This window comes from Schistocerca cancellata, chromosome 6 (genome assembly GCF_023864275.1).
Source record: "Schistocerca cancellata isolate TAMUIC-IGC-003103 chromosome 6, iqSchCanc2.1, whole genome shotgun sequence".
Lineage (NCBI taxonomy): Eukaryota > Metazoa > Arthropoda > Insecta > Orthoptera > Acrididae > Schistocerca > Schistocerca cancellata.
In genome coordinates, this window is record NC_064631.1 from 202,559,798 (window position 1) to 202,631,886 (window position 72,089).

Genomic DNA, 72,089 nt, shown 5'->3' on the forward strand with positions numbered 1-72,089 from the left:
ATCAGTTTTACTTCAGAGTTCATTGTCAGATTAAGCTTGAGGAATGGCTTGATTTTGCTAGAATTCTCGCAGCTAGATTTCTCTATGCATTCTGGCAACTGAATTTCGTCATCTCCAATTAGCGTTGTGCAAGTTATGAGCTCTGAAGTGTGCTATATGACCACATTATAGATCAACTTTCACTAAAATACATTTAAACAGGTAACTTCCACTTGTTAACACTTCTTATAGGTTCGGTCGTCGGAGAACTTTCTAAGATTTTTTTCCCGGTGGTCAGGTCAGATAAAGTGCCCTACTCTGAATCGCTATTTTCTTTTAGTTTAGTTTTGGTGCTGCGCTATTTACTAATTCTTATTTATTGCAGTTCATTGGGATAATTTCTGAAATTTCTTTATTTACTGTGACTGGTTTTGTTTGCTATTTCAGTTACCACGCAGTGTAACACAGTAAATACTAAGATGCGTAGCAATCATTCTAAAGCAACCAATATGCGAAATTCAAGTGACAACAATATTTTAACTTCTCATGAGTCACTTATTAATGCTACAGAGACAAATACAGACTGAACAGTGCTTGAGGTGGATGTTTCCCTCCCAGGAATGAGGACTACACAGGTGTTAGAAGACAACATTTTTGCGAACTCAAATATTTCTTTTGATGGCGCGACACCAGACCCGAGATTCAAAGTTTTAAAGTCCACGCAGTTTGACTGTCACTACATAGACGGCGCAAAATATTCCGGAAAATGCAGCAGTGAATGAAAATAGAGACGAACAAATCAGTTCATCGCACAAAAGTTACGATGGATTGTTCACAGAAAAACGAATTTTCACTTATGCTTCAGCACTTGTTAGAAGTAGATACCAAAACACTAGCAACCCAGTTACCAATTCACCATGAAGCAAAGTTACAAGAAAACAACAAAATAATTGGAACAAAATAACAAGAATACAACAAAATACACGAAATAAAACAAAAAGGTAGCAAAGATTAAAGCGAAAAGAACGTTAACGACAGGAATGAGAACGGTATTAAGCCAAATCTCTACAAGAACAGAAGAAACTGCAAAAACACCGTACACAGTTACAACGTCTATTTTCTCAGAAAGCAGTTCAGGTTGACAGAAAATTCAGAGAAATTACAGATATATACTAAAAAGAGAGAGCTTTAGTTGTTAAAAAAACTAATAAAGTGGTTTCTAGTGTCGGTGCCAGAAAATCGCAGCACAAATCACAAAAGCATTCGGAACAAATACGGAATTTGGAAACAGACACAAATACAATTATTACCAGAGAAAACGGACAATTTGAAACACTGGAATCATAGATCAATGAAATTTCAAACAAAGCTGAGAAAATCAAAGTAAATACAATCGATCACTCAGCACACACACTCAACCAATATGGTTTAAAAATAGCGAAGAATTTCAGTCTTTACAGCGGTTCAGTGCAATACAGATGACGGTAAGCAAACAGCACAAACCACAAGTCAATAGATTACTCAGACATCAAGCTGAAATTTAAAAGCTTTTGACTCAAGAACAACACAAACGTGATCGCAGTAAGATCTATCACGGACGAAAAAATGAATTCCGTGCAAGAACAACGTTTTGGCCGATTTAGACATGAAAGAGACTTTGAAAATGAACGGGAAGTCACACACGTATTTCAACCGGAAGAAAGTTAATGACGTAACAACACATGGCAGACTTGAAAACATTTTTAGCAGTAACTAATATAAAGTTTTTCCGCAATGGCGTGAACGATTTACTTCCCTTTCATCGGATACAAGAGTTTAGGTTTCCTTTACCACCAGCTTGGCCAGTGATATACAGATAAGAATTTATTTGCAGTTTTTTGGAATGTGTACCAGCTATGCGAGTGAGGGCCATAACAGGACAACACTTTTCTTTAGAAGAATTAGAAAATGCATTTCTCGCAGCATACACGTCGAAGACAACACATTGTGCAGTTAAGAGCAAACCTACGGTTTGCCATATTTTGAAAAGTCACAATTTGGAACTTTAACGTAGTTCTTAGAGCACAGAAGCACCATTTGACAGAACCGTACAGCAAATCTGCTTTAATCCAGATTTGTATTTCTAAAGTTCGAAGATGATGAGGTGCTTCTTATCTGACAGGACATCAGAAAGAAAACATGAATGCATTCCGTGACGTTCTGGAGTATCTTCAGATTCAAGAATCCTACTTTAAGTACAAAAACAGAAACTTTAATCAGAATAACCGCAATTATAATGACAATAGGAATAGGGACATTTCATACCACTAGTGACAACAGAGACAGAAGTTACAAGATTAACCAACAGCACCAATATGAGAGAGGACAAGTTACTCTCTCACCTATTTTTCACATATAAAAAATTTTTAAAGATTTTATTACAACCTGACGCACCGTGAGGAAGTTAACGCCCTGAGCAGGCGTTGGAGACTGGTAGGGCATTAAAAGCATGAGGTATTTTTATGATTCTTAGCTCTCAGAAACTGCTTGTTGGGAGGTGAAAGGAATTGGCGGCGATTTAGATAAAGATCTTTGAGATTGTATCTGTTCGCTTGTTGCCGCGGGAAGAGACACGACTTTGGAGAAAATCACCTTTCCCCCTCTCTGCAAACTTGTTAAAGCCAGTAATTGGCCGTTTCTTTTTATTCAGAGGCGCAGATTTCTTAAATCTTGCCGTGGTTCGACAGGAGTTTGTGCTGTCGTGTGGAAGGAGAGATTTAGCACCTCTAGAGCCTTGTGATTGGCTCAAGACGGTGTGAAGGCGGTGTCGTTCGTGCACTTCGTGGGTATACGGACTTTTTTTCAAGATAGGTGGGAAGCACTCGGGTGCGGAACTTTGGTCTGGTAAGCACTTCTGGTCAAGGCTGTAGCAAGTGTGGTTGGTACTTGGGACCTGTCCTGAGACTGACTTCACTTGCGAGTAGTTTAGGCTGGGGAGCCTATGGTGGCGTTCTTACTCTACCGACAGTGTGACTTCAAACGTCTCGGACTACTCGTTTGCCGAGGGGGTACTTATTCATTTTTGGTTTACCAGTTTTTAACTTTTAGTATCCTTGTGCGCTCTGTCGTAAAAGTGAGCTAAGCTGGTTCTTGGTACGGCCAGCGAAGGGATGTCACACACTGAAATCTACCGTGATTTCAGGGCTCTGATAGAGAGTAAATTGCGGTCCGTCTGCCTGATCGCTACACTGTGAGATTTTTGCATTTCTTTCGTGGCCACGATCCAATCACAGGTGCCGCCTCCACGTCTCACCTCCTCCGCCGCACACATCTCGCCAGCTGCAAGTGACGTCGCCGCACGAATTAAACCAGTATAACGTACTGCCGCTCCAGCGTTGTCACGGCGTACAGCTCTCAAACGCCACTTGCTGTCAGCTGCACCTATGTAGAGAAACTTCAGTAGATTTTATCAGTCAAAGTCTGCTCAGGGTCAGATCAATTCAGCTTGCGTTATCCACAATTTTAGGGCCATATTACTTGACTCACTGATCACCTTGTTAAACTGTCTTTTCTAACCAGGCGCCAACCAGCGGAGTGTTTACTCACCTGTTAGTTGTTTAGAGAATTCAGTCTATAACTTGTTTAGTATAATTAATGTCTTGTTTGGTAAAATGAATGTTGTTGGTACATTCAATTTTTCCAACATTCTCAATCAATTAAATAGTCTAAACAAGTTACCTTTCAAAAATCCTATCAGGGGCACAACAATGTTAATAGACCACCGCAGTACGACAAACAACAAAACCCGAATCTTTATCATAACAACCAGCGCTTTCATAATTCAACGAGCAACATGAAAAACCCTCCACAGACCTATAACTATTTTACAAACAATTACGTATCAAGGAATAATAATCCGCATATGCGTAGGCAGCAACCATAGAATCACAACCAAAACGACGACAGACAACAAAACCATGATTTCCGCAAAATGACAGATATGGGAATAGAAGACATGAAAATTATAAACAACTGTAAAGTTTTGTTTTGAATGAATCTGACAGTCGATTTCACCCTCTAAAAGTTAATTCTAATAATTAAAAACAAGACGAATAGTTGAGTTTTGGCAACCTACTATACAAGGATGCGGCAATGGCGGACAAGAACTACTAGCATTCACATACTGAGACAACACGATGTATTACCAATCCCACCGACATTACTGAAAATATCATATGTTTCGAAGACACATCGTTACAAGAAAAAAAGGAACCTCGGAAACAAATATATCATCCAGTCATCAGCATACGAACAGAGAAACGTTTTCAGTAATTAGAGACGCAGAATTCGATAAATGTAATTCATTTGAAACTTGCCCTGTTTTACAATTACGTAGAACAAAAGTTAGAGAAGCGGTTTTTGGGAAAGGTTTCGGTGTAAAATGGCGAACACATTTACAGTTTACTGTACAAGGTCACCCTTTCGTTGCTTACTCCTCGATCGTTCCACTACTAACAACAGAGATTATGCTTGGCATGACTTCTTAAACAGAAAAAAAAGCAGTACTGGTTGTGAGAATTCATGTATTTCGTACAGAACAACGATACGCAGGTTACACTGAGTTTTCAGAAAAGCTTTTCAGTGGAGGAACAGATTATAAGGTTACAATTTTCCACTTCAACCGAAAACATGAACTGTTGCACGTCATTCTTCTCTGATGCCGAATTTCCTATTATTGATGGAAATCATGAATCAAATTTAGACATTTCTGAAACAATACAAGCAAAAACTTACAGCCGTGAAGTTTCAGTGGAGACAGAAAGGGAACAATAGCTGGCAGTTCTACGGTCTCATTCTCGTTTTTCGTTTTTCACCAGGTTCGCAGAGCTATGCCAAGATTTGTGTATGAATTTCAAATGAAACCACACAATACTTTTGTTTGTAGAAATTGCTACATTCCATTCATTTATGGAAACTAAGTAAAACAGGAAACTGAATTAATGCTCCAACACGGCGTAATTTAAAGGGCAGCTTGCCGTTATAACACTCCGTTATACGTTGTTTCAAAAGAAGAATGGTTGTCTGAGACTCCTTTTACATTTGAGAATAATTAATGGCATCATAGTAACAGAAACACACTGACTGCAAACATTAGACGAATAGCTCCAAAAGTTTCATGGAGTCACCGTATATTCCACACCCGATTTAAAAATCAGGATTCTGGAGAAGTTAGTTAGTTAATGAGGGAATGCAATGGCTCCTTCAGAGCCAGTGTACTTTGATCTCCATTCTGTTTCGTTCCTTCAAACCGAGTTTAAGAAAGAACTATTTACTGTGTTATCTGTTCTAATGCAAGTTGATTAATGCACCATCATAGAGACCCTGTACTAAGCAATGAAGTTATTGATTATGATGATTAGCAGACTCCCTGATTTAAATTCAGAATCATTTCAAGCTTTCCCCTGCTCAGTATTTCTACTAGTTTCATGTGTGTCGGTAATTCGTTTTATAAACCGTTATACCTAGTTCATTTAAGGTACGTGTTGTTGAGAGACATATGTTGGTGTTTACTATGTCATTGGCCATTTATTTGTTAGTAGTACATTTATCTGCAAGGTTAGGTTACTGTGTTAAAGTAAGAACAAATCGCAAAATTACATGGCGAAACTGCAGTCATTATATACGATTCATTAATGGGCTTTCTTGAAAAGTACGACCTTAAAGAGTAAGTGATTGTAATTTGTGATAATGTTTTGGTGCAGTTCAACGAGAAAAATAATGTGAAGTTTCTTCAGTCTTCAAGAGGGCTTAGGAAGAAAAATCTGTGTTGTGCGCAGCACACATTGCATATAACGCTATACAAACCTCAGCAGATTTATTATCTGTTGACGTCGAGTACATTACTACGAAGATATATTCGTCCTTTTATATACACACAGTGCGTCTAGACAGGGTCACTAAAAGCTCAGTCTGGGCCCAGGGCAGGATTTGTGATTGGGCTCCATCTCAAAATACGATAATTCAATTTTACTGTTATTTTAAAGAAGGTTTGACGTGATTTTAAGGTAACTCCGTTCGGAAACTATTGGAAACAAACAAAAATTTCTCATCTATGTAAAATATGCAATGAGTGTAGTAAGTCATAGACAGCATCCTAGATTTCAATTCAGTATCAGAAAGAATTTCTACAATAACTTTCAAATCAGGAAACAAAAGATACACAATCATCAACGGACATGCAACGACAAACGATCATAACAGAAAGAAAGCACAAAAAGTCAAAGTCTTTTTGGAGGACATGGCAAAAATAACAAGTAAAATACCAGAAAAACTTCTTAAAATTGTATTAAGAGAGCCAATGCACAACTAGACAGAGAGAAGAAGTACAAGAAAATCACAGGCTCATAGGTAGCACACAAAAGCACCAACAAGAACGGCCGGCATCTCATACTTTACTGTCAAAATTTTAACTTAAAAACTCACTACAAAGAAAACGTCCAAAATCATATGGGGAGAATTTCAAGTAGATCATGTAGCCATCACAAACAAAATACAAGCGAAATTTTGAATGTGGTAACACGCAACGAATTCTTCGTGTCTGAGCATCACTTGCTACAAGTAAAAATTCGGCCAATCCCGAGAAACAGAAAGACAGCGCTACAAGGAAGCATAAGAAAAGACCCAGAATACTTGAAGATAAACAAAGAAAAATACTGAAGAAATTAATCAAAGCTGAACAGAAAATTGGACAAACTTTGCAAAGAACGCAGCGCGTTGGGGTCGACCTCCTACTAAACGACAACATAGACGGTGAACTGCAACCTGTGATCCGTCCACAGAACGTACAATCCAGGCCTGGATAAAGTTCAGCAATAACACAACAAAAGACACATGGCACGGTTTCCACACAGTCCGGAAACAACCATCTAAAGGTATTAGAAGAGATAAAATGACATACGTCATCTACATTAAATCGAGGAAGACTTCGAGGGAAATAATTCGATAAATTTCTGCAGAATATTCAGGCATGATATAAAGAATTATCAGCCTCCAAATATTTTCTTCGAAAGAACAGATGGATGTCTGGAAACAAACACTAAAGAAAGCTGCAAAGTTTTTAAAAACTATTTTGACAAACTTCTCAATTGTGAGACGCCAGAAACTTACATTTCACTAAAATAGTGCCAAACCCAGATTCAAAACAATCTTCAGTAACAGAGGCGGAGGAGCTATAAAATAAGCAAAAAGCAACAAAGCCCGAGGAGAATACGATATTATTTTTGAGATGTGGAAGGTCAAGGACCAAACCATCACAAAGAAAATCCATAAAATTCTCACAGAAATATGGAAAGCAGAGAAAATTCCACAGGTTTGGAAATTTGCATTGATTCACACGTTCCAGAAAAAGGGCGACAAGAGAGGCCCTAATAACTACAAAGGTATCTCATTATTATTGCTCACCTACAAAATTCTGTCAAAGACTGTACTAAACAGACTAGAACCACAAGCTGATATAAAATATAGGTCAGTCAGATTCTCTTTGACACGCTAGAAGAATATAGAATAGACAGAAAAAGTAGGACACTCATGCAAAAGACACACCACATAATAAATATAACTTATGGGAAAAATTTCAAGTTCATTCGAGATACATACAGGGATCAGACAAGTAGACGGTCTCTCCGCGCCTTTATTCAACATGTTCCTGGTCAAAATGATCAAACAGTGGGAAGAAAATGTAAAAAGAATTCAGTTATAAAGGACTTGTCGAAAGAAGACGGTCATAAAATACCTCAAGAACAACAGTACAACAAGTAGCACAAGAAGCACTGAGATATTTGCATGAAGTCTCTGCCAAAACATGTCTACAGATATCATACGAGAATATGCAATACATGGAAAGAAAGAATAACAACAACTAAGAAGTATGCACAAAATACTGAAAGGTTAACAGCGTATAAAACCTCTAATATCTTGAGGAATATATACAAATATAAGAATTAAATAAGGCCTCCGACATAGAATGAACTGAAAACTTCAGAAAGCATACCAAAACAACGTGGACGCACTGCATTAAAACAAATATTTCAAGACAGGCCAAACTCAGGTACTACAGTCCAGATGTACTAACATAAGTAATCTACGCACCAGAAACAACCACAATCGGATCATCAGGCATCACGGAGACCGAAAAAGTACAATGTAAGATCATCAGAAAAATTTTTGGAGCATTATACAAGGATCATATATGGATGAAGAGACCAATCAAACAATCATGTGCACGCACATGGACACATACATAGAATGAACAACCAAAGACCTACAAAGAGGATTTCTGACTTAGTAAACAGTTCAATAATTGGTTTCAAGAAGGAGAAGAAGACATAAAGGAAATAATAACTGAAAGAGACAAATTCAGAAACAAAATAATGAACACGAATTCTGAACAAGCAAACAAGCAAAATATGGACAGATCAAAGGAAACAGGAACACAGCCAAAGAATGAAGAGAATCTGGGAAGAGAAAAAGAAGAAAAAAGAAGACCAAATTGGATAGGCATGTAACATTAAAGTCAACCACTATCCATGAGGTAAAAATGTTAATAGTAGTAATTATTTCTTATTAAAGACTAAAGATATGTACACACACTCAACGTACACAGTGGCACTATACATTGCACAAGACATTGCTGGTGTAATTCGAGCGGGCTAACGGCTGTTCGTGGCACAATAGGTTGAGTCAAAGCGCGCGATAGTGTACACACGTGTATTATAGAGTAACTGTCAACAGCACTAAGTTCGGGTGTGTGCTGGATGTAGTATTAATCTCTATTACAGAGCCTTTACACATTCGAGGAAATTACGCAGACTGCGATGTGTCATTGTATTTATATAGAAAGTATATGCCTCCGAAGAAATAGTGCCAATAGTTCTGATGCAGAGCAGAAAATTTATATACAGGTACATCAGACTAAATGTTCCTAATTTCCCTATGTTGTTAGGACATGAAAGTAAATATTAGTTATCAATCATACAGTGTGTGAAAACGCTTCATTTTCTGTACAAAAGGCAGTGCTGAACAGATTTTAGACACTTTCATTTCAGCTGATATTCTTAGTGCAGAAACAATGGACTAGTGAAGTTAGATTTGTTATAATAAGAATGTGTTCTGCGAAATCCTTTTACTTAGTTTCGGGTACTATGTAAATTTCATAAATTTGTTTTTCCATGAAATTATGGAAAGAAAGGCTTCCTAAATACGGAGAAGACAATGAAAGTTCAATTTCCTCTCCAGTACGTAACATTTTTCCGAGGATATTTTACATTTACAAGACGTGCCATTGCTAAAATCTTGCTCTAAATTTCACATTGATTTTACAACGAAGTTCTTCCACGAATTCCATTACTATGTACACTCGTCAGCACAAAAAGTAGGGAACCCCTGAGTTCCACTGTGTTGGGCGCACCTCACTGCTATTATGGCAGTCGGTCCAGATGCAAACCAGTACCACCATTCAACAAAAATTAGAAAATACATAATTAGAGATGAGACAGTTCTTAACACTTGTAAATTGAGCTTCATTACAGTGAGTAACAGTTCAGAATTCTTATCACACGTATTACATGACACGTCGATTTGCTGTTCGTGATGCGAATTTGAGCCCACTGTTAACCAAACAAAGCTTGCTTGTCTGGTCGGTACAGCATTAGCCTCAAAGAGACGCAAAATATCGAAATGTTCACCAGTATCAACTGGCAACGCCGAATGTTCATACCCGGAAATAAATGGCAATACGTCTATCACTGCACTGGGGACCCCATGAAGCTTACATTGTAATGTGAAGTAACCACGAAAGGCACGTAACGAAGTGCAATGCGTAAGTGCAAAACGTCATGAAGTACAGTCGAGGTGGTGGATATATGAATTGTTAACTAAGCTCAACCAGATGTCAGTTATTAAACATGTTCCCCAGTGGCGTGATACTGAAACTTGAAATGACGATACAAACAATTTTTGCCTGGCAGGGATGCGAATCCGGCATGTTTCGCTATTGTCTTGTAGCTACGAATAGACACGAAACATTTATTGTTTCTTCATGAGTAGCAATAAGTGCACATGTTCTGCTAGAGGTTACGCAAAGACTATATCTGTGCTGCCTAAGACTTCAACCCTGCCCAAATCGTCGTTGTTGATTCCACACGAAGAGGTGTCAACTCATGGTGCAGGGAATGGCAATTGAATCTCAATGTAGACAAGTGAAATATGCTGCGAATACATAGAAAGAAAGATCCTTTATCTTTTAGCTACAATATAGCAGGTCAGCAACTGGAAGCAGTAAATTCCACAAATTATCTGGGAGTAGGCATTAGGAGTGTTTCAGAATGGAATGATCATATAAAGTTGATCGTCGGTAAAGCAGATGCCAGACTGAGATTCATTGGAAGAATCCTAAGGAGATGCAATCCGAAAAAAAAGTAGGTTACAATATACTTGTTCGCCCACTGCTTGAATATTGCTCATCATTGTGGGATCCGTACCAGATAGGGTTGATCGAAGAGATAGAGAAGATCTAACGGAGAGCAGCGCGCTTCGTTACAGGATCATTTAGTAATCGCGAAAGCGTTACGGAGATGATAGATAAAATCCAGTGGAAGAATCTGCAGGAGAGACGCTCAGTAGCTCGGTACGGGCATTTGTTGAAGTTTCGAGAACATACCTTCACCGAGAAGTCAAGCAGTATATTACTCCCTCCTACGTATATCTCGCGAAGAGACCATGAGGATAAAATCAGAGAGATTAGAGCCCACACAGAGACATGCCGACAATTTTTATTTCCACGAACAATACGTGACTGGAATAGAAGGGAGAACCGATAGAGGTACTCAGGGTACCCTCAGCCACACACCGTCAGGTGGCTTGCGGAGTATGGATGTAGATGTAGAGAACTATCAAATTATCTTTCACTAGTAGATAGAATCGCGCCTCTGGTAGAGACCTGGAGGAATTGGCATCGTGAGGAAACAGCGAAATGATGGGAGAGTATCACCTCGAACGGTTTAAAATCCATAGAAAAAAATGGAATCGGAGCTCGAATCCCAGTCCAGTGTTAATATTTTCAAACTCTCAAAGTCACTTAAAATAAGAAATTAAAGTCCTATGACCATACCATAACGATTGGTTCGTGAACTAAAATAACATTTCTAGAGTAAGAAAGCTTGCTGGAGACAGAGTTCCTGCAAGCATCGAATTCCGCCTCTGGCAGCCAAAACAAATCCAACTCTGTTTCAGTAAGTAGCAAATGAACATATATAATGTAGATTTGGAACCACGGCAGAGTCCTGTTTTCATTACTTGGAGTTACTGAAGGTGAAGAGGGCTTGTCTGTTGCTGCTAAAAATTGGTACCCCCAGCGAGAATTGAATCCACACCATAGCCATTACATGCTAGCCTCTGTCTAATCAAGCACCGAATTTCGCAAGTCTTAGCATCATGTGTTTGTCATAATCAGCCGCGCGGGAGTAGCCAATCGGTCTTAGGCGCTGCAGTCATGGACTGTGTGGCTGGTCCCGGCGGAAGTTCGAGTCCTCTCTCGGGCGTGGGTGTGTGTGTTTGTCCTTAGGATAATTTAGGTTAAGTAGTGTGTAAGCTTAGGGACTGATGACCTTAGCAGTTAAGTCCCATAAGATTTCACACTCATTTGAACATTTTTTGACATAATGAGATACGCAACACACAGAACGAGAAATGTTGATTTCCACGTGAGTTGGTGTTGTGGATAAACCTATTCATGGTCTAGTAGTCAACTTCATGCAGTGCGAACGCAAAGCCGTGATGTCAAACCCATTCTTTTCCTTCCTTTTTTAAGCCGTAATCCATGTGCCTGCTAAGAGCATCAGGCTGACCCGAAGGTCAGAGTTTCATTTATTTCCTAACCAGTTGGTAATAGATAAATCTTGAGAAAACATGTTTCTGAAAGGGCTCATGGGTACCTGTTACGGAAAGACCAATTTCAGCGCCATCATCCAGCGACTACTTGATGTAGACAGGCGTCTGCCCAAATGATCGCGATACACCGGGCATAGAGTCCGCAGTCTCCAGCTGCTTTTTCTGCTCAAATTAGCAAGTATAGCATTATACATCGTTGTGTGTGATATACTGCTATGTTTCAGCATGCTCCATGGAGATTTTGTCTGACATTTTGTTATAACAGGATAGAGTAGCATGGAGAGCTACATCAAACCAGTCTCTGGGCTGAAGACCACAACAACAACAACATTGTTACAAGCGAATTTAAGTATGGTCTTACATTGATCAAGTTTGCAGTATAGCATGTGTCATGAAAACTTGAATGTCTCTCATTTTAGACGTCAGGAGCAGCGCCGTTTATGCATTAGACAACAGAGTCTAAAATCGAGTAAAGGGTAACATTTGTGACATTGCGTTCTGTTAGCGGTTAAGAAAATGGTGAAAGCAGTGGAGGCAATTCGACACACCTGTGCCCTGTATAGAGTGCTATCGAGAAAGTAAAGTTGTATCGTTTCAAGTACGATCGTGTTGAGATAATTTAATCACCAAACTCAGGAAGACAAATAGGTGTTGATGAAATACGTTTCAGTGATTTATTACTATGATGAAAGATAGTGTATCCGATAATTGGCAAATGTGATGACCAATTAACCTTCAAGTGACACTAGCCTCCAGTAGTCACATTGAGGTTAAAAGAAAGGAAGGAGGATTACGGTACAACGTACCAAAGAAAACAAGATTAGACGTGAAGCAGAATCCCCAACTGGATAGGGCAGGAAGCAGTGCCCTTTCGAAGTACCGATCCTGGCATTTGCCGTAGTGAATTTAATGAGGTCACTGTAAACTTAAATCTTTGTGGTTTGATGGTGATCTGAAGTGCCGCAAGGTCAATAAGCCATGAGGAATATTGTCTCAGACGATGGCCAGGATTCATCCACAAAACATATTGTTATTGAAATATATCTGGTGGGACAAGGAAGATGTTTTGTATTACGAACTGCTTCACAAGGATGTGTCCTTTGTAATTTCATCTGTTATCAACAAATGAGTTGCCTCGCTGTTGCAGAGAAACACTTGCGACCTGGAAGACAGTACCAAGTGTCTTGGTTGGTAAATACATTTACCGCCTATCTTCTGACCTGCACCCACATGTATTTAACCTTCTTGCCCCTCATCGATCAGCTACCAATAAAAATAGATTTAGTCTCTCTTTCTTTGTTCTTGTTTGTTTTGTTTTGGCGATTGCGCTTTAAACATGGCTTCACTCAGTGTCAGCAAGCTGCTACACGTATAGGATCGAAAAACTACCTGTGTATCATCAGACGGTTCTCGATAACAAGGTGGAATAAATTGGTGACAATTTCTCTGGTTTTTTATCTATTTTATTCAGTAACCTAACGCAAAATGCTGTTAGTGTGTATTACACTAGTACAACTGGTGTCTCATCATAATACCAGACAACGAATGGCTATCTAAATTAATCGTGAAATCTTCTTGCCATAATCAAGTAGCTCTTCAGGACTACAACATAAATACGACAATGTGGCTGTGAGAGTAGGTACTGAATGAATCACACTTACAACATTATTCAGTGATACGATTTCATTAACAGATGTGCGTATTTTCTGGAGCAGTACCTCAGTGTGTTATGTTTCTTACTTCGTCTTTCTGAGTTTGATATAACTGTGTGAAGCTCTGTCACAGATGAGGTAAAATAAAATAAAGAGAAACTATCAGTTTGGAACTGAGAGCTACTGCTTCTTACTCTTTACAGTGCATTGACATTTTCATGGAGCAAGCGACGAACTGCAGCATTCATCACCTCCTCAGTGTCCTTGTGATGGCTGGTACAGGTAATTCGCTATGTAGACAACGATGTTGAGTGTAGTTGTTGTGTGGAAATAATTTCCTCTGTCTGCAAACATATATTTGATACGTCGATGACATCACTTGAGTGGAATTTCTTCAGAATCTTGGCGTGCTATACCATAAATATATCATGTGAATATTGCAAGATAATTCTGTGTCACTGCAGGAAGTAACAAAACGTCATAACATCACCAGACATGTTCCATTATCTTGTCATGCCATATCGAAGTCCAAGCACTACGATTAAGTTTCTACAAGGAATGCCTTTCTTGAGTGGGCTAAGCATTAACGATGCAGCGGCTTAATTACTTTTCCTATGACGTCACAACGAGCATTCTAGTACTTAAGGTGGGGGAGAAGAATGAAAAGCGGCACAGAGCATGGCAAAACATACGAAAGAAAATAAACGTAATCCACTGAGTAACGGATCCATACAATTGACGTCGACATGCAGCAGGACGTGTGAACCAATACTTTGTTCCAGCGGCATGAAATACCCGTGTTGACATCAAACCAGCTTGGGTTTGGAAAGCAGCGGTCTTGTGAGACACAGCTGGCACTTTTATTGGCATGACGTACAGGGGCTCTCAAATTGATTCCGTATTTATAGAGTTCCAAAAAGACTTTTGATATCATTCCTCATAAGTGGTTTCCAGCCACATTTCTTTCCTATGGACTATCGTCTCAGCTGTGCGACTAGATTCGTGATTTTCTGTCTGAAAGGTCATAGTTCGCAGCAACTGGCGGGACGTCGCCTATTGAAGTGGAAGTGATGAGTATGATTCCTCAAGTAAAGTGAAGTAGACCTCCTGCTATTTCTAATATATATAAACTATTTAGGAGACAGTCAGAGCATTTGTCTTAGATATGTTGCACGTAATGATGCCGCCTAGTAAATTCCACAGAAGAGCAATGCGAATTACAAAATTATATCTAAAATTAATTTTCACGGCATAAAACTTGACAGCTGACCCTAGGCAATTAAACGTGTGAGGTTCTCCACATGAATACTAAAAGAAACAAAAAAAATAGATTAAAGTTCGATTACACCATAAATCAATCACATGTAAAGTTGTCGATCTAGGAGCTATATTACGAACGATCTAAATTGGAACCATGATATGGACAATATTGTGGGAAAGGAAATCCAAAGGCCGCGTTTTATTGGGAGAATACGTAGATGATGCAACAAATAATTTAACGTGACTTCCTGCAACACACCTGTCCCTCCTCTTGCATGGTATGCGATCCCTACGAGTTAGGACTGGCGGAAGACGTCCAAAAACTTGAAAGAAGGGCAGCTCGTTTTTTATTATCACGAAATAGGGGAGATTATGTCACTGACATGGTAAACAAGTTAGGATGCAAATCATAGAAACTGAGGCGTTTTACATTGCGGCGATGAGTTTTCACTAAATTCCAATGGGCAGCCTCCTCTACTGAATGCCATAATAGTTTGTTCACTTCGACATACACAGGAGACATGGCCATTGTGGTAAGAGACATCAGTGCTTACACGGCAAGGTTTAGTTGTTCATTATTTCCACATGCTTTGCAGAATGTTCATGTAAAAGTGGAAGCAGATGTCAATGGAGGGGTAGTGGGACAGAGGGAGGAATCTAGGAATGGATAGGAGTGATGAAATGCAAAACAACAGAGTGAAAAGCTTGCGAAGTATTCCTTTCTTAACGTATGCCACAGTTAGTTTTATCTTAGGACACAGAGAAATTTTGAGAACGAAAAATGGAGTATAGGCAAGGGGATATAAAAGTATACGTTTCCGTAGGTTTTTTGATGGATGATAGAGGACAAAAAAGAAAGAAATTAAACGAAAACGTATAATTTCAGGGGGAAATACTACATTTGTTTACAAAGTCTTAGGAGAATCGAGTAGAAGGGCAATTGAGGTGGTAATGTAAGTGACGCGAGAGAGAGTAAGAGAGAAAATGGAGGAGAAATTAACAATGAGTAAATGTAACACGAAATCATGGAGGAATGAGTGCGTATTAGCGGATGGAGGGGAAGAGAGAGATGTACTTCAAATAACATAAAATACTTTTAAAGCGCCCATCTAAACTGATTACTTTATAAATATCTAGGCAGGGTGTAAATGAAAAAGAAAATAGGATATTTAACAAATGTACACACATCAAAAAAAGTTTTGCATCACCTCGGTTAAGTGAGTTCCAGAACCTGTACAGAAAATTGGAATAGAGATCAACATAAACATCATTTCCGCCCTTTTTATTGCTGATGAAAACCACACATTGCATGTTGTCCCACCACACAGCGAGACCTTCAGAGGTGGTGATCCAGACACACACCGGTACCTCTAATACCCAGTAGCACGTCCTCTTGCATTGATGTATGGCTGTATTCGTCTTGGCACTGTTGGTCCAGATTGTCCCACTCATCAAAGGCGATTAGGCGTAGATCCCTTAGTGGTTGGTGGGTCATGTCGTCCATATACAGCCCTTTTCAATCTATCTAGGCGTGTTCGATTAGGTTCATGTCTGGAGAACATGCTGGCCACTCTAGTCGAGCGATGTCGTTGTCCTGGAGGAAGTCATTCACTAGATGTGCACAATGGGGACGCGAAATGTCGTCCATGAAGACGAATGCTTCGCCAGTATGCTGCCAATACGGTTGCAGTATGGTCGGAGAATGGCATTCACGTAACATACAGCCGTTACGGCGCCTTCCATGACCACTAGCGGCGTACGTCGGCCCACATAATGCCATTCCAAAAGAGCAGGGAACCTCCACCTTTCTGCACTCGGTGGACAGTGTGTCTAAGGCGTTCAGCCTGACCGGTTTGCCTCCAAACACGTATCCGACAATTGTCTAGTTGAAGGCATATGCGATACTCGTCGGTGAAGAGAACATGATGCCAGTCCTGAGCAGTCAATTCGGCATGTTGCTGGGCGCATCTGTACCGTTCTGCATGGTGTCGTGGTTGCAAAGATGGACCTCAACATGGACGTCGAGAATGAAGTTTCGCATCATGCAGTCTACTGCGCACAGTTCGAGTCGTAACACGACGTCTTGTGGCTGCACGAAAAGCGTTATTCAATATGGTGGCGTTGTTGTCAGGGTTCCTCCGAGCCATTATCCGTAGGCAGCGGTCATCCACTGTAGTAGTAGCCGTTGGGTGACCTGACCTGGTGGAATGACTGGAACTGATCGGCAGTCCGACCCCCTTCGTTTATAAGCGCTGCTCATGCATGGTTGTTTACATCTTTAGGCGGGTTAAGTGACATCTCTGAACAGTCAAACGGACTGTGTCTGTGATACAATATCCACAGTCAACGTCTATCTTCAGAACTTCTGGGAACCGGGTCGATGCTGATTTGTTTTTGATGAGTGTATATTGAAAAGAAACTCAATTCATTTAAAAATGTGACTCAAAGATGTATTGCTCAATATTATTTTATCTGTTGTCAAGTGATCTTCCACTGGCTATCAACGAGGATAAATGAAGAAAAAGGTGACATAACAAAGCGTTTTAAGGACTCAAATATTTTATCCAGGATCCAAATAATTTTTTTCTTCTGTGATGCATCTTGGCATAGAATCTATAAGCCGTCGGACTTAACAACATGAAGAAGCAAATTCCTACCAGGCTTCAAGAACACAGTCCTAAAGTGCGTCAGTTGTAGTTGGTTGGTTTCGTGGTCAGCTCTCTATTAACTTTCTGGTGACCTCAGTCCACATGTTTTCCATAAGGTTCGTGTTAGCAACCCGTGGCGGCCAGTCCACGACATTGACGCCAATCGTGGAGAGCTGCTGCTGAAAGAATGCCGATTTGTGAACGGGGGAATGGTCCTCTCGCAATGTGACGTCCCCTTCTCCGCACAACATTCGCACTGACGGTGTGCTGCTAACTGTCGAGACTCCCTTCTATGCTGCGGAGAATTCCTGCTGCTCTTGCAGAAATCCTCCCCAGCAGGAATCATAACCGCCTACTTCTCCTCGTCGTGGTCACATATTCGTTTCGATGGCAAGTCCCTTGCGGCCTGTAAACGACTCCTGGACCGTCGATAGCGGCGGAAAACTCCTTCTCGTCAGTGGAACTGACGTTTTCCCTCGACACGTTTAGATGGAGATCTGCAAATGGCAGCTTTTACAAAACATTGTCTTGGCTGCGGTCTTGTTTCACGGCGGCTCGTCATGCATGCAGTCGAACGTCCCTCTGCCTTCAGCGAATCATGTCACTGGTACCGGGGAAGTTGACTTCCCGCCGCTACTGTTTCAAGTTCACAAAGCGATTTTATCTAATCTCAGACACTAGCTCCCTGTCTTCCTGCTATGAGCTCACTGTCTACCTGTCTGAGCCAGGAGCTCTGTTGGTAGTGCCTCTTTCAAGGCAGTTCCTCCATCATATTGTTGCAGTGGTGCGTGTCACGCCATGCCTTCTGAGAGCTTCTCTAATGGATCAACTACCTTCTTCAAGAAGAGCGACGACTCTATCTCGAGGTGATCCCTCTCAGTTGGTCATTGCAACAGATGGCCTGATGTGTATTTCTACTTGACGTTCTTATACTGGTGCCAGAAGAGACAGTAAGCAAATTTACGCCAAAAGGAGAGGCACAGACAGAGCCCAGCTGCTCCATCCCGGGCAGGGCTGGGGGATGGGAGGGAGAGGGGGGGGGGCAGTTGGTCCGCAACTTCTGCCTCACTCGCGTCGATCTCGTCGCAGCACCATGCTGTAGCTTGGCTGACCATCCCGTCTTCCGTCGAGCCTTACTGGCCGGTAGCTGACGGGCTGCGGAGAGGACAGGCCCAGACCGCAAAGCCACGCTCACCCCTGCCCGCTTCTTTATTACAAACCAACGCAGGTAAGTTATTTTGCTATATCTTTAGCAGGCACATCAACGTTTGGCACTTCATTCAAATATATAACGAAAAATAAGTTAAAGAATACACTCATTATAAGCATAGCTACCACAAAATATTTCAGCTAGCTAGCAATTACACGACGCAGGAAACTATTCTTTCTTGTAAGCATTGTGTATTAGATCTCGCATTAAGAAAAAATGTATTGTACCGAGATAACTATGAGGATTGCAAATATAAACAGTTCTGGTGGCAACTTTGCGAAGTAATTACGTATACGCAGTATATAATTCACATTTTGAGCACATATAAACTGTACTCAAAGTCTCTGGAACAATTAGTGCTACACGACGAAAATTACGTTCTGCTGATGTACTTCATTTACGTAGGTATGATACATATTATTCCGTAATTCAGAGTTAAGTTTTTCGGAAAGGCTTCACAGAATTGTTTAAATTCCTCGACCGTTCCACTCACGTATGAAGCTCGAGTAAAACGAACAAGAAAATCCTTATGTGCGAGTTATAATTTATCTTATGTTACTACATTTGTAATATCATCCTTTGTACGGCTGTGGCAAAAAACATAAACAAAAAAACCTGTTTGCATTCAGAGGAGGAACAGCGTGGTTGAAATGTCGTGGAAATAACGCGGCCAGCAGCATTCCATAAGAGACTGAACAACCGTAGTGCCGGCAGTCTCCCTAGCAGACTTCTTGGGCCTTCTAAGGCTTGTGTCAATAATCCAGCATTTGTTTCACTTTCACCACAAAATGTGATGTTTCTCAGTTAGGTTGTTTATATTTTTAATCCCTGGAATATTCGTTATATCTATAAGCCTCAAATTTACTTTGCTTATCGATTTATCGAAGCCTGACGAAAGGTTTTTACAAGAAAAACTTCCCATCACACCAGCCTCAGATTTAGCGGGAAGGTGGCTCAGTGGACAGCCCATCAAAGACTGAGCACAGATCGGGTACGAAAACAGGAAGAAGATGTGTTGAACTGTGAAAGAAGAAGCAAAGCAGAAACAGTGAACCGTCCAAGTTAAAGATGTAAAATATCGAGTGAACCTGAATAGCAAAATCCACCGTGGTTGTGTGTTCACGTTGTTTGACTGTATTCAAATCTCTCTCGTGCCCCATTATGTTTCACAGAATTATGAACTGTCCATTCAGTCACTGACGTATCTGTTTGCTGTATTCAAATTTATGTCTGTGTCGTGGTGTAACGTCCATTTGCAACAGCTAGCGGTATATGGAAAGTAGCTCCAAACGTACCACCTATTTGTTCTACACACGTACCAGATGTTATGACTTTTGCGCTCCCTTTTAGGAGTTTCGACTCTTGAATTACTTTGTTGTAACGTAGTTCACACCAGTTTATTTGTTTTTTTTTCTTTTAAAAAATTTCTGTAAGAGGTATGTGCGGCATCTCACCCGATCTCACTAATCATCTCACTTACTTGCGACGGTAATACATTCTTACTACATGGCCCATATTCTGTAACCAGTGTAAAGCATGGCAATGCCAAGACTACAGAACAGACACGTCAATGATAGGACTGACAGTTCATAATTTTGAGAAGAAAAATTGGGGATGAGAGAGATTTTAACGTCCGCAGCTCGTGGTCGTGCGGTAGCGTTCTCGCTTCCCACGCCCGGGTTCGATTCCCGGCGGGGTCAGGGATTTTCTCTGCCTCGTGATGAATGGGTGTTGTGTGATGTCCTTAGGTTAGTTAGGTTTAATTAGTTCTAAGTTCTAGGGGACTGATGACCATAGCTGTTAAGTCCCATTGTGCTCAGAGCCATTTGAACCATTTGAGATTTTAACAAGGACCTCCTGGTTTTCATTCCAACACCGTGACCACGGAACCTCAAAGTTGCACATCTTAAAATTGCACCGTTCAGTTTCTATTTTGCTTTTTTCACAGTTCAATACAACTTTTTCCTGTTTTCCTGCTTGATCTGTGTTCAATTGCTGATGAGCAATGCACTGGGCTATTTTACCACTAAATCTGAGGGGGCTACGATGGAGAGATTCCCTTGTTGGTAACCATGTGGAGAACCTCACACATTTTATTGTTTAGGGTCAATTGTCACGTTTTGCACCGTGAAGATACATTTTCAACATCAATTTGCAATTCGCTTTGCTATTCTGAGGAGTTTACTAGATGACAACATAACCTACCACAAATCTAAGAGATAATTTCTGATTGTCCGCTAAATAGCTTACATATATTAGAAATGGCAGAAGATCTACATCACTTTACTTCCAGAATCACACTCATCACTTCCGTTTCACGGGGCCCAGCAACTATCATGTGACGTCACACTAGTCGGCTTGTTCACCCAAACATAGTGACCGCTCGGCTCTACGCAAGTCCCACGGGAAATCAATACGTAATTGAAAAGGTAACCACTATAGGTCTTAACTTTATCGTCTACACTCGAGGCCTTCGATACATTTAAACACGCAGTCAAGAATGATTAAACTCGTCTGAAATAGTTACTCGCACCGCCTGAAACAGCTGCTAGCACACTTAAGACCGGCAGTGGTCTCGCGTTTCACCAGACGACGTCTCGTCAGTTACTGCAGATTTTTACCTTCCAGACAGGAAATCACGATTTAAGTGGCACAAATGAGTCGACAGCCCTTAGGAAAGAAATGTAGTTGGAAGCTGCTTTTTTTTTTTTTTTGAGGAATTATATCAAAAAGCTTTCTTGGAACTCTATAAATACCGAATCAATTTGAGGGCTCCTGTCCATAGCACGCCATGCAAACAAAGTGCCAGCTGGGTCTCACAAGACCACTGCTTTCCAAATCCATGCTAGTTTGATGTCAATACGTAATATACTTCGGAATATTTCATAACGTTGGAACAAACTACTTGTTCACACGTCCAGCTACGTGTCAATGTCAATGAAATGGATTTTTTACACAGTGAATTACGTTTACCTTCTTTCGTAAGCCTTGCGGTGCTCTGTGCAACTTCCTATTCTTCTCCCCCACCTTAAGTACTAGAATGTTCCTTGTGACGTCATAGGAAAAGTAATTAAGCCGCTGCATCGTTGATGCACAAATGGACTCCTAAATTGTTAACACATCCAAGAACGAATTTGCTAGTAGAATCATAATCGTAGTGATACGTCTTTAATAGATATGGTAGCATAGTGGAACATATCTGGTGACGTTATGAGAGTTTTGTTACTTCCTAGAATGACACAGAATTATCTTGATATATTTATGGTATAGCAAGCAAAGATTCTGAATGAATTCCACTCAAGTGTGTCATCGACGTATCAAATAAATGTTTACAGACAGGGGAAATAATTTCCACACAGAAACTACAATCAACATCGTTGTCTACATAGCGAATTACCTGTATCAGATATCACAAAGACATGAGGAAGTGATGAATGCTGCAGTTGGTCGCTTGCTCCATGAAAATGTCAATGCACTGTAAAGAGTAAAAAGCAGTAGCTCTCCGTTCCAAACTGATAGTTTCTTTTTATTTTATTTTACCTCATCTGTGACAGAGCTTCACACAGTTATATCAAACTCAGAAAGACTAAGTAAGAAACACCAAGCCACTTGGTGCTGTCTCTTGCAGGTCTCATTTGTTACTGTGCAACAGCGAGGCAACTCATGTTTTGGAAACAGATGCATTCGCTGCTGACTGGAACAGAGTTGGTTAGGTTTGGCTGTCAGAGGCGGAAGTCACTGCTTGCAGAAACTCTGTCTCTAGTAAGTTTTCGTACACTAGTAATTTTAGTTCGTGAACCAGTCGTGATGTTAGTTCATAGTGCCTTCATTTCTTATTTTAAATGACTGAGATTTTGAAAATATTTGCACTGGACTTGGATTCGAGCCCCGATTCCACTTTTTCTCTGGATTTTAACCTTTCCGTCACTATATTGTTTCCTCACGATGCCAAACTCCTCCAGGTCTCTACCAACTGCACGATCCCGACTAAGGTACATGTGCCAAATAAGGCCCGGTTCCTAATAAAACCCACTCTCATTTTCTAGCATAGAAAGTTTGAAAACAGCGCGAAATGTCTTCGGTAGTGACAGCTTGTGACACTGGTGACATCTAGTGGCCAACGCAACAACTATTTCCGCATCCGTTCTCGTGCCGGCCATTTTCTTTCAGTTGTGCTACGGCGTTCAGCAAAGGAGGACTGCTTCTTATTTGCACGGTACGTTTCATCTAATGCAATCGTTTCGGTTATGAAGCATTTGTACTAGTAAATATGTAGTTATGAACAGAAAATTGTGCTGTATTAAGATAAGCATTATCTTCCTAACAATAAGTTTCTTTTTAAACAATTAACGCTCAGGCGTCTTAAACTGGTTGTTCCCAATAAGGCCCATCCGTGGCGCTCCAAACAAGGACCAGACGGGCCTTATTAGGCACCCTGTTGTATGGAGCTGTGCATTACTGCAATGCACCTTTAAGTTCAGTGTATCCTGGGAAACCTCATGTAACACGTATTTACTATCTGCAAATTAAATCTAAATTATTTTATACATTTTTACCGAGCTATTAGTTGGTCGTTGCAAGAACTGTCAAAAGAAAACATTTTAAATTCGTTCTTGGTAATCTTTGTGACAGGGCGATCTGCATTTAGATCAATAACGTTTAGTAGCTATAATTGAAGTACGGTATTTTAAAAATATGTATAATCACAGTTTTACAAACCTAATTCAGGAGTATCACGCTTATGGTAATGTTTGTTTTTAGATGGAACCATAGAAAAAAACGAGGAACATGGGATGCAGATAATTTAAAACGAGCTGTAGAAGCTGTTGCTGAAGGGATGCCTGTCAGAGCCGCTTTGAAAACATACGGGATTCCTCGACGTACGTTACGCAACCACATACTTTCTGGACTAACAACCAAACGTTTGGGACGAAAAACTTGTTTGGACAAAGCTCAGGAAAGAGAACTTTGCCAAAGAATTTTTCGACTCGCTGAAGTTGGGTACCCAATTACAGCAAAAGTGCTCCGAATATGTGTATATGTACATTGCGAAAAGAATAGTGTGCAGAATTCTTTTAATGAGACGAAGAGATTGGCTGGACGCAAGGGGCTCAAGCTCTTCCTACAAAGACACCCAGACATTGCAAGAAAGAAGGCACAACACTTCAATCCAGGAAGAGCTGCAAAGCTAAACATTTGATCATTTTCAGAAACGGAAAACGATCTTGTCCGAATTGGAGTTATTTGACAAACCCCTCCTTATCTACAATATGGACGAAAAGGGATGTCGCCTCGCATCCCACAAGTCTCCTGATGTTTTAGCCAAGAAAGGTGTGAAACGCTTGCACTTTGTTGCCCCAGAACATGGGGAAAAGGTTACCCTTGTCTCATGTGGGAATGCAATTGGACAGGTTATTCCTCCTATGATACTTTCAAAAGGAAAGCGACGCAAGCCAGAATGGGGAGACTATTTGCCACCTGGGACTGCAGTAGAAATGACAGATAAGGTCTCAATGAATACTGCGACAGTCATCAAATGGATACATAGTTTTGCCAAATACAAGCCTGCAAAAGATGTTATTTTGATATTTGATGGAGCATCGTCACATTTGGACCCGAAAATTTGCGACGCTGCTGAAGAGCACAATATCAGACTTTACTGCTTGCCCAGCAACACAACACATGAGCTGCAACCCATGGATAGACCAGTGTTCAAGCCATTTCAGTCTTACTGGGATGACAAAGTTCAGCTGTACTGGTCTACACATGAAAGGGAAGAAAAAAAGAGCAACTAATAGACGTGTGTTTGGAAAAATCTACAGCAAGGTGTGGCCAAAAGCAGCATCCCCAGTAAATGTCATGTCTGGGTTTCGTGCAACAGGGATTTATCCTTTTCGCCCAGAAGCTATTCCAGACACTGCATTTGCTCCCTCTCGTCCATCACAACGTCCTGACCCAGAAGAGGACATGACAATTGCCCCTCAAACAGGGAAACTGCCAGAGACTCAATCAGTCCCAAAGGCTTCCCACAAAAAGGGGCGCCAGTCCATTGATTCCAGTCCATCAGAAAGCGAGGCATATTCAGTAAACGATAGTTCAAGTGACTTCAATCTTGAAGATAGTGACGCACCTGAAGATCTCGAGTGTTCTTTCAAGGATATTTAGCAAACCCCAAAGGCGAAGAACAAAAACCAAACATCACGGAAGAAGGCATTAAATTACAAGGCGCAAGTCGTATCTAAGGCACTATTCACGCAGACTCAAAGAAAAATGGTACCAACGAAAGCACTGGGTCTAAGGCAGATTCACGTCGCCAAAAAATTTCACCCTCAGTAATGAATATTCAGAAGAAAAAGTGCAAAAATAAAGACTCCACTAAAGCAAGCAGCAGTTCTGCCTCCAAGAATGTGTTGCAAGAGGTTGGCTGGTTTTTTTCACGTATGCTGTGAAGACAGGATATTCGACATGCGGCTTTGCAGAAAATGTATGAAATATGTGCATGAAGATTGTGTAGGGTTGACACGAAAAGACAAAGTGCTAAATTTCCTGTGCTCCACATGTAAAACTCGCCCGCTATTAACATAATATTAATTTTTCTCCACAGCCGCACGAAGTTGCAGAAATACGTAGCTTTAAGATTCTTATTTTCAGTACCATAGCCGACAGCCAGAGCCAGGACTCCGACTACGTGGCAATGGTTAACGGAGGTAAGAAAAAATACTCTCGCGCGTGCGTGGGCCGCAATTGTAATTAATAACTAAAGATCTTTTGCTGTAAAGTTAGCTGACTAGCCCAGGTAATTAATATGAAAAGTTTATTACATTGTTCAGCTCATATGCTCATGTTTTAAGATTCAGCGAGTCTAACATTCATTAACGTAACAAATAATTTGAGATTAATATTGTTAAAAAGGAGAACTTCAGGAAAGCATTTAATCGTAAATCAAAATTAAATTAAATATCATTTTTATTAAGGCCCACCAAGTAAGTTGGCAACAATCAAAAAATAATAACAACAATAACAATATATTAAATTACGACGGCTGACGGACGCGAGAAGGTCGACTGTGGAGTTTGCACCTATCAGTTGGAAGACACGTTTGCTGGTTTTCTAGATTTGAGAAAGACGTTATTTGACTTTGTAAATTACAGGGCGTGATTTGGAATCTGATAAATCACGGAAATCTATATTCGTGAGTGGAAATATCGGTTTAGACGTAAATGTGTTCGGGGAGGTGATATGTCTCTCAGTTGAAAGTGGAAAACTGTATAGATTTTTGCTCATAAAACTGGACTTTGTTTATTTTGGTTAAAAATAGGACATTTATTGTGATCGGACATGTTTTGCTTTACTATAGGAGCGAAGTTGATGTTAAATAATACTAATAGAACGCTGAACGGTGACTCTCGTCCGGCCCTGCTCGGATGTACTACGTGACGTGTAAACAAAGTCTGTGAACTCGAAGCCTTGTGGGGCTGTGACAGCTATGATTCGTCGGCATTAGGGACGAACAGAATGCACTTCTTGAAAGGGAAAGTTGGGCTTTCGCGGATAGGCATACTGTTAGTGTAGTAGCTCGATTACATAGTTTGTGATTGTTTGTCGATGAGAAGGCATTCATTTTGGACGATGGTCTCCCACTGGCTTCAGTTAGGGCGAATTTTTAGTAGGCGTGTGTAGCGAACTCTGACGTCAGACAGAGATAGATGGTATATGCTTGGAGCTAATAGACTTTTTTGAACTCATCTCAGTTCAACAGCAGGATCTAGTGAGTTGAACGTTTTTCCCCCCTACCTTGATGGTGTAGTGTAGAGTTTGAGAGTTTCTGTCGCTGGTTTCGAGTGGTATAATTTTTTGTCCCCAAACAGGATAACAGGATTTGTCAGTTTTTTGCGTCGTATTGTGGTTTTGTGCAGTGCTATACATATAGTTGTGTAATTAAAGCATGATAACATGAGTTGCATAGTTAGTTTTTGCGATTTTAAGCCGTTCTTATGCAGTGCTATGCATATAGTTGTGTAGTAGGACTGACCTTTGTGATTAATTATGTAATTAGGGTGAATATTTGGTTCAGTTTCCCGCATCTGGAGAGTTTCCAAGCGTTAGGCTTTCCACCCAGTAGAATTAGGGCTCGAGTGGTTGGTAAGTTTTACTTGCACTGAGTGTTTGTGCACTGAATTATTTTCAGATGTTTAAACGTTGTGAGCGTCTCCAGAACGCTAGTCTAGTGTGCTAGCCACTGCGCGACCTCGTAATTTACGAGTTGTTTGCGTCTCTGCATATCAGCGAAATGCATTATTTAGGAGTACTTTAGAGATCTGTAAACTGTATATTGTGACTCCAAGCACGTTAGGGTGAGTGTTTTGTATCAATGTAATAAATAAATTAGGTGAAATCCGTAACTAAATAAATTGTCCAAAAAAATAAATAAAGTACACTCCTTCCTCTTTCCAGCAGCCCAGAACAAGCTGATTCGTTTTTCACGCCTATTTTCCCTCCCTCCAGACTGGCAGTGGGTTGAGTGTTTTGTATCAGCGTAATAAACTAGGTGACATACGTCCCTCGATGTGTGTAGGTAATGTGGTTGGATGACCTTAAAAAGTAGTTGAAACTAGGTAGTTGAAAGCGTAGCGAACCCCTTTTCTTACCTATACAAAGCTTTATGGGACTTCGGCAGCACTTAAGGCTGGTCCAGGCTGACCTGAGAGAAAGTGAGAACGTTTGTGTTCGGCTGACGTCAAAGGGTGTGAAAGTAGCCTAGTCGACTGTCGATCGTATTATCAGCGCGCGACACAGACACACAGCCTGACGACAACGTGACGTACTGCAAGGCACAGAGTCTTGTGGCGGTAACATGACGCTAATGCTGTAGATAATAAATTTAAATAAATTATATTCGAATTGAATGTAAGCTAATAGAGCAAAAAAAATTCGAAATTCGAGGAGGATGGCGAACACACTTGATGGCGGTACTGTGTGTAGTTGTTTAAATAAAGACTTATGCCCAGTCCCTAGGAAAAAAATTTCTGTGAAAAAAATTGATTCTTCTGCATCTTTGCTCGAGAAAGGTCTGAATTTATTTTCGTTATTCGTCGTAATTACTGGGCTGCTCGAAACTGAGTACATGGCCGCACGAAATTTTTAAGAGTATGCAGAGATAAAATCACTTTGCGTAGACTTTCCGTGTAGTTCATCTTAGGCCATACATTATTGCGTATGAAATGTAATCAACATATCTAAATTGTATTGGAAGTTGAGAGCGGAATGACATCGCTTTTCATTCTTGAGATATTGGTTGCTATATCCGCAGACGGGTTGCTCGGGGCCCGTACGAATCCTTTCCTGCGCTTCGAGAATGAAGAGCTAGTAAAAATCGTCGTATCTCATAAACAGTTCAAGATATACAAACGACATGATTTTGGAATGACAGCACACAGAAAGGACTATTTTACCGTATGATTAACACTCTATATGTTTTTGTCAAACGTGTGAACAAAGCGAAATGAAAACTCCCTATAAATTATTCCATGATGTTTTGTCCGAATATTTATAGCCAAACAAAGAGAGAGGAACAGGAAAACGGGGTATGAACGTGACCAGCGTGAGGTCTAGTTTTGCATGAAAGTGTTGAATTGCTTGAGAGTAATCAGGGTATTTAAGGAAACCTTAATTACTGAGTTGAGGAAAAATTGAAGTATTTCACGAAATGCTGTTGTCAAACTATGTAAATGAAGTGTCAAAAAGCTATTTTGCACAAAAATAGATGCATTGGTTCCATAATTAAATGTCAAAAAGCTTCCTTCGAATCTAGTACCAAAGTTAGGATGTTCGAGAACAGAAGACGTTAGGAAGGCAAATGAGGTGTCAGTGAGATCATGCTCTCCGAAAAAAAACTTGAAAATACAGAACGAAATAAATCGGTCAAATATTTTGTGAAGTGATTTGTGTAAAAGAAATAGATTTAAAAAATTCTACGTGCCGCTGAATGACGCTCGAAATCATGATCAGAAAATGAGGTGCATCAAACGTTTCTCTAATATTTCTTATTTCACACGTTTAGAAAAATCGTTTAACAAAACGTTTGAATTTCTTTTCGAAAATTTTGTATTCTTTACTTTTACAGACTGTTTAGAGTAACTAAAACGCTTCACTTTAACATTGACTGCTGCTGAATTACTTTCGCAATATCATATATCAGTATAGTTTCATGGTTGTTCATTGTATTTTATTAGGAATTTAATATGTGTGACATACTGGGACAGATGTGTATACATTTAAAGATCAAGTATTTGCCAAGACCTTAAAAATATGCTTAGCGATACAGTGTACACACTATGCACAAAAATTTATATACAGAAGTATAGCTGAGTCAGTTCAAATATAAGGTGTAGCCAGGACCGGCTCACGTCCTTTTATGAAACACAATTCCAAACCAAGAACGCAGCGATACAGCACAGCTACGTATCGTAATTCACCCTCATTCTTTTGTATTTACTGCGGTCAGAAATTCTTCCACATTTATCGGCTGTTAAAAGTTCTTGACTGTTGTTGTTGTGTTCTTCAGTCCTGAGACTGGTTTGATGCAGCTCTCCATGCTACTCTATCCTGTGCAAGCCTCTTCATCTCCCACTACGTACTGCAGCCTACATCCCTCTGAATCTGCTTAGTGTATTCATCTCTTGGTCTCCCTCTACGATTTTTACCCTCCACGCTGCCCTCCAATACTTAAAATGGTGATCCCTTGATGCCTCAGAACATGTCCTACCAACCGATCCCTTCTTCTAGTCAAGTTGTGCCACAGACTCCTCTTCTCCCCAATCCTATTCTTTACCTCCTGGCAGTCATGACCAACAGGGTAATAAGTCATACGTAGCTCCCGAAAAAATTTTTTCATTTTTTGGTAATACCAATATTCACTCATAAAATTGTCTGTAGTAGGAACACCCGGCTGTGGGATTAAATGTACTCACTTTGGGCTGTTTCTGGGGATGTGTCAACTGCAGTGGTGCGTCCGTCCTTGTCATCTGCCGGTCGTACCGCCCTTTATTAATTCCGTCAGTGCATGTTTAAGTGAGGCCGCCAACACTCTGGCGCCGAGTCTAACTCCGTAAAAGGCGCATAAGCATCAAGCCGGCAGTAGCCCGTGGTGTGTGATGGTTGGTGGTTGGGGGTGGGGGGTGGGGGTGGAAGTGGCACACACGAGCGCATATGAAGCGCTCGTCAGAAGCACAAAATTACGAGCGAGTGCAAGGCCAGCGCCGGCACATATCACGCCTGCCTTGGATGTTCGCAGGCGCGCGCGCTCCGGTGTGTGTGTGTGTGTGTGTGTGTGTTTGTGTGTGTGTGCGTAGCCTCTCGCGCGCATACCTGCAGCCCCGCCTCGCAGACCTGTGCCGCTCTCCATCACGGCCGCTGTTGCTACCGCTGCAATATCCACCAGCCGGGAATTCAAACACGTCTTCTCTCTCCTGCCGCGCGCCACCTCGGCTCACCCTAAGAGTTATTAAACCCCTTGCGCTAACCATCTGCTTACATAAGCAGTGACTAAACTCGCCGTTCCGTGGCACTTTCAGCAAACTATGCTGACTTTCAAGTGGACAGCGGATAGACAGGAACAATTCTCGGTTCACAACTGGTAGGACGGTCTGGTCAGTGGATTACAAGAGATAATACGGCAGCGTCACGAGAGGAATAATTTTACTACAAGTTTACTACATACAAGATGTATGTTAAGATTTTAAATAGAAGACTTAGAAACATAGCGAAAATAGCACTGCATGAGGAGCAAACGGGTTCTAGGAAAGGACCATCTACGATAGATACCGATTTTATTTTACAACAGATAATACAAAAATGCAGAGACTGTGATAAAGAAGATCACATTGTTTTTGTCGATTTTATAAAAGCATTTGACATGTTAGTAGACAGAAACTTTCGAAGATGATGACGAATTGCGAATATCCGAAGCACCTAATAAATGTGATAAAATGTTTGTGTCAGAACACGACTGACACACTAGGCCTCAACGGGAAAATGACTAATGAGATACCAACTAACGAAGGAGTACTACAAGGCTGCCTTATCTCTCCAACTTTGTTTAATATTTACATACGTCAAATAATGCACATAAGGAAAACGGAATTTCAAAAAAGAATATACCTAGCGAGGAAGCCTCTTTTAAGCATCTTATTGCATGCTGACGATGCATTGATCCTAGCAGATAAAGAAAAGGTCCTTCAGAACGGAATTTACGTAATGAAACAAGTAAGTGCATTCATATTTTTAATACCATTTTCGTCTAATTGTTTTAATTGTGATTATTGAGTCTACTGATTCATCAAGTAAATATAATAGTCGTATTGAGGGAAGTGCAATAAAAATTAAGGTAATTTGACATGGAGATCTCAAGGGAAAAAACTAAAACAAAGGCCTTCATGAGGAAAGAACTAGCTAGAATCGAAATAACGGTAGATCAGAAGGAAGCCAACCGTTTCAATTACTTAGGGTGTGATGTTACATACGGCTACAGCAAAGATATAGAAATTAAACTTAGTAAATTGAGCCGTGTAAGTGGGACAAATAACAGAAATCTTTAAAAAACTACGAAAGATACTCAAATTAAGTTATTCAAACCTGTTGCCGCCTCCACACTGTTCTGTGGCAGCGAGACATGGGTGACTAGCAAAAAGCAAGAAAGCCGTATTCAGGTACAAAAAACGACATTTCTGAGACCAGTTAAAGGTTACACAATAGAAGAAACAAAAATAGTCTAAATGTTAAAATTATAGATTATAGGAGGAAATAGAACGAACACCCAGAAAGAATTGAGTGTGGTAGACTCCGTTTAAAGGCTAGTAATTATAACTGCCTTGGAAGAAGAGATAGAGGAAGACCACGACCAAAGGAATTTCGAGAGAAACGGGTATTCTAAAAAGTGGACCGGTAAAAAGTAACATTAATGAAGCTATAACGAAGGAAACATTACACGGAATGGAGAAGTGACGTTGTAAAGAAACACCAAGAAACAGTCCAGGCGGCTCTAGAAGCAGCAACAGAAGGCAAAATATGGATAGGTGGACAGGTTTGAATAAGTAAACCAGATTAAGGATTATGCGAAATTTACCAGTTAAGTAGTGATAAAGAGATTTTCACAACATGGGAAGACATTCATACAGCTTCAAATCTCTGATGACTTAGAAAAATGCCATATTATGGACTACATTGTTTGGTCTCCGTTTTTATTTTAGCTTTATATTTTTACGATTTGGAATAACAGTAACGTATAGTTATTCATTATATTTATGGTTCTGCTTTCGTAAGAGAAACAATGGCACCTCTAAAAAAATATATTTATATGTGAATGGGATATTTGATAATATTTGGTAACATTGGATATTCAATAATGTAGCTGCTGCTGATATAAACTCGTTAATGCTACATTTTGAAAAAGTCCTAAGACTAGAACTTTAAATGAATCTTGCTACCCATCAGACACTTCTGTCTAGAAGTATTCAATTTTTGTAAAATAACTGCTGATGAAAACACAAACCATTAACACAGTTTTCCACAATCTTCTCTTTTACATGACCTGAGAAAATGATATAACTTCAGTGACTCAACGCCTAAGATTTAGTGACGTTTACCCAACAAAACCACTACAAACTGCTCACCGTAAACTCAGGCACTTCTTCCGCTACGTGGACGACACTTTCGTGATTTGGCAGCATGGCAGCCAGGCACTGGAGGAGTTTAAGGACCACCTAAACGGCATACATGAGAATTTTACCTTCACGATGGAAGTAGAAGAGAATGGCTGTATTCCATTCCTGGACATACTGATCAGGAAGAAAGCGGATGGCACGCAGGGCCATTCAGTATATAGAAAAAAGACGCACACAGACCTGTACCTACATGCAACAAGCTGCCGCCATCCGGCGCAACGCCAGTCAGTACTGACCACCTTGGTACATAGGGCGCACGTCATTTGTGACAAAGAAAGCCTTTCAGACGAATTACACCACCTAAGAGAGGTATTTCGGAAAAACGGGTACAGTGAAACACAGACTGGCAGGGCCTTCAAGAGGAGACAGGCCGACAAATTTCAGGATGAGGAAGAGGAAGTTAACAAGAGACTCGCCTTTCTTCCATATTTGGGACCCACATCAGCCAAAATCGGGAGGCTATTAAGAAAATCGAACATAAATACCGTCTTCCGACCACCGCCGAAGTCGAAAGAGCTGCTGGGCTCAGTTAAAGACCCACTCAAACTAAACACACCTGGTATATACAGCATTGCCTGCGAATGTGGTGTGCAGTACATTGGTCAAACGCAGCGCTGCATCTCTAAAAGGTGCGAGGAACACATTAGGCATGTTCGACTTGGACAGATAGAGAAATCTGCTATAGCTGAACATAGCATCAAAGAAAACCACACCTTTGATTTCGAAAACACCAGAGTGCTGTGCCGAGCCGGGAGCTATTGGGATAGCGTCATTAAAGAATCAATAGAAATACGGGTCACCGAGAATCTTGTGAACAGGGACGAAGGCTATCAACTGAGCGCGGCCTGGAATCCAGCATTAGCCGCAATACGCCAGGAACGCAACAAGAACCGTCCAGCTCACGAGACGCGATCAGAATGCTCTGACGGAGACACGAACGGCGCACCCGCTTCCCCCTCCACCCCGCCAGCCCCCCGCGGCCAGGTGGTGGGGGGCACACCGCAGGTATAAAGGGACCGGCATCCGCAAAGTCTCGGCACTTCGCCAGAAGATGATGAGTAAGTCATTCGTCGAAACGTCGCAGTTTGAAGACACCGCCACCCGGCTGGAAGCCCGAGAACTCTTCGCCAGCTATATAAGCCGGGAAAGCATACATTCACATCCCCTAATATCTTTGTCTAGTAAATTACACTGTTTCAGACGCAAACCCAAGCGTTCAGCTTGTACTTTAGATCGATTCAGGTCCCTAAGAACTCATTCAAATCATTATATGTCAGAAGATGTTGCTTCATGTCTTCGAAATCGAAAACAGAGCTTGCATTCTCCGCGTTTGTACTGGATTCAACCTGGGTTTCAACGAACATGTGTCTGGAGGCATAGGGACAGGCAAGAAAAAACTTTTAATACAGGTCAGATAGCTGACTTAATGGAGGAATATTTGATCGTCTTTATATCCTTGCCCTTCATCCCTGTTTTATAACCATGCAGAAATGCCAATCATCTACGTGTTTAGTCAGTTCCCTCCATATCATTGGAATAGTAAAACGCATTGCAACTTTACCCTTTACCTTCACCCAGCCATTACGACGAGCCGAAGAATTCACACAGACAATATGTGGTGCCCATTTTTGGTCCTGATCACCTAAATACCATCCCATATAAACATCATACAATTTCTTCACTACGGGTGTCACAAGTCGTCTGGCTGATTTAATAGTCTACTTCACAGATGTAGCAAAACTCATTTGGGTGACTTAAATATAGCCGTGACATTGTTTTTTACAAACACTAACATACATGCACCACTAAAAGAAAACGAAACTCTCTTCACAAGGTATATTTAGATCGCAGTACTCACACTTGTGAATGCATTGCCGGGGGAAGCATTTCCTCACGACTGATAAGAACATTCTGTTCAGAAGCAACACACAATGAGTCCCATGCACTCTTGCCACGTTGTAAAGGATTTATTTTAAGAAAACTTTCCGGTAGTCACGTCATGAGGGTGGCCTCAATAGTCTGCATTTCTTAATGCATCTACCTGTTTGCTTTTTATAACCATTCTTACGTAATGAAGCATTTCTAGAACTGATGGTGCTAGAAAAAAGTAGATAACATTTTCGTGCTTGGCGGGTCAGAACACATAAGAAACAGCGGTTTCCCTTCTTGAAATCTTTTCAACGTTGAACAGTGCTTCAGATTCAAATGTGAGTGTAATGAATACGTTTAACTTTTGTGGTATTTATGTTAGTGAATATAGGGGCTTGTATGAAAGGATTAAATACTAAATCCTACAATACATTCTCTGATGAAGTAATGGAAAAGAGTTTAGGTGGTCAAAGTTAGTATGGATTTGCGGGTATATTAACTGGCCTATACTTCCACCGCCATTCCATTTCTGGTCCGTTTCTCAAAAACACAATTAAACTTTGACCACCCAGAAATAAATACATTGGAATAAAGTTTCCTTAAGTGCTTTATTAAGCCTCATAAAAGAAAAAACCTAGTATTGTACATAAATAAGAGTGATACATCATCAAAATTATTAATATGATGAAAGTTACTAAGATGGTGTACTACACACAAAGCTCCAGTTTTAGCTGAGCGTAATAATTTCAGTTTCCTCCATGTCAGCTCTAAATCATCGTTTCAAAACATCCACTGCAGTTAGACTTAAAGTTATCTGTTCTTCGTTTGTTGGGACAATACCTGATACTTGTGACCAAACTAGTTTCTTTCCTTGTTTCCGGAGATGTTTGTTACTACATGTTGTACCGGAATCACTGCCTGAACCAGAACAGCTTGCAGTTTGAGCTATATATGACTTACGTTTGCTTTCAAAAATTACAAATGAACCTTCGTCTATACACCAATGGTTTATGTATGCATTCCTTGTTTCCACGTTGTCATTGGCATCAACACTGTTTAATAAACTGTGTATCTGTAATCCACGATTAACCAGCTGTTAAAGTAACCCGGAAACAGAGAAATCATTCAAATGGTGTCAAAAGTCATAATATATTGGCAGGTATATAAATGTGAACAAAAAACTAAACAGTAGTCTGTTTCGAGAAACACCGACCTGTTTTGAGTTAGATGATATCGGTGGATTTTGCACAACCTCATTTTAAAACACTTTTTCGTAAAAAGATATTCAAAGTCGCTACAGGTTCGCCAAATGCAGTCGAAGAAAATCCTCAGTTGCTGGCGCCACTTAGCGTATATTGATGGAACATTAACACCAAACAGTGTATACTAACACACCCAACTGAAGCCAGCTGAGAGATGTAAGGTTTTCGGTGTATGGTGGTCAAAGCAACCACGGTGGTCAGAGTATACCCGACGAAGCTACAAAACTCAACTTTGCTGTCTATTAATTTTTCAGTTTATACTACAGAATCTGTAATCATATTTTTGCTAACATTTAAATACCCATAAATCTAACCAGATTCGTGTTACATTCATATATCAGACGTGATTCGAAATGGATCAGGATTGCGGAAGGGAGCTTGAAATTGTAATTTTAAGTAAAAGTGTCTTAATTTCACTTGGAAATATAATTCTCATCCAGAGTTAGAAAGAACGGTAGGCAATGAACATTCCTTTGAACTATTGATATAATGCTATGCTGAAGGAACTGATACAGGTGCAGCGATGCATAGAGCTCACGACGACATGTAAGGAGAATGCTGAATAGTCGGAACATATTAATCCCGCGGTATGCTGCAACAGAAGAATAAGGAGAGATAATTAAGGAAACTTATATACAGACTCTCAGAGGCCTCACGGAATTTCTGGGTTCTACACTCACATCTAAACTCTGAAAGCGACTATGAAATACACCAGCAAAGCATGCTTCCGTCCATTGAACTATGGAGCGCGGAATGAATGGCTGCTTCACTACCTCTGTGCACTCTGTAATTAGACTGAGGATGTCGTTTCAAATCGCAACTTGGTGGGCCGGATACTACCTTCACGCCATATGTCGTAACCTCATTTTACAGGCTGCACTTCAGCCCCTGCTGACCTTAATGTCAATCTTCTGCTGATGATGTCCTTTGGCTTCTTTATGGAGATGTATGGTGTCATCTTTATACCACAGGTACATAAAGATCACGCACGCCTTTCTGTCTTCCGCGTTAATGTCTGAAACCAAATTCTAGGTCACGTGATGGAGGGCAAACAGTCGAGTTTCTGTTTTTACAAACTATCCAAAGTGGAGGCGACAGTTACTGTTTTACTAATTTTTACCTGAACTCATTGCGCACCAGTTTTAACGGCTAAACGACTTGCTACATTTTTTCAGGAAGCATTTAGTTTTATGACGATTCCTCGACGGTACGTCTGAAATGGTTTATTACAAGAAATAATATCTTGTTTTTACAATAAGTAAGCATTTATTTTTTATGGCTTTTGCTTTCTCCAATACACGTACCAAAACTGCACCAGTGGAAGAAGAATAATACGTAAAGAAACGTTGACTGCAGAGAAACGTTTTGTGAAAAACTGGAGATTAGCAACCTGTCCTCTCAGACTGCTCGTCGATATCGAATTTCGGAAATGACGACCAATGTCTTTGTACTAGACAGATGTATAATAACACTTATCATTCAATTCTCAGTGTTTAGGCACAAGTAATTTCAAACACGAGACCACTCCATAACTATTTTATAACATATAGCCACTCCCTAGATTCAACCTGTAAATTTAATGATTTAATATCGGAAAATGCATTCGCAAATTATTGTGTTTTTAAAATAACTTTACATGTGGAGTGGTATATTACATCCTTTTAAATATCTTTCCATGAAAGTAAACGATATACAAGGTTACACCATTGCCGTAAGGGAACTGTTACTAAAACTTCTACAGCTAAAGAAAACTGGACAGTTTTCCAGAGATCACCTGAAAACGAATGTCGCCACCAGCTGATCGAGATTTTGATTTCCATATGATGACGTCACGCGCAGTCTTTGCCACCCGTAGTCTAAGCCCCTAAGGAGGTAGAACGTTGCTGTCCCATCCATTGCGACCTTACCCGACTTTTGATCCAGTACTTCATTCAAGTAGCGTGTCTGTTGGCTTTGCGAAGCAGTGTGTACCATGCAGTGGCTAAGGAAGTATCCTTGGAAGTATCTGAAAGTGATTCCGTTTCAGCCACGCTGACACCTCAGCAACGCACGCGGACTATGTCGTAAATGTGCCTCCACATACAGTGTCGGAAAAAGATTAGTACACCTGGAAAGACGACATCGACTTCGAAACGACGAGGGCGCATGACACCTTGGCATAGGAGATGTAATGATAACGGGTTCAACGTTGTTGCACAGCTGCCAAAGTTCCATCTGTTTCTACCCTTTAATAGCGAATACTCGCAGCTAGCAGGTTCAGTGTAGTGCAAACGTGTGAAGCATGCCATGGGGACGCAGTTATGATTCCCTCAGCATGAGCCTTCCGGGGAACTGACACACAAGTTGAACGTGCTGGTATCGGTCGTCACGTGAACATTGTCACACCCACAGGCGAGGTTACGGACGTCCACCAGCACAGACGCCCACAAGAATCGCCGTATCGTAAGGACAGTAGCAGCAGATCCTACAGTTGCCTCAGCACAGATGGGAGGGCTTGTGAGTCTTGTCAACTCGGACTGCTGCGAACCGGCTATTGACAATGAGACTACGGGCATGCACATCCCTAGTCCACCTTCGACGCACGCCACAGCATCGACGTGCACGGCTCAAATGGTACAATCAATGGACCACTTGTAAAATGCAAACAAGTGGTGATCGTTTGACGTACGACGTAGAGTGGTGAGCTTTGTCTCGTAGAGTGCATTCGGCAACGACATAATGGTCCCGCCCCAGATCTTATTTTCTAGGGCGCGATAAGCTACGACTCTCGTTTATCTTTAGTGTTTTTGGAGGGACCCCAACCAGCACTGGGTACGTGCAGATTGTTGTTAGATCAGTTCTTTTTGCCGTTCTGGCAACAGTAAGGTGATGTATTGTTCCAACAGGATAACGCTGGCCCACACATTTCCGACGAAACTTAACGCGCTCTGAAAGTGCTGCACAGAGGTGCAGCAAGGTCTCTGGTCAGGACGATCTACTGACTTGTCTCCAAGCGTGCATATGTGGGAGAATGAGGTGCTGTTGTAAAAAGAGCGATGCGCGAACCATTCAACCATTACCACCGTCATACCTTAGCAAAAGATCTTGCTGAAAACCCAAGGAAATTCTGGACTTACGTAAAATCGGTAAACGGGTCGAAGGCTTCCATCCAGTCACTCTCTGATCAGTCTGGCCGGGCAACGGAAGACAGCAAAACGAAAGCTGAAATTTTAAATTTAGCATTTGAGAAATCTTTCACGCAGGAGGATCGTACAAACATCGTTTGACTCTCGTACAGATTCCCGTGTGGAGGACGTAGTGATAGACATCCCTGGGATTGTGAAGCAGCTGAATGGGTTGAAAATAAACAAATCGCCAGGCCCTGATGGGATTCCAATTCGGTTTTACAGAGAGTACTGTACTGCATGGGCTCCTTACTTAGCTTGCATTTATCGCGAATCTCTTGCCCAACGTAAAGTCCCGAGCGACTGGAAAAAAGCGCAGGTGACGCCTGTATATAAGAAGGGTAGAAGGACGGATCCTCAAAATTGCAGACCAATATCCTTAACATCAGTTTGTTGCAGGATTCTCGAACTTATTCTCAGTTCGAATATAATGAATTTCCTTGAGACAGAGAAGTTGCTGTACATGCATCAGCATGGCTTTAGAAAGCATCGCTCCTGCGAAACGCAACTCTCCCTTTTTTCATATGATATCTTGTGAAACATGGATGAAGGGTATCATACGGATGTCATATTCCTTGACTTCCGGAAAGCGTTTGACTCGGTGCCCCACTGCAGACTCCTAACTAAGGTACGAGCATATGGGATCGGTTCCCAAGTATGTGAGTGGCTCGAAGACTTCTTAAGTAATAGAACCCAGTACGTTGTCCTCGATGGTGAATGTTCATCGGAAGTGAGAGTATCATCTGGAGTGCCCCAGAGAAGTGTGGTAGGTCCGCTGTTGTTTTCTGTCTACATAAAGTATCTTTTGGATAGGGTGGATAGCAATGTGCGGCTGTTTGCTGATGATGCTGTGGTGTATGGGAAGGTGTCGTCGTTGAGTGCCTGTAGGAGGATACAAGATGACTTGGACAGGATTTGTAATTGGTGTAAGGAATGGCAGCTAATTCTAAATATAGATAAATGTAAATTAATGCAGATGAACAGGAAAAATAATCCTGTAATGTTTGAATACTCAATTAGTAGTGTAGCGTTTGACACAGTCACGTCGATTAAATATTTGGGCGTAACATTGCAGAGCGATATGAAGTGGGACAAGCATGTAATGGCAGTTGTGAGGAAGGCGGATAGTCGTCTTCGGTTCATTGGTAGAATTTTGGGAGGATGTGGTTCATCTGTAAAGGATACCGCTTATAAAACACTAATACGACCTGCCGGCCGATGTGGCCGTGCGGTTCTAGGCGCTGCAGTCTGCAACCGCGAGACCACTACGGTCGCAGGTTCGAATCCTGCCTCGGGCATGGATGTGTGTGATGTCCTTAGGTTAGTTAGGTTTAACTAGTTCTAAGTTCTAGGGGACTAATGACCTCAGAAGTTGAGTCCCATAGTGCTCAGAGCCAATTTGAACTAATACGACCTATTCTTGACTACTGCTCGAGCGTTTGGGATCCCTTTCAGGTCGGATTGTGGGAGGATATAGAATCAATTCAGAGGCGGGCTGCTAGATTTGTTACTGGTAGGTTTGATCATCACGCGAGTGTTACGGAAATACTTCAGGAACTCTGGTGGGAGTCTCTGGAGGAAAGGAGGCGTTCTTTTCGTAAATCGCTACTGAGGAAATTTAGAGAACCAGCATTTGAGGCTGACTGCAGTACAATTTTACTGCCCCCGACTTACATTTCGCGGAAAGACCACAAAGATGAGATAAGAGAGATTAGGGCATGTACAAAGGCATATAGGCAGTCATTTTTCCCTCGTTCTGTTTGTGAGTGGAACAAGGAGAGAAGATGCTATTTGTGGTACGAGGTACCCTCCGCCACGCACCGTATGGTGGATTTCGGAGTATGTATGTAGCTGTAGATGTAGATGTAGAACCGACGAGGGCGCATGACACCTTGGGATAGGAGATGTAATGATAACGGGTTGGACGTTGTTGCATAGCTGCCAAAGTTCCATTTGTGTCTACCCTTCAATAGCGAACACTCACAGCCAGCAGGTTCAGTGTGGTGCAAATGTGTGAAGCAAGCAGGCAACCATGCCATGGGGACGCAGTCGTGCTTTCTACAGCCAAAAGATCGAGTTTGAAAGGGCAAAAATTGTGGCCTTCCGAATGGCAGCATTATCCTTCCGGAGAACTGACACACAAGTTGAACGTGCTGGTATCGGTGGTCACGTGAACTTTGTCACACCCACAGGTGAGCTTATGGACGTCCACCAGCACAGACGCCCACAAGGATCGCCGTATTGTAAGGACAGTAGCAGCAGATCCTACAGTTACCTCAGCACGGATTGTAGGGCTTGTGAGTCTTGTCAACTCGGACTGTTGCGAACCGGTTATTGACAATGAGACTACGGCCAGGCACATCCCTAGTCCACCTTCGACGGACGCCACAGCATCGACGTGCATGGCTCGAATGGTGCAATCAGTGGAACACTTGGAAAATGCAGACAAGCAGTGATCGTTTGACGTATGACATAGAGTGGTGAGCTTTGTCTCGTAGAGTGCATTCGTCGACGACACAGTGGCCACACCCCAGGCCTTATGGTCTAGGGCGCAATAAGCTACGACTCTCGTTTATCTTTAGTGTTTCTGGAGGGACCCTAACCAGCACTGTGTACGTGCAGATTGTTGTTACATCCGTTATTTTTGCCGTTCTTGCAACAGAAAGGTTATGTGTTGTTCCAACAGGATAACGCTGGGCCACACATTTCCAGTGGCCACACCCCAGGCCTTATGGTCTAGGGCGCAATAAGCTACGACTCTCGTTTATCTTTAGTGTTTCTGGAGGGACCCTAACCAGCACTGTGTACGTGCAGATTGTTGTTACATCCGTTATTTTTGCCGTTCTTGCAACAGAAAGGTTATGTGTTGTTCCAACAGGATAACGCTGGGCCACACATTTCCAATGAAACTTAATGTGCTCTGCAAGTGCTGCAGAGAGGTGCAGGAAGGTCTCTGTTCAGAACGATATGCGGACTTGTTTCCAAGCGTGAATGTGTGGGATATGATGGAACTAGTAGTGACTCATGCGACTCGTGAACCAACAAATCTTACAGAGCAACGTGAACAGGTCGAGCGGGTTTGGAGTGACGTATCCCAGGATAGTATTGCCATTCTGTACGATCGACAGGTTTCAAGAGGCAGTGCCTGCATTGCCGTCCATGGAGGCTATACGACGTGGTAATATGGGTTTTGTGGCATGGATCAATACCTGGTACCTCGGAACCGCTTTTGCTATTGACCGGTAAAGGCAATTATTTCATATACACCATATGCACTGTTCCAACAATAAATCTTGAGTGACTTGGATACCTCTAAGACAGTGTACTAAGTTTTTTCCGACAGTATATATTAGTCACCAAAATAGGCTGGCATTTAGATACTCTTGGCCACTATAGAGGTGAAATTCGTGAAGGATTCTCCCTGTAAAGTAGATAATTCGACACAGAGTGGCCCAGTTGTGAGAACGTATGCTTCCCGACGGACTGTGTAGAGAGGAAACAAATATGTTCACACCCCTCTGGGGGACAACAGGGCAGAAGGATGACATCAGCGGTGATATACATCTGAGACGGAATGCGGAGAGCGAACGAATTACCGGTGCTGTGACGGAGAAAGGGAAAACTTCTGCACGAGGAAAGGAGAAGGGATGGCCGAAGGTGTGTGGAGAGGGGAAGAGAAAGAGAGAGAGAAAGAGAGTAAATCTTGTCACGAGGCTAATGGAGGTGCGCATCCGGCCAAGTTTAGCCGCGCACTCTCTCTGGGCAGGAAAGAGGCTGGGGGGATAAGTCAGCGCGCGCTGGCTGCGCCTGCCCCCGGCCGCCCCAGGGGTCATGCTCACAATGAGGACGGCGCCGGCGGCGGCGGCGGTTCTGTTGTGCTGGCATCCAGGCGCGCCGTCCGCCTGTAGGGGCACTTCACTTTTACGGCCTTCATCGCACCTGGCGCCTTTATTACGGCGGCGACGGGGCCGGCGGAGGCTGTGGGGGCGGCGGCGGCGGCGGAGGCAGCGGGGGGCGGAAAAGAGAAATAAATTATTGCCATAAAAAGAGGGGAAGAGAGCGACATTAATACTTAACTCGCACCGTTCCGTGCTAACAGTAACCTCTGCCATCTCCCTGAAAAGAGCCCTAGCACATCTGTTGGACAGTATGAAAATTGCTAATCATCGTTACACTGACGAGACTTCAAAGTGCGGAAGGAAGAGAAGGAAGAGCTGAGTCCTCCCCTTGTTAAGGCCGGCCGAAGTGGCCGTGCGGTTAAAGGCGCTGCAGTCTGGAACCGCAAGACCGCTACGGTCGCAGGTTCGAATCCTGCCTCGGGCATGGATGTTTGTGATGTCCTTAGGTTAGTTAGGTTTAACTAGTTCTAAGTTCTAGGGGACTAATGACCTCAGTAGTTGAGTCCCATAGTGCTCAGAGCCATTTGAACCATTTTGAACCTCTTGTTAAGCACGAAAAATGAAGAGAAATTTCGTTCACTGTTTCTTCAGAAACTAGGTCAAAATATAATACTCAAACGAAAATCCGCAATACGTAAGTGGAAGAACTATGCTCATAATTTATTATCAGCCTTCCGCTTGGGCAAACAGGGCTTGAACACCATTCTCGAGACAAATAAATTTTTAATACACTTTATTGCAAATACGAAGTTACTTAACAGTTTAAAAATTAACAGTGTAATATTAAAATGTCAGGTGAAGTTCAAAGAACAAGTTGCAACTCCGACGCCGCCGCTTATTCTGAATGCTTCACATGCTAATCGGTCAAGGATCTCAAACACAATGTCTTTCTGGAACACGGACGGAAAACATGAAATTCATAGACAAACAACACATCAATTTCGCATTTCATATATCATAACTGAGCACAAAAATGTTTCTTTTAAAAACAAATTGAATATGCCTGATTGCAATCTAAGCCTAGAATTATTATTACTATTATTACTATTATTATTATTATTAGCATTTTCAGAGCACAAAAATTCAAGGCATACGCCAGTTATCGGTTCAGAAGGCAACATAAACGTGCACAAAGATTAGAAACTGTGTCAAAATTTGGGGAACGCACATGTGCTCAGAAAACAGAACAAATGCTTTGAATTAAAGAAGGTTCAGGCTCTTTAAAAAAGGTGAGCTAACCTCCAAACAGCTTGCATGGCAAGGTAGTATTAAGAGTACTTGGAGCCTACAGTACCTTAAGTTATGGAGCCAAGAAAGAACGAGAGCTCCCGTCAAACAACTTAGTCACCCTCTTTCGATAAATAGTTCTTTTTGAGTCATCAGCCTTCTGACTGGTTTGACGCGGCTCGCCACGAATTTCTCTCATGTGCCAATCTGTTCGTCTCAGAGTACAATTTGCAACCTTCGTCCTCAGTGACTTGCTGGATGTATTCCAATATCTGTCTTCTTCGACAGTTTCTTCCTTCTTCGACTTCCTGTAGTGCCATGGAAATTTTTCCGTGATGTGTTAATTGATATCCTATCGTCCAGTCCCTTCTTCTTGTCAGCGTTTTTCACATGTTCCATTCCTCTCCGATTCTGCGCAGAATCTCCTCTTTCCTTACCTTATCAGTCCACATAATTTTCAACAATCGTCTGTAGCACATATCAAATGGCTCGATTCTCTTCTGGTTTTCCAACAGTCCAGATTTCACATGCATAGAATGCTGTGCTGTAAACGTACGTTCTCAGAAATTTCTTTCTTAAATCAAGGCCTATGTTGGATACTATTAGACATCTCTTGGCCAGGAATGCCCAATTGTAGCGCTATTCTGCTTTTGATGTCTTCCTTGCTCCTTCCGTCATTGATTATTTTGCTGCCTAGATAGCACATTCCGTTAACTTCATCTACATCGTGACCATAACTCTTGATGTTAAGTTTCTCGTTGTTATCATTTCCGCAACTTCTCGTTACTTTCGTCTTTCTTCGATTTACTCTCGCTCTGTAATCTATACTCAAGGGAATGTTCATTCCATTCAGTAGATCCTGTATTTACTTTTCACTTTCACTCAGGATAGCAATGTCATAAGCGAATCGTATCATTGATATACTTTCATATTGAGTTTTGATTCCACTCATGAACCTTTCTTTAATTTCAATCATTGCTTCTTCGATGTACAGATTAAACAGTAGGGGCGAAAGACTACATCCTTGTCTTTCACCATTTTTAATCCGAGCACTTCGTTCTTGGTCGTCAACTCTTATTATTTCCTCTTGAGTCATGTATATATTGTACTCGTATATTGCCGTCTCTCCCTATAGCTTATCCCTATTTTTCTCAGAATTTCGAACATCTTGTAATAGTCATATAGACGAGGCATAAGTAGTGCTTTAGAGAAATCTTTTATAAACCACAAAATTTAAAAGTGAACAGTTCTCAAAAACTATAATAATTACAGGAACCAGCAACACACATTGAAGACAGTCTTAGTTACACAGCACGGAAATTTATTGGTCTCTGAATCATGTTTTGTCCAGCCCTGGAAAATTTATAGCAGTCTGTAAACGAGGGGCAGAATACGTAGCATCATCGGTTAAAGCCACTGGAAAGACTGAAAGAACTGGTCACATAGTAAACTAAACTGTCTTTTCCCAAAACCACAACGTGCGACACAACAAACTTAACCTCTGGTGAAGTTGCGAGAGGTGCTCACCCGTAGTAAGTGTCCGACAAGCTGCTGGAAAACACAGGTTGCCATCTGTGTAACAGCTTCTTTCCCCCTATTTGCTGGCCACAAGAACTCTGTTAAGGCGATAAACACCAGCCGGTTTGCTCCGCTAAGCTGACACCACACTGATCTGTAGCGTCATCACAGAAGGACTTTGGAGACGAACCACGGACGCAGTTTACGAGGCCACTCCAGTCAACACCGAGTGAAATTGTGGCCCACTCCCGGCTCTGCTCCTCAGGAAGCTCACTGTCCGACGGCAGAACTTCAAGAGCGTGAGCCTCCTTCCGGCCAGCCACGCCCTCTAACCAAATATTAACACACTAGAGAAAGCGACGCGACCTATAGATTCACAGCACGACTCACTATTGGCTGCTCAGAAAGAAATGTGTACTATGCAGTAACAAGTATCATTCGTCACTTTCCCAATAACAGAAGGGGTGTAACAGGTAGCAAGCTAATATCGTATCGAAAGGCAAAGTCCCTTCGGACCCTGACACCCTCTTTTAACTACAAATTAGTTGGAAGAGCAGTATAAACGAAAATACTATTACTTTCTGAATACAGTCATCTCTGGGTCAAGCTGTTAAAATGTCACGAGCTTTCGACCAAGCACTCCTTGGACATAGCCAAGCATAACGTCTGTTGAAGGATTTCTGGTAAATCCAAATATAGTGTGATTCTTACTAACGTTTAAAAACCTCCGAAGCGACGTGGGAGGCGGTGAGACAACTAATTTAATGTAAGACGCAAGGGATCATCAAAGTTGGTAAATACCCCAAAAGTGGACGTCAAACGTTGAACATGAGATGTCACCAGGTAAAATACCTCGCCACACGTATACCGGTTGAGCCTTTCGATCTGTCCCACCTGATACGTCGCAACCCAAGTCAAGTATTCATGTCGGTGCGTGTCTGGGTTCACGTGCGTAACTTTAGCTTGTTGGGCGTAATGTCTGAGTCTTGCGTCTGACAGTATTTTTTTCATTCCAGCAGACATGTATGTTTTTACATTGGAAGGTTTAAGGTTTATTATTTTATTTAGCGGTCTAGCGATCTCCGCTGGTTTATTGCAAAGAAAGCACAACAAAAACCTACCTTATTACGTCACAAGTTAATCAATATAAGCTTCCAAATTACGTCGTCACCAGTAAATGATGTACGTTTTGTGCATGTTCATGTTTAAGTGGCATGAAGACTGTTCCATGAAATTTCGGATGTGTAGCCGCGTAAATTCAGCTTCTTCTTCTAGTAAATACCCCACCAACCAAGTAGTAATAAAGACTGCTTCGCTTCTGAACGCCTCCCCCCTCCAAACAGAAGTTGTGCGAAGATTGAAACCAAGTGGTGCCGTTCCTCGAAGACTTTGTGGACTTCCAAAGATCCACTAAAATGGTGTTCCTCTGCGTCCGATAGTGAGTAACATCGGCTCTCGAACCTATGATTATGCCAAACACTTAGCGTCGTTTTATGGCCTCTGGTGGGAAAAGGCGCTGATGACATACGTAACTCTGTGGACTTCATTAACAAACTAAAATCAATCAGACTGAACAATTCTAATATGTTAGTCAGTTTCGATGTATTGTCGTTGTTCACAAAGGTTCCTCTTTCGGAATCATTGTCTCTCATTGGAAAGACTTTCTATAAAAATATTTTAGCTTTGTTTGAACATGTTTTGACCTCGACACATTTTTTATTCAATACCGAATTTTATGAACACATTGACCGTGTCGCCATGGGTAGTACTTTATTGCCCTTGGTGGCCAACTTTTTTATGGAGGACTTCGAGGAGAAGGCACTGGAATCTGTTAACTTGAAACCCCCAGTGTTTTGGAGGTATGTTAATGACACGGTTGTAGTGTGGCCCCATGGTGAAGACAAGCTAAAAGAATTTTTTAAATCATCTGAATTCTATACACAGACAAATTCAGTTCAAGATGTAAATCGAAAAAGATGGATGCCTTCCATTTTTGGATGTGTTGGTAAGGCGCAAAGATGATGGCACTTTGGGACATGCAGTGTACCGTAAACCGACCCACGGAATTATATTTACTTGCAAATAGCTACCACCATCCTTCGCAAACGATGAGTGTACTCAGAACTGTAGTACACAGAGCACACGTCATTGCTGACAAGAGCAGTCTTGAGTACGAGTTTCTACACCTGAGATGAGTTTTTGGAGCCAACGAGTATTCTTCACAGCAGATACGTAAGGCAGTCCAAATGAAGTCAACAGTGAGCACAAGAAAAGCGGAAGAAAACACGGAAAGTTTCAAATACACGGCTTTCCTACCTTTCGTCAAAAATAGGACGGATCCTCAGTAAATACAACGTGAAAGTGATTTTTCGCCCTCCACCAAAGACTGCAGAACTCCTGGCTTCCGTTAAAGATGATTTTGTGCTTCAGAAGCCTGGGGTTTACAAGATCCCCTGTGAGTGCGACCGTTCATACATCGGACAGTCGAAAAGTAAAGTCCAGGAGAGATGTACAGAGCACCGCAGGTAAACCCGTCTCTTGCAACCTAATAAATCTGCAGTAGCGGAGCACTTTATTGACTCTGGGCACTGTATGGTGTACAATAATCTCAAAATTTTAGCCTCGACTTCATCTTTCTGGGGCTCATCAGTAAAAGAAGCAATTGAAATTCGATTGGCAAAGATTTTAATTAACAGAGATAGCGTCTCCACCTTGTACAAATCAGGAATTCGGCAATTTCTGTAATTAAATCACAAAGACGTCGCGACGGTGCAGCTCTCCATGACACATCGATATCACCGTGTGGATCGACTGCGCAGCCATTGATTTAATTCCCATGCATATCTTACACCTCTTTGCCGCCTATCAACATCTCTGACGCCTTGTGTATCTTTGGCCGCATACGCAGTGGTTCGGTCTTCGAGTTTAAAATGACGGAGCAGGTTCTGGAGTGTTAGTGACCTCTACTCACTCTCAAGATGGCTGGTCGGATTTCAGCTGAAATATCAAAGGAAGAAGCCGAATTTATGCGGTTGCACGCTCGAAATTTCATGGAACAGATGTACGTTTTATTTGATAAATAATGTCTGTAAATATAAAAAGAAGGGACAGAAGAAAATAAACAGAAAATAAGATAGATTTTACTTGGTTACATCGAGAACAATAATTTTGTAACTTACAAGTTTACAACAGATCACATTTACAAAAGTGTTAGAAATCTGCACCGTTTTCTCGAATTTAGGTATTGTATCGCTCAACCATCCCTTCACACCGAAATCCAACCGCTGCACGTGCAACGAGGTACGTCATCTAGTGACGTCCCTTGTCCAACATTTCTCAGCCATTTTTGGGTATTTCCCGACGTATTCGACCGCATGTGTCTAATTTTTAAATTACTTGCCTTAGCGACATATGCCACTTCGGGCTTTTTTTAAAACTTAATGAGATTCACCCTGTATATTCTGGCTGCCGGCTCTGACGTTACCGGTGCTCCCGCTTCAGCCTTGCGATAGCTGGATTTCACGCCGCGCTAAACTGATGGGCACCGCCGTTATTAAAAATTTTGCAGTTTTTGTTATTTCGATGGCTTCTGTAATTACACAGCCCCAGAAGCCGTTAATGTGAGCTACAACACAGTTTAGTCGAATTTTATCCGGAGGCAGTTGAAATTTTTCGGACTAGAGTAGACGATAAAATCTTTCATACTCCTTCCTACTTCCTTAGTTACTTGTCCGGCGTAAGACTGGCCACACTCGAAAGGTGTTTTGTACAACCTAGATGTTTTGAGACTTGCAGGATCTTGAACTGGCCTCAGTAATCCCCGAATTTTTTACGGTTTTGAAGAACGATATGACTCTGTATCTGTTCAGCAGGAGGCTTATCTTGTCCAAAACGTATCCAAAGAATGGCAAAAAAGATGGTTCTTTCCATACTCCTCGTCAGCGGACTCAGTGCGATTCTAGTTAGGGACTATTTCTTTATTTAGTGATGACTGTAGCCACTGTTCTCGAAGACCTGATGTACAGGTATTTTTGGCCCAGATGATATGTCAGATTACTGGACTCTAATATTGTTCTTGCACGATGCACCAACGTAAATAACACAGTGCGCTTGTTTGTGGGATGATGATGACTGATGGCGAGCAACTACAAATCGGTCTGCATAGGCTTCTTTCTTCTAGCGAATCCCATTACGTCCAGCTGTTGCAAAGCTGTTTATGGAGAGGTTAGCGAATATTGCATTAGACACGCTACCTTAAATCCTAGTTGTTGTTTCTTCCAACTCTTTGACGACACCTTCGTCTCCTACGCCCCTCCCCCTCACCCCCACCCCCTCCCCTGGCATGTGATAATATTGAGTTACTGGAGAATCTCAACAGCGTTAACAGTAACATCCGGCCTGCTACAAAAGTAAAACAAAAAAATGATGACTTGCCTTTCTTCGACTTCCTCGTCCACCATAAACTTGACCAAAGCGTCTGCAGAAAACCTATCCTAAAGTATTCTTTTCATTGTTAATAATAACTTGCAGTCACTGGAATGTATTTTATTTTACAGTATGAATCGTTACATACATCAGTTGCAAGTGCCTCTTTTACACACCCAGAAACATCTGTCGTCTCTCTCGAAACATTTTCACGCTGAAGATAGGCCGTTCGTTTTCAAATTTCTTGAAACTGTAATCGAATTAGGTAGTAGTTCCTTGGCACTCACTGCGCTATGCGTGCTCTCATTTTAGTAATGGCCTGTGGACGTTTCACCCGAACACTCTCTACATGCAGCTTCGAGTGGTGAAACGCATTTAATGTCATGAATGCTGTGTCTTGTTATTGCCTTCAAATGGAGGTGGGCTTCAGAAATTTTGACACCTCACGTATTATTAAAAAATGGTGCTCGTTGTTTTACGTTCAGTCTGATACCCCTGCATAAAAAAAATTTCTGGCATGTGGCTGATTTCATTTTGGTTTCTCGCACTATTGGACATTTCCCTAGATTTTATTTACATAAAATTATGTCCGTGTAGTTACTATCCACAAAACACTGTTGGTAGTTTTAATTCTGCTGGTAACTTTATCCCAACACACAAGGACTTCAAAGCGTAAACTGAGTGTAGCAGAAACTTCACAATTTTTATTTTGTACGAAAGATAAGGTCACGTCAGCAGGTGCTGGTAAAGCCATTGTAGCTGGAAGTTGGAAACGGACTTCCGCTGAGCGTGGGGCCTTGCAAGCGTTCCGAGAACGCCTTTGGAGCATCAGTTCTTAGCCAGCCTTACAGCAGACGTGCAGTGCAGCTTTATGCAATCGTATTCATTGGTCGTGTAATGCAAGTGGCCGTAAATCGTAATATTGTCGCAATGCCTTAACCTTTCACTACACAGTAATTGTAAACCCGCCGATATTCATATTCGTCCGCAAACTAATTATTATTAAAGTGCATATCCAAATACATGCGGCGAGTACTCTTTATATCACTGAATTACAGGCAGCTTAGACGCGGGGGCAAAGTCTTACAGTAGGCCAGAGTATTATGTCCTGCCTAATGACGAGGATAAATACAGTCGATTGTTAGGTTTTATCCTCATCTTGATCCAACTTAATTCCTTCCACTGTGGTATGCAAAGTTGTTGAAATATACCTCTTAACAGTTTTTTATGTCGTAGCTGACTACAATAGTTTACTCCATTTTACCAAAAATGGACCCTAATAACACCGATCATGTGAAGCGGAACTCAGAGTATTCACAAGCTGCTAAAGTGATTCAAGGCTATAAAAAGCAAGAAGTCAAACATTTGAGAATCTAATATCCTTTTAGAACACTTTATTGCCTAGATCGCGAATTTCAATGGTCATAATAACATCTGTACAGGTTTACAACGACGTACAGGTCAACATATCTGATCCAAACAAAAAAATGTGATAATACAATTAAGTAGTGCAAATAACCTGTACGGTAATATAATTTCTGTGAAGCGATCCCTTTGTTAAACACAGAGGAAAAAGCGGAGAGGTGAAGACAATACACTGATGGCTTCTACCGGGGGGGGGGGGGGGGGGAGCTGTTTGATGACGTGATAGTACAAGGTACTGGTATCATTCTGGAAGACATAGGGGATCCAATATTAACGTCAGAGTTCGAAATAGATTTGGAAGACTTCCGTCTCGTCTCGTTAGACGAGGTGGAAGACTTTCGTCTTGTCTCTTTTGACGACATGGAAGGCACAGACTATGGTATTTTAGAGTTTCTAAAATCACTGAGAGAATTGTCCACCAAAATACTATTCAAGTAGGTTTATAGAATCTATGAGCTGGAGATATATGATCAGGCTTCCGGAAAAATGTATTCCACACAGTCTAGAATATGGCATGGGCAGATACGTGCGACATTTATCGAACGTTCTGCTTAACAGGTCCAGATTTTTTTTTCCTTATCTGCTGACTTTCGTCAACGTATCAGTGATGATTCGATGAAAGAATCCGTATCAAAACTGAGGGCTATTACACTGTGTTCATTTGCTGCTATCTTTCTCCTTGCTTTAGGTATGGTTGTTTTGATGATGTACTGTAATGTTTGTTTTTCATATACTCTGCCTCTTTATTTTACTTGCTTAATGTCAGATATCGGGATTTATGCAGTTATTAAATCAGAAATGCGTGCCAGGAGTCCGTTTTCGACAGCATCAACGGAGAGATGAAGATGCGGCTTCTGTAGACAAGATAGAATTACCCGCAGTGCCACTCACCATGATTTCCAGCTCCAATATTATCATTTTCTTGTTTCGGTGAATTTTCATCTTTCGGAGGACCGAGGGAGGTGCCGCAGTGGTTAGCACACTGGACTCGCATTCAGGAGGTCGACGGTTCAAACCCGCGTCCGGTCATCCTCATTTAGGTTTTCCATAATTTCCTTAAACTGCTTCTGCCAAATGCCCGAATGGTTCCTTTGAAAGGGCACGGCCGACTTCCTTCCCCGTCCTCCGTAATGCAATGGGACCGAAGGCCTCGCTGTTTGGGCCCCTCGCCCAAATCACGCAATCAACTAACCAATCCATTTTCTGACGAAACTGTCAGTCTGAGTAACATAACATTCATGGATGCACCTATGTGATCATCCTTTTCGCAGGCATTTCGTCATAAGGTTTGGCTCATTAGTGTACATTAAGAACTTGTCAAACTTTTACGACAGCCGGTTTGAATTGAATCATGTGTCAATAACTTCACGTATTCAGAAGCACAGTACTACTTTTATTTCCGTGTTTTCATCGTCTGCAAAAGTACAAAAATTTTGTTTGGTGAAAAAGCAACTCTAAGTTCATTAACAATTATACGGAACAGCTAAGGATCCAAGACGATTGATTAGTTCTGAATGTCTATCGCTACGTGACTGACAGTCAATTGCATCACCACACTTGTCTTTAGAACGCATATGAGACGGAAACCGTGAACATATTCAGTTGTCAGTCTTCCAAGTATAAATCTAGAAATTTCAATAGGCACTGCACTTTTAAGTCTGGAGGTGGTAGTCCACTTCAGAAACGGGTGGATCAGTCTTTTAAAACTTCCCAAAACACCCGTATATATCTCGACAATAGCCGACAGTTTGTCGATAACTAATTACAGTGGAATGTCTGCATGCAAGCAGGCCGGATTGCAGTTTTTCGTGCTTTTGCCTACGATTTGAAGCTGCTGTTAACCTGATTGGAGAAAAGTGCGCAGTTTCCGTCGGTGGAGGTAGAATAAAACTACAGTACATGAATCGCAAATACTCTTGTATTCCGTGCTATTTTACTCTGTATTCGAGGTTAGGCAACCTGGGCTGATACCTCTATCTACTCTCTGACAATTCCTATGCACAACTTAACCTCTTACAGTATGCTAGGATTATTGGTACAGCGATTTTAGCTGTCAATAACAGCCGGGTTTTTCATACATTTACTGGCTCTACATTGAACGTAAAATCTAATCAGTTTAACGACGCAACGGATAACGGTAGCTACGCCTCAAACCAACATCTTCAGTACAGAGAGAGGTAACTCTTTCCTTTATGACGACCACAATGGAAATATTATTTGATGTTCTCCTTTAAGGCTATAATTATTCTTCCTGCATTCCCTTTTTCGTATTTCAAATAATTTTTTACAATGGGCTTCAAAACAATCTGCATTTAGTAAGGAAAGTGGTTCGAGATCCTGTTACACTGAGTGTCAAATGTGGTTCTATATACATATTTGTACATATTCTTCAATCAATGACAAAATCTATGAAATTTACGTTATTTGGCCTGCTACGTCCCCATGAACCACGGACCTTGTCGTTAGTGGAGATGCTTGTGTTCCTCAGCGATACAGATAGCCGTACGGTAGGTAATACCACAACGAAGCGTATCTGTAGAGAGGCCAGATAAGCGTGTGGTCTCTGAAGAGGGACATACGTCTTTTCAGTAGTTGCAGGAGGAATAGTTTGCATGACTGATTGAACTGGCTTTGTAACATCAACAAAAACAGCATTGCCGGCTTAAAGCAAGGGGAAACTGCAGCCATAATTTTTTATTCTGTGGTTAAATGATGATGTCATGCTATTGGGTAAAATATTCCGGAGGTACAATAGTCTCCCATTCGTATCTCCGGGCGGAGACTATTCAGGAGGGCATCGTTATCAGGAGAAACAAAACTGGCGTTCTACCAATTGGAGCGTGGAATGTCAGATATTGTAATTGGTCACATAATGGGTAGGTTAAAATTAGATACAGTGGGAATTAGTGAAGTTTGATGGCAGGAGGAACAGAACTTCCACTCAGGTAAATATTGGGTTATAAAAATCAGAAGGGATAATGCATGAGTAGGTTTAATAATGAATAAAAAACAGAAACGCGGATAAGCTACCACGAGCAGCATAGTGAATGCATTATTGTATCCAAGATAGACAGGAAGACCATGCTTACCACAGCAGTACAAGTTTGTGTGTCAACTAGCTCCGCTGATGACGAAGAGATGGAAGAAATGTATGACGAGATAAAAGAAATTAATCTGGTAGTTAAAGTAGAGGAAAGCTTAACAGTTATGGACGACTGGAATTCAATAGCAGTAAAAGGAGGAGAAGAAAAACTAGTAGATGAATATGGAGTGGGGGTAAGGAATTAAAGAGGGAGCCGTCTAGTAGAATTTTGCACAGAGCATAACATAGTCATCGCTAACATTTGGTTTAAGAAACATTTAAAAAAGTTGTACACGTGGAAGAGACCTGGAGACACTGGAAGGTTTCAGATTGACAATGTAATGGTAAGACAGAGATGTAGCAACCAGGTTATAAATTATAAGACATTTCCAGTTGCCCATGTGGACTATGAACACAACTTACTGATTGCCAGCTGTAAATTAAAACTGAAGAAACTGCAAAAAGGTGGGAATCTAAGGGGATGGGACCTGGATAAAGTGAAAGAATCAGAAGTTGAAGAGAGTTTCAGAAGGAGCATTAGATAACGACTGGCAAGAGCAGGGGAAAGGAATAGAGTAGAAGAAGAATGGGTAACTTTGAGCGATGAAATAGTAAAGGCAGCAGACGATCAAATAGGCGAAAAGAAGACGGCTAGGAAAAATCTTTGGATGATATATGAGATATTGAACGTAACTGACGAAGGGAGAAAATATAAAAATTCAATAAATAAAGCAGGCAAAAAGGAATACAAACGTCTGAAAAAGAGATCGACTGGGAGTGCCAAATGGTTAATCAGGAATGGTTGGAGGATAAATGCAAGGATGCAATGCGCATATATCACTAGTGGTAAGACGATGCCGTGTACACGAAAATTAAGGAGACATCTGAATAAATGAGAACTGCCTGTATGAATATCAAGAGCTCAGATGGAAAACCAGTCTTAAGCAAAGAAGGGAAAGCAGAAAGGTTGAAGGAGTATATAGAGGGTCTATACAAGTGTGACGTACTTGAGGGCAGTATTGTGGACGTAGATGAACACGAAATGGAAGATATGATATTACGTGAAGAATTTCATAGAGAACTCAAAAACCGAAGTTGACACAAGGCCCAGGGAGTAGACAACATTCCATTAGAGCTACTGATAGCCTTGGGAGAGCCAGGCATGACAAAAATCTTCCATCTGGTGAGCAAGATGTATGTGACAAGCTAAATACCCTCAGAACTGAAGAAGCATGTAATAATTTCATTTCAAAAGAAAGCTGGTGCTGACAGGTGCGAAAATTATCGAGCTATCAATTTAATCAGTCTCGGTTTTTACAATGTTGACTGGAATGCTGTCTTCGAAATTATGAACATGGCTGTGGTAAAATACAGGGAACCAAAGGCTATTTACAATTTGTACAGAAAACAGATGACAGTTACAAGAGTCGAGGGACATGAAAGGGCGGCAGTGATTGAGAAGGGAGCGAAACACGATTATAGCCTATTACCGATGTTATTCAATCTCTATATTGAGCAATCAGTAAAGAAAACAAAAGAAAATTTTCTAGTAGGAGTTAAGTCCAGGGAGAAGAAATAAAAACTTTGAATTTGCCGATGACATTGTAATTCTCTCATAGACAGCAAAGCACTTGGAAGAGCAACTGATCGGAATGGACAGCGTCTTGAAAGAAGGATAAAAAATGAACAAGAAAATAAAAATAAAAATAATGGAATGTAATCGAATTAAATCAGGTGATGCTGAGGGAATTCGAGCAGGAAATGATACACTTAATGGTGTAGATGAGTTTTGCTATTTGGGCAGCAAAATAAATGATGACGGTCGTAGGAGAGAGGACATAAAACATACACTGGTGATGGCAAGGAAAGCATTTCTGAAGATGAGAAATTTGTTAACATCGAGTAAAAACTTAACGTATTTTCTGAAAGTATTTGTGTGGGGTGTAGACATGTATAGAAGTGAAACATGAACGATAGACGTTTTAGGCAAGAAGAGAATGGAAGCTTTTGAAAGTGGTGTTACAAAAGAATGTGCAGGATTACATGTGTAGATCACGTATATAATGAGGAAATACTGAATAGAATTTGGGAGAAGAGTAATTTGTGGCACAACTTCATACAAGAAGGGATCGGTTGGTAGAACACGCCTTGAAGCATTGAGGGATCAGCAATTTAGTACCGGAAGGAAGCGTTGAGGGTAAAAATAGTAGAGGGAGATCAAGAGATGAATACACTAAGCAGATACAGAAGTATGTAGGTTGCAGTAGTTATTCAGAGATGAAGAGGCTTGCACAGGATAGAGTAGCATGGAGAGCTGCATCAAACCAGTCTCTGCACTGAAGACCACAACGACAACAACGTACAAAGGGAACTTTAGTTACACCGTAGGGGAGCACCTTTGATTAACCTCAGTGTTGTTCCACACAACGCAGCTACATGCAGCATCACATTCACACAAGAGGATGTAAAACTTCAGCAAAGAGTTACGGGGTGAGTGTGGTAGCTATTCCGAGTAACTGGGTCAGCTTGCACTGGTGGCGGCAATCGAAGCAAAGCTGACGTTATTGAGGGGCTTAATATAACTGAACATTGACGAATACACAAACTACGATATAAACTATCAGAAGTGCCCATATCTGATATCTCTTACCAAAGCAAGTTGGTGTGGAGTGAATCAGCATGCCAAGTTTACTGCATAGTTTAAAAGTGAGATAAATTAATGAATTTTCCATCAGAAGCGACAGCAAAACAACACCCACATATAGATCGAGGTGACTCACTGGTTAGCACTCGGGAGAACGACAGTTCTAACCAGCGTCCTGCCATTCTGATTTAGGTCTTCATTCATTTCCCTTTATCGGTTCAGGGAAATGCCTGGATAGTTCCTTTAAAATGGCATGGCCGACATCCTTCCTCATCCTTTCTTAGTCCGAGCTTGTGCTCAGTTTCTAATGACCTAGTTGCCGACAGGACGTCAAAAACTAATCTGCTTCTTCTCCTCTCCAACACTGACAACGATACTTCAGGTACACACGCCGACGTCGAAAACTGGAGATGAAGATGTGGTGTCACCGCCAGACACCACACTTGCTAGGTGGTAGCTTTAAATCGGCCGCGGTCCATTAGTACATGTCGGACCCGCGTGTCGCCACTGTCAGTAATTGCAGACCTAGCGCCACCACATGGCAGGTCTAGAAAGACGGACTAGCACTCGCCCCAGTTGTAAGAAGACTTTGCTAGCGACTACACTGACGAAGCCTTTCTCTCATTTGCCGAGAGACAGTTAGAATAGCCTTCAGCTAAGTCCATGACTACGACCTAGCAAGGTGCCATTAACCATATCTGGAGAGAGTCTCACTTGTATAACCAAGAGCGATGTACCACAATGATGGAATTAAAAGTTGAGTATTAACTTAGCTACGTACTTTTCTTTATAGCATTAATTACGTATCCTGTTCCAGAATTCACGCCAGTCGGCGTGAGTTGACGCGTGCCCTTTCGGCCTCCTCTATCTACAAGGTGTTGGCACATTTGCCAACACATCAGAAGAGGTGCAGAAAGTATATGAGGATACTGAAGATAGTTGAGTACGCAAAGGGAGATGCAACTCTAACAGTCTTGGGAGCCTGGAATGCGAATGTAGGGGAAGGAGTATAAGAGAGGATTACAGAAGAATATGGTCTCCGTACTAGGAATGAGAGAGGAGAAAGACTATTTGAATTCTGCAGTAAAATTCAGCTCCTAATAGCGGATAGAGTGTTCTCGAATCACAAGAGGAGGAGGTATACTTAGCAAAGACTGGGAGACAGGAGAAACTTTCAGTCAGATTACTTCACGGTCAGGAAGAGCCTGGATCGTAGGAAGTACCCAGGAGCAAATATAGATTACAATTTAGTAGTCATGAAGATTAGACTGATGTTTAAGAAACTAATCAGGAAGAACCAGTAAGCAAGGATGTGGGATCGGTAGTACTAAAGAATGAAAAGGTGTACTTGAAGTTCTGTGAGGCTATTCATATTGCGATATGGAAAAGCTCAGCAGGCAGTTCAGTTCAAGAAGAATTGATATCTGCTAAACGGACAATCACAGAAGTGGAAAGATAAATGTAGGTCCTGATAAGAAACCACGGGTAACAGAAGAAATACTTCAGTTGATCGATGAAAGAAGAATGTAAAAAGGTTCAGGGATATCCAGTAATACAGAAATACAAGTCGCTGAGTAACGAAATAGACAGGAAATGCAGGGAAGCTAACACGAAACGGCTGCAAGAAAAATGTGAAGAAATCGAAAAGGAAATGACTGTCGGAAAGACTGACTCGGATGTGATAGAAGAAGTAACAGAAGTCAATACTGAAGCGACAGGCGATGCAGAATTAGTATCAGAATTTAAAAGAACTTTGGAAGACTTAAGACCAAATATGGCAGAAGCGATAGATAAAATTCCATCTGAATTTCTGATATCACTCGGATAAATGGCAACAAAATGCCTATTCAAATTGGTGTGTAGAATATATTAGACTGGCGATATACCATATGACGTTCGGAAAAACATCATCCACACAAATCCGAAGACTGCAAGTGCTGATGAGTGCGGGAATTATGGCACAATCAGCTTAACAGCTCATGTTTCCAAGTTTCTCACGATAAGAATGTACAGAAGAATGGAAAAGAGAACTGCGTAGGTTTTAGATAACGATAAGTTTGGTTTTAGGAAAGGTAAAGGTACAGAGAGGTATTTCGACGTTGCGGTTGATAACGGAAGCAACACTAAAGAAAAATCAAGACACGTTCATAGGATCTTTTTAAGTGGAAAAAGATTTCGACAATAAAATGGTGCAACATGTTCGAAATTCTGATGAAAATAGGGGCAAGCTATAGGGAGAGATGGGTACTATACAACATGATTAAGAGCCAAGAGGGAATAATAAGAGTGGAAGACCAAGAACTAAGTGCTCGGATAAGAAAGGGTGTAAGACAGGTATGTAGTCTTTCGCCTTTACGCCGGCCGGTGTTGCCGAGCGGTTCTAGGCGCTTCAGTCTGGAACCGCGCGACCGCTACGGTCGCAGGTTCGAATCCAGCATCGGGCATGGATGTGTGTGAGGTCCTTAGGTTAGCTAGGTTTAAGTAGTTCCAAGTTCTAGTCCCATAGTGCTCAGAGCCCTTCGAACCGTTACGCCTTTACTCTTCAATCTATACATTGAAGAAACAATGATGGAAATAAAAGAACTTCTCAAGAGCGGAACTGAAATACAAGGTGAAAGGATGTCAATCATAAGATACGCTTATGACATTTCTAACCACAGTGAATGTGAAGAGAAATTACAGGACCTGCTGAATAGAATGAACAGTCTTATGAGTATACAATATGGATTGAGAGTAACTCGAAGAAAGACGAAAGTAATGAGAAGCTGCAGAAATGAGAACAACGAGAACCTTAACATCAGGATTGATGAACATGAAGTATATGAAGTTAAAGGTAGCAAAAAGCTAGATATGGACGGAGCAAGGATGAGATCAAAAGCAGAGTAGCAGTGGCATGGTGGTCTTCAGGAGACAACGTCTTCTTATTCCAAGTGTCTGGAGAGGAACCTCTCCTATTGGCTGTAGCTGTCTAAAACCCCTCTACTCTCGACTCTGTTGATCTTATCTGAAGACTACAGGCAATCTCTTTACTTAGTGAAAATACACTAACTGCATATGTCTAGTGAGTCTCCTTTCTACATCCCATCACATTCAAACTTCATGTAGTCACACACCTATCAAAGGGTACAGATGGGAATTGGAAACTATGCAGCATTAAAATAAAACACAGATGGGTCCATTCTCATATCCAAACGCCATATTTCATGAGTATAAATAATAACAGTATTGTCATGCTACAAAGTATCACGATGATCAATCTAGCTACACTAACATCATTGGCATGAAAATGGTTTAAATGGTGTGTACGAACAGTACCGCTTCAAGTGGATACCAAAATAACTGAGTGTTGAAAACGCACAAAAAAGGTTCGTTTCTGCATCTGTATCCTGGCATTCTATCTTTATGAATCTGGTCAAACATCTTCAAGCTAGCCTTCTGATATTTATTAAGTTAACGACAGATATTGTAGCCGTAAAACTAAAATTTACATGTAACTTTAAAGATAGCTTTGTTTTGTGCATTACAAAATTATATATCTAAGCACTTGACGATATTGTAGTGGTTATTCAATGAAATAGTCGCAGACACTAGAATACTTTAGTTGACGAGAGAAATCAAATTCCAAAGCATCTCATAAAACTCTGTCTGATTCCACGAAAAATTATTAAAGATTTTCAAACAGGCGACGTTCCACCTTAGTATGTCCATTAAAAGTCACTATTCACACGGTGAAAACTTTGCTTTTAGGTACTAGCATCAACTTTTAAAGAATAATTTTCCAATTGCTGTAAATACAAAAGGTTGTAAACTGAAGATGCATCAAAATTAGCACTTAAAACTGAAAAATGAACAATATTATCTAAAGGAGCGTAGAGATGTAATTGTTAGATCATCACCGTGAACATCAGTACAGAAACCAGATTCTACTAGCCCAGAGGTTCCCAAACTTTTCTTTGTCACGCCCCCCTTCTGCCGAAAAGAAAACTTCCGTGCCCCCCCCCCCCCTAAAAAATATAGAGATTTTTATTAATTATCAAGAAACTATTGAAAAACTTGTGATGGTGACGTCATGTAACATGGTGGGCTGTTAATGTATCGAGTCGCAGTTATTACGTCATCAGTCTAGTCTAGTGATTATAAGCGACTGTTAACGTAAAGAAAGTCATTGGTAAACAAGGAAAAATATTTGCGACCCTTGCAGATTAGTGAATGCGGGCCATTATTTTAAGTTGAGTGTAGCTTATTACTTTCACTCATTATCAAAAATAGTCGCTCAGTCACGGTGTTAACGAACATCACTGATTTGTACGCCTATAGCGCTCCCCATTTTCATTGCGCATAGGTTGGCATTTATGTCAACGACGACAGTTACCGAACAGAGACAAAGGCCCAGTTCCCAGAACCAGACAAAAAATAAAAAATAAGTTTTACGAAATAATTTTGCAGACTACACAGAAGTTTGCCGGCCGCGGTGGTCTAGCGGTTCAGGCGCTCAGTCCGGAACCACGCGACTACTACGGTCGCAGGTTCGAATCCTGCCTCGGGCATGGATGTGTGTGGTGTCCTTAGGTTAGTTAGGTTTAAGTAGTTCTAAGTTCTAGGGGACTGATGACCACAGATGTTAAGTCCCATAGTGCTCAGAGCCATTTTTGAACACAGAACTTTAAAAAATATGAATAAAACAACTTCCTTACCTTGATTACATTCCCTTGCTGCACACCATTTCTTCACCAGTATACGATTTTAGGACTACTCTTCGCTTGCCATATCTAGGATAAACTTTCGCTGTGTCTTCATTCAGAAAAAATACTATTATTAGTTGAAATAACATACGACACGTAACATCAGAATCCGTAAGGATCACACGCAGTATTTATATTTAAATCAGATTCACTATGTGATTCTCCGACTCGCCTTGAAGATGGCTGGGAGGTTTCTAGCAGAAATATCGCAAGAAGAATTGTCGCTGTCCCGAGTGCACGCCCGAAAGATGATGGAAGAGATTCACTATGTTTATTTTATATTGTTTCTTCGAAGTAGTTTTTTATAATTTTACAGTATTACCTACATGTAAGGATAGGTAGGTGGAAAATAACAAGTTCTCTTATAATGTGACATATTTTTTATAAAATTATTATTTCCACACACATATGGCAAGAAAAAAAAATCAATTGAAGGATGAGCTTGCATATTTTTTTACAAGATTTTGAATTCTTGGCTGAATAGTAGAAACTGCGCAACGTAAATCATTGGCAATACTGAGCTTGTTTCTAAGCTTATTTTTTATTGCCACTACCGCTGAAAATGCTCTTTCGAACAAATAAGTGCTTTAAAATGGTAAATACAGTTTCAGTGCTTGTTCTGCTGTGCTGGGATACACCGTGAGATATTTCACCCAAAATAAAGGCTTATCCATCTTCTCAAAGTCATACATTGCTGAAGAATCATTTTTAATTTCTAAGACTTTCTCTTGTAGTCTGTCTGGCAACACATCCACGTCAACGTGAAATGGATCCGTCGCTAACCTATAATAAATTTTATCATCACAACTGTTAGGGAAGTATCGTTCGAATTCATCAAGGAGGTGCAGCAAATGGTTCGATATTTTACTCTTAGTATCAGTACTCTTAAAATCGTTTTGAAATCGGGCTTCTTCCAGGATTCCAAACAATCTGGGAAAGAAGGAATACTTGCAGGCTAAAATTTTACGTTTCCATAGTTGCAACTTATCAGTAAACGCTTTGATGGCATCCCGATGAAAAATTATGTTTGATTCTCCACCTTGTAATTTCAAATTCAATGTGTTTAAAGACTCGAAAATATCTGACAAATAAGCCAATGCAACATGAACACCGGGCTTTCTTAATTCCACATACAATTCAGTATGTTATTTTCCAAAAACTGCATCACTTCGTCTCGAAGTTCAAATAAACTTCCTAGCATATTTCCTTTTGAGAGCCAGGGTACTTCTGTATGAAATAAAAGTGTTTTATACTCTGGTCCCAAGTCTTCACAAAAGTCCTAAATAACCTGCAATTTAACGCACTCTTTTTAATATGATTCACGATTTTGATGCACAATTTCAAGACATCATTGAGTTCCTTTGGAAGTGTCTTAGCTGCCAATGCTTGACGGTGTATTACACAGTGGATAGCAGTAACACTAGGGTTTTCTGACCATCTGACCACCTGCACGAATCCTGAGCGACATCCAAGCATTGATGGGGCGCCGTCTGTGCATACGCCTATCAGTTTCTGCCATGATAACTCATTTTTACAAAAGAATTCAGAGAAAGCTGCCATTATATGAATTGCTTCTGAAGTTATCTTTAACTCTGTAGAAAACAGCAACTCTTCTTTAATTGCTTCATTTTCTATATAGCGAACGAAAGCTAGCAGTTGGCAACAATTCGCATCATCGATAGTCTCGTCTAACTGTATTGCGAAAAATTGCGAGTGTTTGACGGCCGTAACTAATTGATTTTGTATGTCTTCGGTCATATCATCAATCCGACGTTTCACAGTATTGTCAGAAAGCGGCATTTGTGAAAGTTTTTGTTTGCTTTCTGAGCCAAGAACAATATCAGCAGCTTTCAACAAACAGGGTTTGGCTAGTGTCCTTCCGATAATATGACTTTGCTTAGTCCTTTAAATAAGTAGCGATAACTCATACGAGGCTTCCAGTACCTTTTCTGATGTCTGAGCGAAGGATCCAGCAGTGTCCAACTTCATTCGTTTCAAATTATCACATTTTGCAGCAAAAAATTCCTTCGGCTTCTCTTTCAATGCACCATGCTTTTCCCACAAATGGCGTTCCAGACGAAAAGGTCTCATGGAAACATTGCTCAATACCTCATAGCAAATAACACATTGCGGCTGGTCAACACCATTTTTTTGTATAGAAGCAAAACCGTATTTGATATAATCATCATTATATTTACGTTTTTTCACGACACTCACGGTGAAGTAAAAAGAAAACAAGAAGTTAACAGTATAATTTCGCACTAACACTGATTTTACTGAGGCACAACTGTGAAAGATTCAACGCGATTTCAGCAAAATCCAATACATCAGATGTGTCAACAACTGCAAGCAACCAACTGAAATAAAGGAAAGCTACTGTCGTCGGTCGGCAACTCAGATGACTGCCTGTGAGGAGTGGGGCGAAGAACGGGGAAGCCCAGCCGCAGCGCAGGTAGTCAGTGCACTGTCTGTCTGCTACTTGGTGGCCGAGCAGGGCTCTTGCTGGGAGAAATTTCATTGATACACATCACACACCGCTGGAAACTGTGCACAGTTCAAATGGCTCTGAGCACTATGGGACTTAACTGCTAAGGTCATCAGTCCCCTAGAACTTAGAACTACTTAAACCTAACTAACCTAAGGACATCACACACATCCATGCCCGAGGCAGGATTCGAACCTGCGACCGTAGCGGCCGCGCGGTTCCAGACTGTAGCGCCTTTAACCGCTTGGCCACCACGGCCGGCTCTACTGTGCACAGTGCCAAGCAGTTATCTCTGTACTTGTACCAAAAGAAGCCATTGTTGCAGCAAAGAACATACACTAATTTCAAACGAAATTATGCCTTATTTCAAGAAGGCAGAAGAAAAATAACTGTTTTGTCAGATAAGTAATCGGAATGAAAGAGCTGTAGTACTGACCGTTAAAAAAAAAGAATAAATAGCCTCACTAATGGACTTCATTCTCTACCTAGCTGGGTTATGTTTCATTGTTAGCAGTCACGACAATGTTTCCAGAACGGCGTGAAGTACTCTGCTCAGAACGAACACTTGTACTACTTTCGCATTCACGTCGTGCACATTTTTCTGGTGACAAAGGGCATGACCATGGCGTCCAAATTACGAACCCGCCAGTTCATTTGAAGCGTATACAGCCTATTAAGTCACTGTAATCGCCCGCGGGTTGACAGGGTAATAAAACGGCATTTTTGCAGTTACTCTGATGAACATAGCCTACAACGGCTAAAAGTTATAACATGATTACGTTCAGTTCATGTGTACAAATGTACGGAATAGCTAATACCTGACTTTTCTGTTTTCCAGTTGTCAGAAGTAAGTTGTTTACAAATCTTACGTATAAAAAAAAATAGTTCAAATGGCTCTGAGCACTATGGGACTTAACATCTATGGTCATCAGTCCCCTAGAACTTAGACCTACTTAAACCTAACTAACCTAAGGACATCACCCAGCCATCACGAGGCAGAGAAAATCCCTGACCCCGCCGGGGAATCGAACCCGGGAACCCGGGCGTGGGAAGCGCGAACGCTACCGCACGACCACGAGCTGTGGACTCTGATGTATTAGAATTAACGCATATCGCCTTCATAATTTTGAGAGTTTCTGTGTATGACACTCTAAACGTGACATTCTAAACGTGATTTTCAAAAGCTGTATGTTCTAGGATAGGTTATTGAGATAGGATTGCGGGAAGTGGGACGCTAAACGATTGCATTTAGCACCATAATCTATCATTAATATCTGCACATTCATTTTTATTAAAATGTCGATATTAAAAAGAAATATTAGGTTTATACCGCTAACTCCACAAATCTTACGTATAAAAAAAAAATAGTTCAAATGGCTCTGAGCACTATGGGACTTAACATCTATGGTCATCAGTCCCCTAGAACTCCCCCCTTGCAACATCATCACGCCCCCCCCCCCAAGGGGGGCGCACCCCCCCCCCCCCCCCCCAGTTTGGGAACCCCTGCTCTAGCCAATAATTAATAATTTTCATGTATAACGCTGGTCGCCTCTACAAGCACTGCAATGGAATGAGATCCTGCGACTAGTTCACACCACCAATAGCAAAGCGTTTAGATAACCCAGAACAGGAATTGTAGGTCTCCCAGGCTTGGTTTCCTCACTCCACGAGAGACACCAGTAGTCCAACTTTCAGAAGGAACTGTTAACCACAACAGTGTCGCTTTGGTCGTGCCACTTTCTCCTCAAGTTAGCTCGTGTTAGCCGCAACGTATTTCATCTTGGCCCAGGAAGCGATTAATCTAACGACGAATGACTGAAAAAAACATTTCGAGTTGCTGAGGCATCTTTTTTTCTCTCCTAACTTAAATTTTTTTTTCTCATTAGTTTCAGTGACATTTTGCAGACGAAAAAAACTCCAAGAATCATAACAAATTATCTCATACATGATCATGTTACATTAAAAGTGTAATAAATTTCTTCATATACGCTATCTTACTGCATAACTCTGATATTTGCCCCATAGGTTGTCTTGTAACAGCAAAATTATAGAAAATTGCCCAATACATCACTATGTTACAGCATAATTATTAGAAATTGTACAAAACATCATTTTTGTATGAATTTGTAACAAATTTCCCAGTGCATGCATGCATGGTGAATACTTCTGGGACAATGGCAGTCAGCTGACTTGGTGACTGTCATTACCCTCAACACATGGAGACTACCTCAGTAACAATCATTTGACAGAATAGTTACTACGTCAGATAATGTTAACTCGGGGGGGGGGGGCAATAACGGTCCGTTTACAGGGTAACTGCCACTACCCCTCAATCATGGTGACTACCTTTACCCTAGATGCTACACTGGGGCACTAGTGATCAGTTCATATGGTGACAACTAATTTCCCAGTCATGAGAATATCATTACATCAGACATTATGGTGTGGGACAATGATGGTCTGTTGACATAGTGACTACCATTACCCTACATACTATTAGATAGTGCAGTGATGGTCAGCTGATATAGTGACCACCATTACCCCAATCATAGAGAATATGATTACTCAAATGCATGGATTTATTCAATAACTAGGAAAAAATATGCTGACAGTGTCTGGTATTGCATCCCCAATCGTATTCTAACGCCCAAAGCTGACAGTGCATGAGCTGTAGCCTGACAGTGGGTGTAAGCCATTAGATCTTAAAACCGTATTGTAAAACCACAGGCTGAATGTGTCAAAACCTGATTTAAGCAAAGAAAAACAGTCTGTTTTATTTATCAAACTCTAGCCCCAACGAAACTGCAACACCTCGAATGTGCAAGTGTACATGTCTCACCTTGTCTGAGAAAGCGTGTGTGGATTTGTCTTGACAAAATATGACAGGTCTGGAAATCGTGTCAACGTGTATGTGCAGGAGTCAGGTTCAAAAGTGGTTCAAATGGCTCTGAGAACTATGGGACTTCTGAGGTCATCAGTCCTCTAGAACTTAGAACTACTAAAACCTAACTAACCTAAGGACACCACACACATCCATGCCCGAGGCAGGATCCGAACCTGCGAGCACAGCGGTCGCGCGGTTCCAGAGCGGGAATCAAGAGGTCCAATCATAATCTCACCTCTGCTTATGCCTCCCAAGTTTAGACCAAGTCTCAATTCATAGTTGGCTGACTAAATATTTGTAGATATCTTAGCATAACTTCCATAACATCACGAAAATTCAGCACCGTCTTATATCTCCCACTTCCTTCTTGCCTTTGATGACAGGGGCGATTGTGCTGACATGTGTATATATACTTTTTCAGAAATTTTTCAGATCACTTGAGACTTTTTCTAGATTTAGGAGGAAAGAGTGGAAGTGATGTCACGATTGCACTTACTGACACATGTGTGTGTGTACTGATGAGAACTCCCAGAATGTTATATTTTGCTGAGTTAAGATAAATGCAATTCCACATTCTCAGACAGGTCGAAACTTGTTGACAGCTGCACCAGTACATTCAAGATGTTACAGTTTCATTAGGGCTAAAATATTATGTTTACAGTTCGTATTTTGTGCATTACTAAATCATACTTATATATTACCAAAACATGTTTAAGTGATACAGAGCATTAAAAGTCTCGTTTTAGTGTACAATTTTAAAAGATTTTATAGTGCTAAACATGCTGCCTTAGTTATACCCATGATCAATAGTAAAATCATGTTCTCTTGACATTTAATTGCTTCCCCAATAAGAGATGCTTGGTCAGTTCATTATTGTAAGATAGCTTTCTTTATGAGTAATTTGAAGCACCAACTATTACTATAGCACGTTAGTTCACCCACATGTGTTTTATACTATAATAATAATAATAATAATAATAATAATATAATAATAATAATAATACACATAATTTGAATGTGGAAATAGCGTTGTTGAAATTAATTTGAGAGTCTAGAATTGTGTTTTAGGCATCACTGTATCTTATCTTTCAGTTACTCAGTAACTGTACTTTTCCCGTATCATAGTTGTCACGATATTTCAGGTACCTTGTACATTATAGGACACTAGTACAGACATCTTCGCTGTGGTAATAACATTGCCATTATCTTTTTTCGTGTATTATCATATTCCTTCCCCGCCCCCCTACCACAACTAATGCTTGGTCAGATTGTTTATGTAACATGGCCTTGTTTGAGCGAGTCCACAGTCATTTCAAAATTAACTCACAGTTAGCAACTGTGTTTCCACATCAGATGCTGAATATACCAGAACAAATGGAAATTTGTGACAAAAATGGTTCAAAAGGCTCTGAGCACTATGGGACTTAACTGCTGAGGTCATCAGTCCCCTAGAACTTGGAACTACTTAAACCTAACTAACCTAAGGACATCACACACATCGATGCCCGCGGCAGGATTCGAACCTGCGACCGTAGCGGTCGCGCGGTTCCAGACTGTAGCGCCTAGAACCGCTCGGCCACTTCGGCCGGCAAATTTGTGACAAACATAGACTCATACTTGGATTTTCTGCTTCTCGCAATGTTCATCTTAACCACTTCGCCTACCCAAGCATGCTTGCAGGAATGGCCCAAACGTCTGTTTGTCCTGGTGTTTACTCTCTCTTGCGTTCGCACTGTATTATCGTGATTCCTCCAGGTTATGAGACACTTTTCTTTCTAGTCATCGCCTTACCACGGCATGAAATGTATAAAACCGCGAGTTCATTCTTAACTGAATAACTGAATGCGGCTTGAGATCATTAAGCACTTTCTCAGGCACTGCATTGCAGCAATACACAGTCATGTCTTAGGTGTCATGTGGGAGTTAGACAATAACTGCACGCTTCCAGCAGTTGATATGTCAAGGTGCTTACATTTTTGACTGAATACTGATGAACTAGAGGCAGTAATAACATTTATATAAACGCTGTGTGTGTGTGTGTGTGTGTGTGTGTGTGTGTGTGTGTGTGTGTGTGTGTGTGTGTGTGCTGTTTAAGTGTGGGTTTGTGTGTGTTTTAGCCATTTTAGATGTGGAAATACTGTAAGGCACTCCATGTATATATTTATGATCTGGAAATAGCCTTGTCTGCATACTTCTGCATTTTTAATAAATAATACAGAAAATGTGGATGTGGTAATATATAATTTGAGGGCTCCGTGTGCATAACGCCAAGCGTGGCAATATGCTCAACGACAAGCGAAGCTTAAGCTTTAAGTTAAATCACTTGTGCTAAGTTACGCAAAGTGTTGCAAATATCTTTAAGTATTTTGGCAAATAATCGAATACTTTTGAACACAGCGCAGAATTCAGATTTTTCAGAACTTTTTGAACATATTCAAGATTTCAGTTACCTACCAATTTGTTTATTTCATTATAATATCAGGTAGAATCCTGTGTTGTGATAGACTATTTCATTTCAGTGGCCTTTAAAATACTGTGCTGTGATTTCGTGTTTCATTTCAGTGGCCAATATAACACCAGCGTTACGTCATGAACATAGGGGCGTGTCTTGCCATAATGATGATGCATAGAAAGGAGTGCGTCCCTTCAGACGCCATGGATGAGGAACTGACCTGTGCAAGCAACTTTACGAATGTAAACAAAGAGTTCTACAATGCCGATAGCCATACTATTCGTAGCCTGCTTATAAAGTGAAGTCTCGTGCGGTAATTAGCTTTCTAAATTTTCATCACAGCAATGCGACAACTATCCACATTCATTTGCTGGAAGTTTACAGCAACATTAAGTCTTGATCTAATCCAACGGCTAGGAGGGGCAAATGCTTCCAGTGCGTTGAAACAAGTGTGAGTGGCCAAGGACAAAGTACCGATAATAGCAAGAGAAGTGGAAGAAGCGGCGTCCTAGGTGACATTGAAATAAATGAAAATTAGTCACTGATCAGACATCCAGCAAGATATTTGGAATACAACAGAGATTCTGTGACTGCTCACAACCATTCAAAAAGGGCCACGGCCTGAGACATCAGCGTAAATATTGCATCTGTATTAGGCTCATCCAGCTGACTTCTTCAGCCATCCGATCACCATGGGCGAGTGCTATCTGCATCACTATGACGCCGAGACAAAGGAGAGGAGTACCCACTGAAAACATTACTACTCAAGACTGCTGAAAGAGGTGAAGACTCAAATATGATCAGTCTCGGTAAAGCTGACTGCTTTTAGGGGTTGCCATTATGTGGTGCTAACAGATTAATCTCTTAAGTGGAATACTGCTAATGACGTCACGGGATGCTGTCAGGATAAATCGTCGCGGAATGCTTGCCAAGGGAGAGTCTCTGCTACACAACTACGCCCCAGCTCATTCTACCTGAAACATTATCTAATCTGTCTCACGTCGGTATTCTTCAGACATGACACACAAAACTTCTTTCAATTTCCTCGGGTGAAGAAACCATTGCATTGCAGACATTTCGACAACGATGAGATGATTTTTGAAGTGGACCTTCTCCTGGTCAGGCAAAATACAGTTTTCTAAAGGTAAGTTCCCCACCAAGCCATCGTTGGTTAAATGTGTAGCGTGAAGGTAAAGCTGTAGAGAAAGACTGAAATCATCTCCATGTTTCATAGTCGCAGCATGTTTTTTTCGACGTAATGACCAGAACTCTATGATTACACCTCGTTTATAATACTAGGTGGCTTCTCGTTGACTGAGTTGCCTTAGGTTCTCCTATACGATACAAGGCGGCTGTTCATAACGTTTTGTTTGATGCCCCGCGTGTGGGGCCGTTCCAGTTGATCAGAGCCGGTGCCCTGATGAAGCTCTCTGGCTGCGCGTGCCGCTCGGCCTAACTACCGAATTTATCGGGCGTGGCGCTGCGCGGCGCGTTCGCTGCTAGTTCGCCGGGCACGGCCAGTGATTGCGCGCGCTAAACGGCCGCGCCATTAATAACTTACGAGCCGATAATTTATAGGCCTGCCAGGTGCGAGTAAACGAGCCCTCTGACCGCCGCCTCCCGCCTCGTCCCCCCCCCCCCCCCCGCGTAAACTTACCGTGTTGTGGACAACTTCCAGCTGTGGCGGCCAAGTACAGTAATTATGGAGGGCCCGGGGTGTCCACCAGTTTAGGCGCCATCTGGTGTGATCTGTGGGACAAGGGCCGTGGCTGTGCTGTGCCAGGCCAGAAACACATTAACGCCAGCGAAATTTGTGTAAAAACCAACGTTTCAATCGACAGAGTAACGAAATTACTCCGCGTTTCATATAGTATGTTTTCTCTTTATCGACAGATTTCACTGAACACGATTGTCTGTTCCTCTTTGTAATCGACGGCCTTCTATCCCACTACACAAAATTTGTTGTCAGTATGATATGTAGAAGATTTGCAGAACTTACAGAGTATGCTTCCAGTACTTCAACCTGAAGAGCTCTGTGTTGCAGCTATAACGCGGAAAATTGTGAATTACAAAGGCAAATTGCGTAGTACGAAATGTATAGCGACTGCGTTATTTGGAGATGGCTAATTAGTGCCTACTGATAATGAAGAACCGTTACCAATATCTCCTCATTACCTCCAGTTGGCAACTACTTAGTATAGCCTAGATTTTCCGTTGAAGATCAAAGACATGGTGTTTACACAACCTGAAGCTATTAGATCTACGAGTAAACTAGTGACGGAAAATGTACCAATAGATAAGGAAAATGCATTTGACTCCGTAAAATACATCTAACAGTCCCATGAAAGGTAGTTGTTGTAAATAAAAAGGGGAGATTGAGTTACAAGACTGCGTGGTCCGAAAGAACAGGTACCATGCGGAATCCGCAGCTATACATATTACACTGAAGGAGGAGGGCTAGAAGGAAGTGAAAATGTATGTAATACAATGGAAGACCTACAGCCGTCCTTACAATGTCATTTATTATGTGGCTATCAGTTTCGGTGCTTCAGTGCAATATCTTCAGGCCTAAGCTGACGCTGAGGGGGTTAACATCATCCATTTACATGATTCTTC